The sequence below is a fragment of the Ahaetulla prasina genome, chromosome 1 (genome assembly GCF_028640845.1).
Source record: "Ahaetulla prasina isolate Xishuangbanna chromosome 1, ASM2864084v1, whole genome shotgun sequence".
NCBI lineage: Eukaryota > Metazoa > Chordata > Lepidosauria > Squamata > Colubridae > Ahaetulla > Ahaetulla prasina.
Window position 1 is genome coordinate 130,966,987 of NC_080539.1, and position 72,089 is coordinate 131,039,075.

Genomic DNA, 72,089 nt, shown 5'->3' on the forward strand with positions numbered 1-72,089 from the left:
TTGCATTCCATTATTATAAAAAGAAACAAGAAAAACTAAAACCGGAGACAAACTTAGATTATTACCCGTTTGACCACCTGCAATTTTAAAATACATTTCACAGAACTGTCTTTGAAGATTATCCTAATTTTTGGTTATCTACTGTTTTATTTTAGAAGTAGAAGAGAAAGTGTTTGTCTTTAAGTGAGCCTTAAAATGATGAAATGAAATGTGCTTAACAGTGTTTTTGAAAAATTACTTGCCAATATTCGTATCACTATTGCTCAAATCTTGTAAAATTTGCTGGATTTGATTAGAGACAGCATTCAATGACTGCTATCCAATGACTGCTATCTATGGATGCTTTTCAGAGTCTGCTGAAATGTTTAAATACATACTGTTTAAAACTGTTTAAATGCATAAAATAAAATAAATACACTTTATTATTATTTGAGCAGATATGCTCAAAAACAGTTCTCGTGACATTAAAAAAAAACAAATATAGTAATCCAAATGGATGTTTATTTATGTAGCCATTAAATCAATAATAAGACAGTAAGATTTTTAAGGGTACAGTAATTTTAGATAGATTTATTAGTTAAGCAAACATTTTTGGTCTACAGGACATAAATTATTTTGGACATTATTGACTGAAAAGCTACACTTCTGTTAGAGGTTAGTGAAAATAAAACTGTAATTTACCCCCTAGTTAAGTTCACAGACCCCATAAATCTAACTACAGAGCTCATGGGTCCATGGAACAAAGGTCAAGAACACCTAATTTAAATGCTGCTCCAAAACTTTCTTCAAAACAGAATATATGTGCACTTGAAATATGATCTGAAATCCAAAGTAGATTTGTGCTTGCTATGTGACCTGCTTCCTTAGAATTCTAAGTTGCATAATTCATTCTGAGTAAACAGGAATACCACTAAAGAGGTATTCTACCAGTAGGATCTATAAGAGCAAAATATGAACCAAAGTTCAATTCATATTTTTTTTTATGTTTTATTTATTTTATTTATATAACATTCAATTTCCATCAAATGTGTGATCTGGGTGCAGTTATTTTTAAACAGTCATAATCCATAATCCATATATTCATATGTAGTATTCATCAATAATATTGATAATATAATATAACAACAATAATACTTAATATCATCTTCTTAAACAACTCTGCACATTAACATTTCTTTTTTTTATGTCTCCTCCTTTCTGTTTCTATTGTCTAGCTATTGATAAAATACATCCCGTATTTAAAAAAAAAAATCAGTTTCTTCTTTATCCTTAATAGTGAGCATTAAACTATCTATTTCTGTGCATTCTAATATTTTCTTAATTACCTTCTCCTCTGACGGAATCTCATCTTTTTCCATTGCTGTGCAAATACATTCTAGTTGCGGTTAGTATATATAAAACCAGATACATAGTTCTTTTATCGTATTTTTCTGGTAGAATGCCCAACAAAAATATCTCTGGTTTCAAGTCTGTGTTGCTCTGTCATTTTTTTCAACCAAGTATTCTCTCTTTGTGGTATATAGATTGTATGGCTATAAATACAAAGTGGATTACACGGATCAGGTGGAGTCCTCCTGGACTCATGATTCCTGCTTGAAGAGCAGATGGCAGATGTGGCTAGGAGGGCCTTTCAGAGTTTCGTGTTGGACATACCTGTTCCTAGATCAGAAGGCACTGCTCACCCTCACTCATTTTTCGGTCACTTCCCGATTGGACTACTATAAAACACTCCATATGGGTCTACTCTTGAAGAGTATCCAGAAGCTTCAGCTGGTGGACAATGCAGCGGCACAGTTTGTGTGCCCCTAGAATGTGTGTGTGGGGGGGCATATCACACCTTTGCTTTGTAAGCTGCATTGATTACCAGATTGTTCTGGATGCAATTCAAAGATCTGATTAGGTTAGGGTTAGTCATTCATGGCCAAGTCATTCATGGCAGGAGGCCAAATTATTTGAGGGGGTTATTTCCCAATTGTATCTGCTTGTACCATCAAATCTTGTAGAAGTATGTTGTGGAAATGCTCTTCCATTTGCGAAAGAGTTACTGTACATCTGCTGTGGCATTCGTACTGAGATGAGATGGGTCCCATCTCCGCCAACCTTGTGGAAATCTCTTAAAACTTCGTTGTGTCAAGAAGCCTGGGCCTCACAAGGAAATAGTAATTTGATTAAATTTGATTATTAATTCCATAGCTGATCATCTGATGCTCTTAGTCTTTTATTGTAATCTTCACTTTTTGTAGTTTTGAATGTTTTTAAATTTTGTACAGTTGTTTGTATGCCACCCAAAGTCACATTGCAAGTTGAGTGGCTATATACATATGATAACTATTGATTTTTTAGAATTATATTCTCCCAATAAAAATCCCATAATATAAGAGGGTAAATATCTTATATGACAAAATAATCGCTTCCAAAATTCTTATTTTAGCAACTTGGCTTTCTAATGCAATTTGCAGCCTTCTAAAATTGAATTGTATTCTATCTGTTACTGCTTTTCTTCTTCTTTAATATTAAAGAAGAAAGAAGCAAAGATGTGTGACTAGAAGATACAGAATGATCATTGAATTATCTCAACATTATAGTAAGCAGACATCATGGCACTCATAATTCATAATGGCTTGCTTGTATTTTTTCCTTGCTGGCACAATTTTAAATACCGTAATTTCCACTTACCAAAAAAAGAGAAGGCAAAATAAAAGTGTAGCAAGCCAGGAGGAGGCAAAGTTTAATGCCATGTCTGGAGGTTAGTGCTGTGTCCACAGTATTCGGGCTATGCTTGGCTATTGGGATTTTAAAAATCGTCTGGCATCAAGTGGCAGCTCAGATATTATGGAACTCAGACCCACAGCTTACTGATATCAGACAACAACTGATGGGTGGCCCCAGGAGTTTCAGGTAGTTAAATAAATTGGGAGGAGGAGGAGATGACTGAACCCTAACACTTGAGGGTTTGACTTCTCCTCCTGCAGCAAAACTACAGGAAGTGATCTTCCATAAAGGACAGTGCCTCCAACTGGCAACCTTTTCAGACACTCCAAAATGATACTAAATGCCACCAAGAGATCTCATAGGATGAGAAGTGGTAGCTACCTCCCTCCAAGTCCCATCATAGGTCATCAAGAAGAGTAATCAATGTGGTCTACGCCCTGTTATGAAGTCAAGTTGCATCTGTTTTATTCATCAACCTGTTCAACTGCCTTCTCAATAATCTTTCCAAGAAATGAGGTTGGGGAGTAGACAAGGCTATGTCCAGAGATGGTTTAAGGAGGGTGTACACTGCTGAGTCCTTCAAGACAGGCTCCATTTTCAATAACCATGCCACTGTCTTTCTGGCCACCCTTATTATTCAAGAAAAGAAAAGGTCTATTTAAAATTGAGTTCATTCCGGAGAACTCTGTCAATTTCCTCAGTGTCACAGATTTGAGAGTCCCAGATGACCTTATAAGATGGTACTTTTGTCTTTTTTAATTTATTTATTTTATTTATTTATTTTATTTTATTAAATTTCTATACCGCCCTTCTCCCGAAGGACTCAGGGCGGTGTACAGCCAAAATAAAACACAGAATATGTACAATTAAAAGAATTTAAAATGAACTATTACTATGCGGCCGATAATTAAAACATTTAAAAATTTAAAACATTATTAAAACCCCCAATTTAAAAGCAACTATTTATGCCAGTCCTGCTTGGATGAATAAATATGTTTTAAGCTCATGACGAAAGGTCCGAAGATCAGGCACTTGACGTAAGCCAGGGGGGAGTTCGTTCCAGAGTGTTGGTGCTCCCACAGAGAAGGCCCTACTCCTGGGGGCCGCCAGCCAACATTGTTTGGCGGACGGCACCCTGAGAAGGCCCTCTCTGTGAGAGCGTACGGAATGAAACTATTCATCGTGTATTCAGTTCAAAAGTCTTCTAAGTATTTAGCAAACTGTTCCCCGACCCAAATACAATGTTATCAATTGCCCTGGCTGCCAGCAGGCTTCCAAAGACAACTTATTTCCGATAGAACTTTAACTAGTTTCATTTTTGAAAAATCATGCCTTCCAATTTATATTATTCTGCGATTAAAAATCTGCTTTGTAGACTCCTTGTTTAGTATTCCACTACCCATATTGCTGGACACAAAGCATAGGACATTTTTTCTGAAGCAACTCTACTATGGAAATTTCTTTCTTAAAACTTGAGGTGAATTCTTTTTGTTTAATAAAGGCTTGTTTGTGTCTGTTTGCTTGGTCTTTTACGTATCACTAATTACTGGCAGACAATTCTCAACAACAAATGATCTATTAGGCTTAAACTGAGCATGTAAAAACTACACTCAAAATTATTCTAAATATAGTACATCATAGCGAAACTCAACCTAAAGTGTTAACATTTAGACACAGAACTCCTAGCACAGATGAAAAAACAAATCTTCCTCAAATTGATTCTGTATGACTGGATACCAGTACTGGGTTATTTAATTTGAAAAACTTAGAATGGTTATATGCATGATTGAGTATCATTTTGACATTGGCTGACTAAAAATTTTCCTATTACAAGAAACTTCTCTTGCCATAAATCACAGGCATTAATCAAGAGATAAAGTATAACACAAATATACTTCATTGCCCTAATACAGCAAATAAAAACTTCAAATTAATGTTTACTAAAGCTTTCAAGTTATATAGCAAATGCTTGGAGTTGTTAGAAGCTATAACTATGCTAATAAAATCAAACAATCACAAATACATATTGGGAAATCACCAAATTTAGATATTTTTCCAGTAATAGCATAGGAAAGGGCATACTTATAAGTTGGCCATAAAACATTAAAAACAAAAAAGTATATTATTTTTCTCTTAAATCATTTGCCAACCACTTGATTCTGTATCAGGGGAAACATTTTAATAACTACTTTAGCAATTGTGATTTGTGCCTATCTAAAAATTCCACTTTGCAATCCTTCCACATTCTTGTTCATCTTCATTAGCCAAAAAACAGTATATTTTTTAAAAAAACAGATAATGTTCATTATGTTCTGTATGAGTTGTCAACACACTTTGTTGCAAATATTATTTTAAAAGTTGTATTTGAGAAATTCTTATTGGCCTCAGAGAAACATTAATGTTAAGGGGGGCCTGCACTTTCTAGATAGTACGACCAAAGTCTGTTAGAAAAATACATGTATAAGCAGAAAATGTGGCATTTCTTTAATTATAAAGGTAATGAAGGTAAACCCAATCAAAATGAATCCTTTGCTTTTTCTTCCTCTAAACTATCTCCCTAACTGTCACATATTCAAGAAGAACCAGGTTAGTCCAATCTTTTGGATTGTAGCAATACTTTCACTATTTTTAAAATTTCTTTATGTGCCCTAAGACAGAGAAAACATGTTTCTATAAACAAGAAAATAACGGAGTAGATTTTCAATTAAAAAAAACGCAATGACATAAATTTTCATTTACATCCAACTTTAAAAAGACAGATAAATAAATAGGCAGACCAGAATAAAACCATCATGTAAATATGTCAATTCTATAGCAATTAAAATAATATTGAACTGTATTTAGTCACTCAGTAACCATGAAAGGCTTTTCTTTTCTTGATTTAAAGTGAATAAATTACTGATGATTAAAGTTTGAGACTGAGTTCAAAATTCCATCCATCTAATCTATTTCTGTCCCTATTTTAAAAATGTACATGGTGATCATATTCTCTTGACTTGTGAGTTGCAGGGTGATAACGTTTAAGGTGTTGGTTGTATTCCAAACCAAAGATTTCACACGAACAAATAAAATCATGGGGAGGAATTTGGGCTTTAAAATTCAGATCTATAATAAAATAATCAATCATATTATACATAAGGCAACCTAAAGAAACAATCTATCCACAGTACCTTCAATCCATATGGAAGTTTTCATTAATACTTATACAGTATAGACACAACTAAGTGGACTTAAGCTGAATTCATATTTTCACAAATAGCTTTGCTCCTATATAGCAAATTATTAAAAAGAAAGAATATTCTTAAAAATTGAATTCTTACCTGGCTATATTAGACATAATATGGTCACTTCCAAATTTGGAGTAAAATGTATATATTTGAACATATTGTTCAATGTTGGTCCACTACCAGAATCAGTTATTTCATTGAATTGTTTTTTATACTTTCCAAGTAACAAATCTGTAACACTTTTATCAAATGAAAACACATAAACTATAATTATTGTTAGCTTTTAACACAGAATGTTAAAATTATTAGTTCTTCAGTTTAGTTATATTAAAAAGCTGGCAAGTTTTATTTTAGAGAAATGCAATATTAAACTATGTTTTGCTTGTGGTTCCATATCTCCTGGAAAGCAATGTATCATTTTTACATTCACAAATAACATTTTTTGCACAATAAACTCACAAGGCATGTATCCTGCAGAGCAAAGGCATTTATCCATAAATACAGGTCAAATAGATGTACACTGCCATCTAGACAATATTTAGAGAGCAGCAGTCCTTCTGTGAATAAGTTGTAATAATCAAACTAGTGCATCCAATTCTTGTTATTATAAATGCATTAAAACATAGTAATGTATGTTCTTTGAACAGAAAGAGTATAGTAATATTCAATATGTTGAGAGAGTACAAATAAATCTATGCAGAAAAAAATTGTATTTTTCTCTAGAGTTATTTAATGTACAAGATAATTCAAGTATTGTATGTGGTAAATAGAATCATTAATTGTCCAAGGTAACTTGTTGCATGACAAATCCTAATGAATTAACTTCAGACTTATCTGAAGATACATCTACATAATTTAAAAACAAAAATACTAAATATTAAAGATATTCAGAACTGCTCCTTAAAGAGAAATTGAATTTTTTAAAGAATACTTTTTAAATTCCCCACATTTAAAATATTTTATTAGCTGTCCAATAGTAATTTCAAGAATACAATGAAACAGTTTCATTTTTAAGGAGCAATATAGTGTTGTATGAAGATCTGATTCAGATATTTAATCTCAAGAAAATTATTGGATACTCCAAACTGTTCACTTTCCCAACACTGAACTTTTCTAAAATTTGATCCAAATTAGGGCTCAACTGCATATTTCACTGCCTACTTTTATATAGATAATGTTGCTATTAGGATAATACTCTGCTGAATATATTTCAGTTTATGTATAGGAAAACAGCTGTAGTAAGGAGGCAATATTTTTTTGTAATAGTGTTGAAACATTATGGAACAATCCTCATCTGGAGATTCGAGAAATTCTCATACTGGAATGCTTTGTCAAAAATTAAAAAGAAAATCCACCCAGCTTTCTAATTATTTTTCTAGCTACTCTATAATGATCCTTCATTTTAAATTTGCTGGCCTTATCTTTGTTACTGTTAGCATTACCCTAACATAAGCCACTTGAATATCATCAAATGAAAAACAGTTGCACATAATTTCTTTGATCTTAGGAAAAAATAGTAATAATGTAATTTTATTTCAAAACGTTCAGGAAAGGAATAAAATGTGTTATCTCAATTTTCTAGTCAAGATCTAGCCAAGAACTTTTTCACCTAGTAATAACTGGATCAAAACGGAAATTATTCTCCTAATGCCTCTGCTTTCAACCCAATGAACCCAGCTCTTTTTAATTTCATAAGGATACACTGCATACATTGCAAGTTTCAAATCTCCCAAACCAATCATAGTTCCCATTTTAAAACGTTGAAAAACCTAATTATGCTTTCACATATATTCTATTCTGTATATTCTCACAAGTACACATCAACATTGCCAGGTTAACATCTCAATTGGCTAGAATCCATTAATTTTGTATTCACATTTTTGGTATGTCAGACTGAGCTGTTCTGGATAGATTTAAAATTCTTATCTAGCAATAAAATAGTACTATGAACTGCTATAAGCACATTCAGGCCTTGTCATAATTTTCAGGCAATTTGGAAAAGTAGAGGATGATGAAACGTCTAGAAAAACACAAAAATGCCCCTCAGGTTTTCTGTATAAGAAAAGTACTGAAATAAGGAAAGATAAAAGAAATTACATATTATGCATGACAGCTCTAGTTCTAACTGCAGGGAATTATTTTATTAGAGATGTCATGATGATGCCTGCTTGTTCTTACTTCTCTCCTGCAAAGTATTTTAAAAAGGATTACAATAGCCATCAGTTTGGGAATGTGTTATCTTTCTCATGTCTTCCTAGGACAGTTTCCTTCTTTTCCATCCAACCTTTTCCTGTCAATTTTCCTAAAATCTTTTTCTCAGTTTGCCTGTTTATTTAGCTTTTGCTTCAGTCTATATTGCTTGTTAAATGTAGTTTTACCTCAGAAATGTGTGGGACAATTTTAAGACACATGGACTTCATTTCCCATAATTCTGCAGCCAGCATGTTGCTAAGGTTAAGAAACCTGCTCTAGAATGTCCCCATTGTCTATCCCACTGTACAACATTCTATGTTCTTTAAATAATATTCCTAGAACTTATTAAATAATGCAAACTTTATTTAATTTACAAAAAATATCTAACCACTATAGGCTTCTTTTTAAAATTGGGACATTACTTACATAAGGAAGCGTTTGCATTTACAGGTTTCTAGGGGCAGCATGATAATCTCTCATCATCAGGTAGTTTTTATTACAAACAATGGAAAAAAGAACCCGAAGATGGATGTGTCTCCCCTATGAGTGATCTATGTGTCTGAAATGCCAAATGCTTTCTTTGCTAACAAGGGTTATTATGCATACAGATTTCACTCCATTCTGTCAAAAAGCTTAATAATTTATCACCATTTCTTAATTCTGCAATGATAATCAACAGGGGAGGAAGTCTTAGACTGCTAGTTACAAACCAAATCAAATGAAGTAGCCTCTGAAATGGTTTTACCTGACTTCTTCCCAAATTGCTGATAAAGCCAGCCAGAATAAATCTAATCAGTTTAATTTTCAAATAGCAACAAAATATTAGAAGTTCCAACTGTCTGTCAGTGATGGAGAATTTGGGTAAATGCTTCAAATATTTCCATATATATGTATAAATTAAATTTATAATTGTAGGGTCTCCTGCTTGGGCAGGGAGTTGGACTAGATGACCTGCAAGGTCCCTTCCAACTCTGTTAATCTGTTTACTTTTCACATAGTCCTCTGATATTTAAATTTTCCATCAAAAATGTCTTGGAGAATGCCACATTTCTTATAAAAGGGATCGGTTAGCCAAAATCAAGTATGTCTGGGGTTTTTTTTATTACAAACTATTGAAATGATCACATCCAGCCTCTCAAGCAAGCCATCTGTTTACATCAGGGGTGTCAAACTCAAGGCCCGGGGGCCGGATTCGGCCAGTGATGTGGTCAGATCAGGACCGTGGGGCTGTCCTGGTCTACCCAATCCAAAGAGGAAAGATCAGGCCAGCGTGGCTTCGGCCCTGTCTACCCAGTGTGAAGAGGAAACATGCGAGCAGTTTGGGGAGTGGCATCAAGCTGTCTACGCCCACCAGGTTGGCCACACCCACCCAATCGGCCATGCCCGCCCAGTCTCCCGAGGTCAACCACAGTCCTGATGCAGCCCTCAATGAAACTGAGTTTGACACCCCAGTTTACATGAAAGAATTTCTCTTACTCTCCTTATTAATGCACCTGTAATGTACTTGTCAATCTATACTAGAGGATCCTTCAGAACTTCCAAGTGATTTTTGGAGAACGCCAGACAACCTGCATGAATACAATAACCAATGATGATATATACAATCTACTGCATTTAGGATCAATACATACATAACAAGTCTACTGTAAAAACTGTAACATACATTTGTCAATTAAGGCAAAAAAGTAGACCACAGGTCTCTTGATTACAATTTATTAAGTTCAACCTGAGCCTTGATTTGCATGATAAAACAAGTTAGCAGTCTCATGTGCAAAATTGGGAAAGAATCAAAATAAATATTTTACAACAATCACATGGCCATATTGAACTCAACACCTGACAGAATTTTGGCTTGATGACTAGTCAGGTGAGTATCCAGAAAAGAATCTTGAATGGTTATTCCTGATAAAGATAAAACAAAATAAGCCCAAGTTTAATGGCAACCATTCTGTAGATAGCAGTTGAATTTTCTTTCTTCATTCACCTTTAAAAGAACAGAAATAAAATATGTTATAGATTTTGTTTAAATATCATTTACGGTAAGTAAACACTTTGAACTACCGTATATACTCGAGTATAAGCCGACCCGAATATAAGCCGAGGTACCTAATTTTACCACAAAAAACTGGGAAAAACTATTGACTCGAGTATAAGCCTAGGGTGGGAAATGAGGCAGCTACTGGTCAATGTAAAAAATAAAGATAGAGCCAAGTAAAATAACATGAATATTTATTTGAACGAAAAACAATAAAAGTGCAAAAGGGGATCCCCAAAAAGAATATGGTATCAAAAATACAGTATCTTTAAAAGTAACAGCAACCAAGCTAACGAGAGCTAAAATCCCTCAAAACTGGAGTTCTCCTCATCATCATCTGTTTGTCCAAACAGAGCTTCAGCTACTTCAGCTTCTGTGATGTTATCCGCATATACGTTGTCGTCATCACTGAGTTCAGTCGTCATCATCACTGCTGTCACTCTCATACAATGCGCTGTCTTCACTGCCATCCATAGCATTACTAATGCCACATTTCTTGAAGGCACGTTGCACCATGTCCTCTGGAATATCTTCCCATGCATCACGAACCCACTGTGCTATTAGTTCTATGTCTGGCTTTCTCAGATTTCCAACTTTTGTCAGACGAGCTTGACCAGATGTCATCCATTCATGCCACATCCTTCGCACACGGTCCTTGAAAGGTTTATTTAAACTGACATCTAGGGACTGCAATACAGATGTAAGCCCACCTGGAATAACGGCCAAAGTGACTTGAGATGACTTTGCCAATTTTTTTATGTCATCAGATGTGTGGGCTCTGAACATATCCCAAACTAACAGTGATCTTCTAGTCCAGTCCCCACTCCTCAAGCAAGAGATCCTATACTGTTTCAGACAAAGGATTGTCCAGTCTGTTCTTTAAAAACCCTCCAGGAATGAAGTGTCCAATAAGGTTCAAATTGCAAGTAGTCCTCAATTTAAGACTGCAATTGAGCCCAAAACGTTGTTTTGTTATTTTTCCCTAACCGTGTATGTATCCCCTGCCCCCATTTCGTCAGGCTGCCATCAAAAGCGAAGCACGGCTGAATATTATTATTATTATTATTATTATTCATTATCATCATTATCATCATCATCATCATCATCACCATCATCATTATTATTATTATTATCATTATCATTATTATCATTATTATTATTATTATTATTATTATTATTATTATTATTATTATTATTATTATTATTATTATTATTATTATTATTATTATTATTCCGCCCTTCTCCCGAAGGACTCAGTGCGGTGAAGTAAGATTCAACAGCGGCAAGGAGGAGCTGGCTCTGTGTTTGTGTGTGTGTAGTATGCGCGTTGGCGCCCTGTTTCCTGGTGCTCTGCTCCTGACCCCAGTGGCAGTCCTTACTCTCTCTCTCCTCTTTCTTTCCTTCTAGTTCCCCAGTTCAGAGCTCGGACTGCTCTTATTTTCACTCCCCTTTCTTTCTTTCCTTCCTTACACCAGCCGCCCACCTATGCCAAGGTCTCCCTGGCTTTTTCGCTCTCTGTAAGCAGCGGCTTCTCGGCAGCGTCGCCCCCCGCCTCCAATTGGTTTGGAGAAGGAAAGCTAATTTGCTGATCTGCGCGAGGGTCGGTTTCTTTTGCCTCCCTTCTTCTTCCTCACTCGGGGGAATGAAACGCAAAGTATAGTTAGCCTGAAAAAAAACTGAACCGTGTGACTGGCGGGAGAGAAGGACAGCGCCGGGAGGGGCGGGGGGAGAAATCGTTTATTCTTGCCATATTTCTCCGCTTTCCAAGAGGCTTTTTCTTTTTCACCTCTTTCTCCCCACCTCCCCAATTTCCATAGGGGGAAAAAAAAAACCTGGGAAAAACTTGGCAAAAAATAAAATAAAATAAAAAGTACTGAGTGCAAATGTTTTTTTTTTATACTGTAGTTGGAGTTTTCCACGTTTCTTTCACATTCCGAGGGCGAGAGGAGGACGAGTAAGAGGAGGGCGAGGTGACAACGCCTCCGCCCCTCCGAGGGCGAGAGGAGGACGAGTGAGAGGGGGGCGAAAATGTCGAACGCCCCCTCCGCCCCCCGCCCCCTCCGCCGACCACCGCCGCCGTCGCCATCAAAAAGCGGCGGAAGAAAACGCCGGAGGCCAGCCGCCGCCCCAAAACGAGCCGGCCGAGCTGGCAAAGCATGCCGGCAGCATTTGGGCTCGTCCTGCCGGCCCAGCTGCAAGGGTAGACTCGAGTATAAGCCGAGGGGGCGCTTTTCAGCACAAAAAACGTGCTGAAAAACTCGGCTTATACTCGAGTATATACGGTATTTAGTTTGCTTTCCCAAGCATTCTTGTTTAAAAATAAGTGCTATTAAATACAATAACATGCAAAAGTTTAAACATCCCTAATCATACTGTAAATTTCAATATATCCTTCAGTGAACAGAACCTGAAACAATGTCTACGTGGTAGAAAGTTAACTTCCTGCAACTTTGAATGCCTGTGTACAAACCTGAATATCAGTGCACAACTGTTTATACATTACAAGTAGTAACAGTGAATTAGGGCAGAAGCAAAAGTTTGGACATCTTTCCAAACTTTCAGTGTTACAGGTTTTTTTATTGCAAAGTAATAATTTTGCAAAGTAATAACCAATTTTTTCTTATTTGGTTCTGAGATCCATTAACTGTAATCAATAAGTATACAAACAACTTTCCAGAAACTGTCAAATTTGTGTATATTGTACATGCAGTTTAACTTTGTATCATTCAGAGCCTGTGTTAACTTTCACTGAGTGAGGGATTTATTGAAATATATAATTTCATTGGAGATGCTTAAACTTGTACCTACCAATATACAGTACATCTATATAAACTTACAGGACTGACTTGTATACTCTACATTTCATATTTACCACTGCCAAAATCCAAAAGCATGTTTATCTATATACAATGCTTTGTAAGGGATATCTAGATGGACTTCTAGATCTGATGATGTTATCTAGCTGGGTAATGAAATGTCTGTGAGAAAATAGCCAAGCTCAAAGAGTGCCTTGGATGCCATATTTTAACTCTGAGCTATGAATATTCTCTTCTACTGGCTCTTTACTTTATAAAGATTTTTACGCTAAGGGTGGATGCATTGTTTTCTGACATATTATTAATAATATGGGCGACCAAATAAGAACATTATATTCTCAAGCTTACAGTTACAAAGGTTCTGGTTTTTATGGGTTCATCTTCCTGTAAAGTGACCAAGTAGACAACTGTAAGCTACATAACAATTTTTTTTAAAAAGCCTCCTATGATCAAAGAACTAAACTATGACATTCTGTGCCCCCACGCCTCCTCGAAATCAAGGACTTTTGAGCTCCAAAGTAAACAAAACACATAAAACAAGCTAGCAATGTTTACCTCAGGAGCAGATAAGTATTACTCATATTTTATCCTTTTTGTATAATATTAGAATTCTTAAGTTTCTACTACTGTCCCTTGGCTGGGCCTGCTAAACATTACTTTGAAATATTCCTTAAAGGTAAATTTATCGGAGGTTTTTTATTTCTTTTTGTTGAAGAAATGAAAAAAAACAATGACAAAAATTCAAAATGCAATTTTTTTTAATATCACAGATTATCTTGACGTATATCAGAAATGCCGGAATAACGTTCTAAAATATTTAATAATTTTTTTTTTAGCATGGCCCTTAATGACAATTACGCAAAGCAAGTTCAAGCACATTGAACTTTCTGGTTTTTCTTTGAAGACATTTTGCTTCTCATCCAAGAAGCTTTTTCAGTTCTAATTCGATGATGGGGAATGGAAGAATTTATACTCCTTGCAGACAGCTGGCCATTTGCATTCTTTTAGCAAGTTGTTAGGGTCACCTGGAGGTTTATCTCCCTAAAAGAATGCAAATGATCACCTGTCTGCAAGGAGTATAAATCCTTCCATTCCCCACCATCCAGTCAGAGCTGAAGAAACTTCTTGGATGAAAAGCGAAACGTATTCAAAAAAACCCCAGAAAGTTCAGTTGCTTCTTGAAAAAGCAACTTTGGGACAACCATGACCAGGATGACTGAGAATCTCCACTGACATTTACTTCAACCACTCTGCTCACAAGGCTGGGCCAAAGTGGATTCACCTTCTTCCTTACAAAATAAGCAAGCTGATGAACTTGTCAACTCCGAAATCAAGGACACCCAGGTCATGTGGAGAAATATCAGAAAAAAACAGAAGTAAGCCACACCATTCTTAATTTTAATATGAAGCATATTGCCCTGCTACAAAAGAAAGCAAAAGGGGTGGCATGAGAAAAAGCAGAAGAAAGCAAGGCTAAGGAATGGTTACTTTCAGGGAAAGGTACTTGAGAGGAACCGAAGCTTTGCTGAATCCATTAAACCTGTGCTTGAATACTTAAGACTAACTCACATGAGAGATTCTCCCCTGAAACTATTTCTATGACAACTTTATCTTGAAAATGCTGCATGAATTATTGATCCCCAGAATAAACCCAACAGTTATGACTAAGTCTACTGTGAAACGTGACTACTGTAGTCAAGACTGTTTTTTGGGAGCTTTGCCTGTGCTACAGCCTGACCTCTTTCAACCAATATGAAGAATTAGATCCTGATTTATGGTTTTATGAGCAAGAATAACTGTTGAGTGGTTTTCCTGATTTATGACTGCTGCTTCCTTTTCACTAGAATCCACTTAGGCTATGAAAGCCAGTCTAGGAATAAAGACAGTTTTTTCTTTCTAGAAAGGTTCCTATATACCAGCTTCTACACCAGTGGTGAAATCCAAATTTTTTTACTACCGGTTCTCTGGGGGTGTGGCTTGGTGGGCGTGGCAGGGGAAGGATACTGCAAAATCTGCATTCCCACCCCACTCCAGGGGAAGGATACTGCAAAAACTCCATTCCCATCCCACTCCAGGGGAAGGATACTGCAAAATCCCTATTCCCTCCCCACTCCTGAGGGAAGCATATTACAAAATTTTCATTCCCACCCCACTCTCAGGCCAGCCAGAGGTGGTATTTGCCAGTTCTCTGAACTACTCAAAATTTCTGCTACCAGTTCTCCAGAACCTGTCAGAACCTATTGGATTTCACCCCTGCTCCACACCTTATTTTCAACAAGGAGATACGTAATTATATATTTTTATTAAAGAGAGGTAGGCAACCTGTGGTAGCTCACATGTTGCTGTATTGACCAATTCCAGGATAGTCTGCCATACGTTCAATGATGAAGGATGCTATCTCTATCAGAGATATCTTTAAAGCTGAAATTCACTTACTTTTCTTATAAATAAGGCACTTCCAGCTTTATTTCTTCCTATTTTTCATGTTAAACAATATAGCATCTATTGGTAAAACTGAGTATACTGCATTTCTAATGTGAGTTTAATAGCACAAACAGCTCAAATCAAGGTTTAAGTTTGTAACCTGAGATCTTACTGCATTTTTCCCTATTGAAACTAAGGGTGAAAATGAAAAGTAAAATAATACCCCAAATCTTTCTGCATCCAAAACACCACCTGAAGTTATGCTCTGGATCTTTCAGTCCTATTTCCACTCTTAAAATTCCCCTCCACTCCTATGCCCCCCTCAATCATCATCATCTTTTTGGTAACATGGTTACAGACTTTCCAGAGCTTAGGAGGAACAAGTTGCAGCCATCAATCTCAGGGAAATTGCTCGATCTTGTCCTAAGTGTTGATTGTAAACCTATTAATTTATTCTCTAAATCAGGGGTGTCAAACTCACGTCATCACAGAGGTGTCATGTGACATATTGGGACTTTTTTCCTTTCACTAAACCGGGTGTGGGCCAGGAGTTTGACAGCCCTGCTCTAAAGTAATAATCAAAATTTTACCATTTTTCCTGTACGTAGTTCAGCCACCACATTAGTGGGACTTATTCCACACAAAGCATTGTGATATTTCTAGATTAGCATGTTATTCTAATATTTTAGACTTAAATTACTTTGGGAAGTTTTTCTCACCTGGACATCAATAATTGATCATTTTCCGAACTGCATCATAGCACTTCCATTTGTCTGGGATATAGAATGGTTCAAAGATATGAGGAAATGGAGTGTCATAACCACATACTCTTGTAATAGGAGCTTCTAGATTCAAGAAACATTCCTCCTGTTAAAATAAAACAGTAAGAAAGTGAGTGAAGTCTATAAGATCATTCTTCACATTTTAATACTTACTAAAATATACCACATTGACATTCCTGAAATTCAAGATATAACCCTAGGAGAAAATTAAATCTTCATGGAAAATCCATTGAAGTTATCTAAAAACAGAACATGCATATGCAAAGCAATATATATGGAGAGATAGGATCACCAGATATTAAAAACAAACAGAACGACAGTGGCTGATGTGTTTTCTAAGGACATATGAAAAAGGTTTTCCTAAAGACAAACTGCTCAACAGCAGCAAATAATTTTTTCCTAGAAATACAATTTCACATTCTTCATTTGATCTGTATCATATTGATCTAAATACAAATTTTATTTGGAAAATTGAAATAAATAACCTGTCATGAAACAAATTTTAGGAATAGTTTACATTGCTTCTGTAACATATATACAATAAATCAAATAATATATGAGAAGCCAATGTGAAATCTACACAGATTATAGAGAACAGAACTTCAAGTAGTGGAAGCAAGGGAGTGGAAATGCAGTTGTACAAGTAATTTTCAATTATAGGACGCTCAATTTCATCTAAATGCAAGCATTAAAAATTAAAACTGATTATTCTACTAATTTGCTAATTCAAAATGAGTTTGAACAGAAGATGTTAAATCTTGTTCTAATTATGAATATGTCTCATTTTTCTACTACCCGAGTTAAAAAATTGCCTTGATTAAAATTCAGATGTGGAATGTCTAGGATCTCATCTCAAATTGTCCTGTGCATTTCTGTTTCTGACAGCTAAACTAATCGATAGAGGTCATCATTAAGATGGGAAACTGTCTTAATGTCTCTGGATAAATGAAGAGATATAAATTAAATATGTTCTTAAAATTATTTGTTTTCTTTTGTTTTTAACTTCAATAAACAAAAACAAGTGCTTAAAACCTAACTCTTTTTTAAGCATCGTAAATGTTTATCAAATTCAACAATCCATTTTTTCCTGACTCATATAAAAATACTCAAATTTAATTTCAATACTTTCATAATGTTGGTTAGTTTAGATCAATATGAATTTCTGCAGAATCTTAACATAACTAAACTGTAGAGTTATATTCATTTTATGGTTAGGTATCTTAAAATTTATTCTAATATGCTTATTATCAAACAATTGTAAATATATAAAATAAGCGCAGAAACAGCAGGTTATTATTCCACAAAATACCAATATTTTTATTATAGTATCTATTTTCTCTCTGTAAACGTATTAGAGATGGGCAATCCGCTCCAGGGCTGAAATGTTTCAGTCCCAAACATTTGTTTTGATCTTGGACACCTGTTCTAAGGTAAAATTCCTAGAGAAGTTCTAGAAGACTACCAGAAGCTCTTTCAACTTTGCAATGAGGCATTTCTTATGAGAATTTTCAAGTCAGATTGCATTTTAAGGTCAAGTACTGTGGAACACTACCAATAAGGGCACAAGATACATTGGCAAAAGATGCTATGGCAGGGGTCTCCAACCTTGGCAACTTTAAGCCTGGTGGACTTCAACTTCCAGAATTTCCCAGCCAGCAAAGCTGAAGTCCACCAGGCTTAAAGTTGCCAAGGTTGGAGACCTCTGTGCTATGGGGTCAGGATATTTTAACTATGTGTTAGAGATGTTTAAGTGCTTTCTATGAATGCACATAAATATATCTAATGCCTACATTTTAGGAGAGCATTTCATTTCGGAGATCAGAGAAATGTAGAATAATAAAAAAACTAAGACCCACACATTTTGATTTGCTAATCATTTAAATCTCATGTCAAATCCTTATTCACATATGCTTTTGATGTGTGAACTGGTTTGTCAGATGGGTACTGTATGTTTATTTATAATCCAAGACTAATCATTAAAGTGGCATACAAAAATGTTGTGAATGAAGGAATCAAAGTTTTTTAATTATTTGTTTTTCTGTTTGGAAGGGAAATGTATTTATAACATTTATATTAATTGCTAATCTTCTAATCAATGCTGGGCAGTTCCCAATCAAGAATTAAAACAACATATAAAATCATCTTAAAATTATAAAAGTAAAAAGATTAAACATTAAAAACAACAAAAATGTAATCCTGCTTTCTTTCAGGAGCTTAATGCAACAGAGGGTTCCCGCCTCTCATTTTATCCCTCAAACGCCATCCCTGGAAAGTAGCTTGGGCTCTAAGAAAGACTCTGGGGCTAAGATACTCAGGGAACATCTTAGCTCATAGATTTGAGCTGGGTCTCTGTATATTAATTACAGTGCAATTTTTCAATTCCCTTTTTAATTTTATTTAACCTTTTGTTAATTATTTATCCACTATTCATGAGAAAATAGTGAGATATTTTTTTTAAAAAAACTATCATATTAGCAATATTACATGTAAAATGCTAAATTATATTTCAATAGTGAAGCAGAAGAGATAGTGTATACTGCCCCTCTCCTTATAGCACTGATAAAAGTTTCCTACATAAAACTACACATGTGTAGCAAATACAGAGCTGGCATAAATTCAAAGCCAATCCTACCCAATTATATATCTTTGAAATTAAAGTTTGTTTAAAAGTTATGGCAAACGTCTACAAATTATTATGTAAGTGTCCTTATGGGATTATATATCTTTGAAATTTTATGGCAAACTTCGAACTAAAAATTATGTAAGTATCTCAATGTAATCATGTTAAAACTGTGTTAAGACTCAGCTATTTACATTAATGTTTCTCAGGCTAACTGTAGATTTGTTAAATAGTCACCTCATAATTAATTCAGACTTTGTTTTCTTTGAGAAACTGCAAGGATTCAAAATAATCAGCAAGAACAGAGTTATCTGATCATATAGCCCTACAAACAGAATACTCAATCTTGGAACGATCACCTATGCAGGATCAGCAGAAATGAGTCTGCAAGTTAGTCCATTATAGGAAGATCACTTGATTCAAATAAGGCAAACCTTGTAGACTTGTTTTATACCTACTGAAAAATGAATTTCTTTAAAATCAAAACTTTTTAGACTTACCATTAATATATCTATTTCAAAAACAGATTTAAGACTTTGAGTGTTATTTTTTACCAATCAATGCAAGTATAATGTTATACACTATTTATTAGCTTCTTTTTAAATTGCTTTCTGAATACAGTCAACACATATAAAACACTACTTTTGGCTCTGGAGTTGTAATCTAAGAAAATCTGCATAAAATCACAGTCCTGCCGACAAATAGATGATTGGAAATAAAAATATTACCCAAAATTTTAAACACAGAAAAAAGTAAAAGAACTTTCAGACAGCTGTTTGCAAAACTATTTAGTATTTTGGCAGTAAATTCTCCAGCATTTGTTCTGCTAGTACCAAACATATTTGAAACCTTGAATAATACCAAAGATAGCATCTAATTTACAATGATCCAGCTAGGAGAACCACAGCAATTTTATGATTCCAATCAAGCTTCTTCAAAAATGTCAACCTTAGACATGAGACCACTTCTCAAAGTCAGACCCCCACTTAGAACACAGAAGGCTAAATGAAAGAATATTGTAAATATGCTCCCTTTGTATTGTGGGGTTCAAATAACTCTCCCTCAGCCTGATTCACAACACAGGTGCTGTGAAGAAAGCAGGAGGAATGAGTATTAGAGACATTCGCCACTTTTTGAGTTATTTATAAATTTAATAAAGTGGGGCTAAAACAAAACAAACTTAATTAAATTAAATACTCCTCCAACCATTTCAGAGCATAGGGCTGGTTCCAGAGATGCCCATTCATGAATCAAAAGATTTCCTTTGGAAGTGTTTTTCAGGAAACACAGGGGAAAGGACAGATCGGTCTAAATTGTCTCTGCAAATTTCATTGGTAGGTTTTCTTATAAATAGAAATCAATTTATATGATGCCTGTGTCCAACACTTATAAGGAGGAGTAACACTTATAAGGAAAAGCTTATAAAGCTTTTCATGCCATTGCACAATATGGGAAGAGAGTATGAAACATAAAACAATTAAGACTTAAAGGTCCAGAGTGAATTTGTATTGTATGAGGTCACAAAGAGTCTAGTATAATTCCAGCAAAATCCTATGCTAGTGGAAATGCTATTTCTGCTTATCTGCTTTTCTCATATAACATCATTCTAACCATTGCAGGACAAATTAGCCAGTTGAAAACTGGCTATATATTTTACAAACTAAACACAGACTTACAGTGAAATGTCAATAGAAGAGCAGAGTTTACAGGCACACTGCAACAGGCTTGTCAGTTTAAACTGCAGACAGTGGCATAAATATTTCACATTTTTTTCCCAAATGCATTTTAAACCTGAGTGCACTTAAAGGAAAGGTTGTTTTTTATATATATAATACGCACACCCCATTCTAATATGCACATTTTTAAAAATGAAACGTGATACTAGCCTCTTTTTAATAATACACCATTCAGTGCTAGCCACCCAAGGGGCCTTCCAGGAATGAAATGCAGAAACTTGGGCTTGTAGATAGCTCCTTTGTGTGACAATACCGAACAGGAAAAGTTTGGTTGCATGTGGATGAGCAGCCAAACTTTACATATTTAGGATTCATAAATTTTAGCTTTCCAATAAAAGCATGGAGCTTTCAAATTATTTTCTTTTTTTCAAGTTCACCATCTGAGTTGTCCTTGGACTATCATATATGCAAGCTGCTTTTTCTATTCTCTTTGGACCGCACTGACACTGTATTTTAGCTTTCCTGATATAATAAATTATAATTCTTCCCACTTGAATTAAGGTGAACAATTAAAATAAAATGAAAACTTTAAAATGGTTCACTTTTACTATTCAAGTACATTTTTATTGCTTTCAGTATATTTTTAAATTCCTCCTTGCATAATGACATGCATTCAGAGTTTTTGTTTTGCTTTATTTTTTTCTTTAGCATAACCTACATTTATTTTTCTAGAAGAGATACTTTTAAATATATGCAATTTTATATATTCGTTAATTGTCTGATGTCAGTGGTAAAACTGTCGCAATTTCTTAAGATGAGAAAAATATAGATGATATAAGATTAAATATGTATCAATAAAGGAGAATTAAATATGTATTTGTGTTTAAAGAGCCTAGGGAGACAAATCCCTAAATTTCATTCTCTCCATAAGTGAATATTCCATTTCTTGTTGATAAATACAGATACGTAATTATAGAATAGCAATTTCAACTGATAATATATATTGAATCTTTGGTAAAACGGTGAACAGTTTCCCCTCAAATGTATGAATTTCAAAATGTAGAATAACATTTTGATGTGCTGGTTTCCAGAAGCAGAAAAGAAATGCTTAAAGAAAATGTGATAATCCCTTTAGGAATTATTTATATCTATAGCGTTTCTTACAAAGCACTTGATTTAATACACTTAATTCTTAGCACATGTTATTTAAATTTGAATATGGTTTAAATTTTAAAAAATACTTGATATTGTCTTACTATTACAATTCAAAACTGTGATAATAGTTAACTGCACATGAAAAAAAAATTATCCTTCTTATATTCCAAATGTAGCGTAAATCTAGCCTTAACGGTGAGATTATTTTTAAAAGAATGCAATGGGGGAATAAGAAAGGAAAAAGAAAAACATCTGTGCTAATTCAGCTAGTACTGAATTACGAAGTACCCTTCCAGGACTAAGGATTCCCTTTTTATTAACATGAGGTAAAAAATAAAATCCTACACTAAAATGTGTTTCCTACTACAGATTCAGACAAACCAAATAGGTTTGCTGTAAATACAAAATAATTTCTGAAATCCTCTGGGCACATTGTTTCAGGTTTGATACATTTAATTCACAGTTAAATATACCGGAAGTACCCCATTAGGGCTTAAAAACATGACACCCTCAAATTGTAGCAGATAATGCAAAAATGTGTGTTCTTAATTCCTTTCATGAAGACAATATCTGATTGCTGCAGACTTTAGAAGCTAGGTTAGTGGCAATTTGTACTGAGTAAGAACAAGTACAAAAATAACACATGGTCTGTTCAGCTAGCAATGATTAATTATACCATTCTATTTGCATCTATAGAATCATCAAGCACGGTTTTAGATGGTTTGGTTTATGGTAATTAATGCAATGACCTTCAAAAGGATCTATAAATTCTAAAGCCTTACTTTATTATTAACTAAAGGCCTGGGACATTACATATACTAAAAGTATATAAAGGAGAAAAAAGACTGAAAAATCTCTTTAGAACATATTGAAGTATTAGCCTACATATGAACTTAAAACCATATTTATTTAGACTTAATTTATATTGTCATTAATTAGTTTTCTCCACTTAGCTTCTTCCCCACTTCATTTCTTTTGAACTGTACGTACCATACAGCAACCAGTAATATCAGTAAACTACATTGGCAAAAATGATCTTTAATAAGAAAACTTATCCTTTTCAAATGTGGTTTCTTAAAATGTATAGATCAATTTTAAGAACTTGATTTTTCAAACTGTTTACAAATACCAACTATGAAAAATGTTTGAAAATCATAAGTACAAATTTGAACCAATATGAAAAAAGTTTGCTATTTACCATAATGCAAGCATACAGCATAGCCAAGGGCAGCATAAGATGATTTAATATTAACTAAAAAGAAACTCATAACAAAGGAAAAGTCTAGACTGTATTTTTAAAAAATGTGTTTAAAGAATACAATGTGCTTCAGTGCAAAAGCAAATTTAATTTAATAGCTATTAATGTTTTCAAAGTCAAAATGTACACTCTCACTTGAACTAAAATGAATCTTTAAGTGTTGAATTTAAATTATCTGGCAAAGCTATTGGTTCCTGTGTGTGTGTGTGTGTGTGTGTGTGTGTGTGTGTGTGAGAGAGAGAGAGAGAGAGAGAGAGAGAGAGAGAGAGAGAGAGAGAGAGAGAGAGAGCATGGCTTCATAAAGTTGCTTTGCACATATGTCGTAATGCATCACATAAACTACTACCGTGTTTTCCTGAAAATAAGACCCTGTCTTATATTTTTGGGAACCCTGAATAAGGGCTTGGCTTTACTGCCATGCACTCAAAAGCCCGATTGGTCTTATTATCATGGGATGTCTTATTTTGGGAGAAACAGGGTATGTTGGTGGAGAAGAAAGATTTCATTTCTGTAAAGCTTCTAACAAAGGTAGAATTTGCATCTACTGTTTGTTAGGATGGGACCATTTCAATATATTTAAAATTCTTACTAAATCTGCAGTTAAGGTTAAAGTTAGAGCAATTATTAAACAAAGGTACTATTTCCATATAAATAGATATGCATATTATTACTGATTATTATCAGCATATTTGCTTTACTAAGCATTAGGGTACTGATGCAAAATTGTTATATTTCAGGCTTGCAGATTACAGGCTTATGCAGTTCAAAGATAGTTGAATTTTTGCAAGTTTTATGCAAAACCTTTCTAGCTATGAACAGTTAATGTCAGCTTGCCAGGAATCACAGGTGTATATTATCAGCTCAAAAGTGTATCACTAACAAAACAGAATAACAGAGTTTGGAAGGGTATATAAGAAATGACCAAAACACTGTTTAAATGTCTATAAAATTATTCAGAAAATCATGAAAGTTGATTAATTAAACTAATATTGGTCTGTGTTTTTATATTTTACTTTCAGGAAATGTTATGAGAAAACTTAATTCTTAATCAAATTAACATGTTCCCTAAATGACCTAAGTAAATAAGTTTTCTTCAGACAAGCACCCACCTGATGAAGTGTAGAACATGGAAAATTTGTCATTTATTCTAGACTGATATATCTCAAAACTATTTTACCTAGATATCTAAAAATAAAATGAGTGACACACTGATTTCTAATAATATAGAACCTACACAAACAGCTTCAAATTACTATTTCAGTTATTTGTAACACTGCAGAAACTTAAATATTTCAGTAAGTTGGTGAAAATAAGATATAACAATTTAAATTTATACATTTCCACAAAGTTTAGAATACTATTCTATAACAAATGAGCAACTATATAAAAACACTTTTTTAAAAAAACACTATAGACTAGCTCCTGTGAATATTTTAGAAGTTAACAAAAGCTTCGTAACAGTCCATGTTTTGGTTTTTTATACTATAAACCTACCGTATTTTTCAGAGTATAAGACACATCTTTTTCCCCCCTAAAAGAGGGTGAAAATTTGGGTGCATCTTATACACCGAATATAGCCCCGGCTACCTACTGGCCCTCACCCTTTGGCCTCTGTCTCCCAGCAATTTACCTCCTTGCAGCAAGCAGCAAGAAGGAACACCTCATTTCAGCTTCAGCACAGCCTAATTAGTACAAGTTGATTGTCGGTTGGATCAGCCTCCCAACTCTCAGCTTTTTCAGGCTGCAGGGATTGCCATTGCCTATTGCTGCGCTGGCCTCTGCTGCTTGCTGCAAGGAGGTAAATTGCTGGGAGCAGATTTTGTGTGTGGTGTATGTGCTAATCAAGCTATGCTGAAAATGAAAATGAAAGTAAAGCAGGCTGTTTGCAGTTTGCTGTAACGAGGCAAAATTGCTGGGAGGCAGAGGCAGATTTCTTTTTCTTGTTTTCCTCAACAAAAAAAGATAGATGCGTCTTATAGTCCAGAGCGTCTTATACTCCAAAAAATACGGTATATATTTCAGACCACTTGAAGATCTTAAATCTACTAGGATTACAGTTCTAAGAGATTAATTGAAGTAAAAGATCATTATTCATATTTTACTCATTTCTTTTCTTGGCCTAAAAACAATATATCTTTTCCATGAACTAAACATTACTGAACCTTTCCATACTCAGATATGCTTTTGAGTTCTTTGAAAGCTCTCTTTAAAGAAGAAAAGTAATCTTTTTTCTTTTAAAAATCAACTACTTATATAATGAATATGTACAATATTTAAATCTTTGTCATTTGGCAAATATTACCATTAATATGAATATTAACAAACATTTCCAAGCTTTTATTCTGGCTGAAATAAATTTAGTAGTTTCCTTCCTTTACTCACCTCCTCCAACTCTAACAAAATCTGTATTTTTTTGTATATATGTTTGTATATTTGTTCCCAACAGCAAACTTTTCCCAGAGATAAAGCTCTCTGAAATTCCCTACAAATAAAAGTTTTGTTACCAATCATTACAGCTAACTGTTTACATGTAATAAAATGATAGGGTTACCTTTCCAAACTGATAATGTAATAATGTTTAAATTAGAGGTAATGTGATGGTGATAAAAATAGTAAATAAAGCCATACCTACAAATAGTCTGAAATCAACAAAAATGACTTTCAATAAATTGAAATTCAAGCTGACACATCGCAGCTGAGGTCACCTTGAAGTTAAATTATCAATAGGTTCATGCATTTATTCAAAGTGTCATTATTATTATTACACTGAATTGTATCTTTCAACAATTATCTTCCATCGGAGACAGTTAAGTTCTCTCCAATTCCTTTTTAGAATTATGCTGTGAAAGGAATACTAAAAGATAATTAAAGAGATGATTGAAGATATTTGAGTGAGTGGAAATTTCTTACAAGTCTGAATGCACTCGTATGTGTCATTTTATTTAAGAGATTTGGAGATAAACACTTTATCAGAAATCAACTGGCCTGCCCCCTCTGACATACAGATACCTCTAAATGTTGAGGGGAAAAGGGCTGAAAAATTGAAAGACTATTCAGGTTTAAAAGATTGTAGACCAGTGGTCTGCATAAAATAAGGAAAATCCATAAAGAAAAAAAAAAAGTTAAAATTGTTCTCGCTGACAGCCATGTTTATTTAATTAGCTATCCCATTTCAAGACTGCTCAACTCCTTAGGTGGCTTACAAATAATGTTATTTGTAAGTATTTCTAAATACAAAGTAACTATTTAACCACATCCACTGACAGAATGAGTAGATGGCTAAGTAATCACATCAAGTATTCAGAAGATAGTCCTCAATGGAACTACATCTACATGGAGGGAAGCATGCAGTGGGGTGCCTCTAGGTTTGGTCTCTTCAACATCTTCATAAATGATCTACATGAAACAGAAGGGGAACTCATCAAATTTGCAGATAACACCAAGCTGAGGGGAATAGCCAACACTTTAGAAGACAAGCTCAAGATTCAGAAGGATCTCAATAGACTTACAAATTGGGTCCTATCCAACAAGATATATTTCAATGGTGAAAAAAGGAAGGTTCTGAACTTAGAAAAAAAAAAAGCACAAGTATAGAATAGGTGGCACCTGGCTCAACAATAGTAACCATGAAAGGGCACTAGGTGTCCTAGTGGACTACCACTTAAGTATGAGCCAGTAGTGTGCTGCAGTTGCCAATGCAGTCCTGGGCTGTATCAATAGAAGGATAGTGTCAGGACAACAAGAAGACCACACAACATACTTTTGTAAAATGATCAGAATTGCCAAGCAGTAGATCTACCAACAATTCTCTTCCCAATTAATCTATACTAATCAAGGAGAGAACCAACCTAGAACGAAGGAGAAATTTCCTGACAGTTAGACTAATTAATCAGTAGAACAACTTATCTCCAGAAGTTGTGGGTGAGCACAACTTCTTTAAGATTGTTGTCTTAAAAACACTAGAGGTGTCCACTAGGACACCTAGAGCCCTTTCTTAGTTACTACTGTTGAGCCAGGTGCCACCTATTCTATACTTGTGCTTTTTTTTTTTCTAAGTAAAGACAAGATTGGACAACCCTTTATCTGAAATGATATACAGTTTCCTGTTTGAGCATGAGGTTAGACTAGAAGACCTTCAAGGTCCCTTTCAACTCTGTTATTCTGTTCTTTTGTTAATTAGGAATTGGTTACCCAAACAAGGCAAAAAGCTAAAAATCCAACACAATAATGGAACAGAGTGCTTTTCCTACACTACCATTACAATGTAGGCTCAAAGCACCCATCCTTGATCAGATTAACTTCTAGTATTTCTCTGCTTGTCTGACTGGTTTTCCAAGAACTTAAATGATAATTTGGGAAAAGAGTCTTATTATCTACAGGTTTAGCCCACAAGCCTAGATTCTTGCATGCACATAATAAAGGTAACTTATTATTACTGAGCATCTTAATACTGGCTGCTTATTTATAATGAAACATGAAGATTTGGAAACTAGTGCATCTCAAATTTCATGCTTCAAACTCTGTGTCGTTCAGAATGTACAATTAACAAGCAATATGTCAGTCCTGTCTGCATTCAACTGTTTCAGGCTTTAATTTTCTCCACATAAAAGAGAACTCCATATAAAAGAAAATCAAGAACTGTAGCTGACATCTAGCACCTGCATATAAATGCTGTATGAACGCATGGGTATTTATTGCCTAATATTTCTTGCTCTACTGCACAAACATACAAGATGCATGCAAGCATGCATCATATCTGGACCCAAGAGTTAACTTTTTTTACAGCATGGTAATTTCAGCCTTTGTTATAGGTTGTAGAAGCATAAGTATGAACCATCTAATCAATATGGAAAGAATTGTGACAAGGCAAGAGAAAAATGTCTCAGCCAATAAGAAAATGTTAAGTCACATGCAATTTCACAAATATAATGAGATCCCACTGCTTAAATTTATGCACAGTGCACTCAAAACTAAAACATGACACCAAAGTATCAGATAAAACTGCATCTCTTTTTCATATTACTTAAGAACAAAACAATTAGAAGACAAATAAAACATAATTCTCCTCGTTTCAAACAACTACAACCTTGAACAAAATCTTCTTCCATTAATTATATTGACAGAAGAGATAAAACAGAAAAGACTATAAATTGACCTCAATGCTTATATCATTTAACCTAAGAGCAGTTAGTTATTTTGAAATAAAGATAAAATGGACAGTGTCTCTGGTCAGACAAGAATCATGCTGATTATATAGTCATATTCAACACAAAAACGTATATAAAATGCAAACAATATCCATATGGTAAACTGCAAGAATTGTAATTTAGTTTCATCCTTCAAAATAAGGATGCCTTATTTCTTCCTCACAATCTGGACAACATAATGATATGAAAATGTGTAATTTATTTTAAACTTGATATAAGTTTTATTAATTCCATGTGCAAAAGAAAAAGAAAAGAAAAAGAAAAAGAAAGAAAAAAAACCAGCTTCAATTTCAGAGACTTTCTGGCTTTCTTACTACGCATTTCATCCAGAAAAATGGTTTTTATAACTGTTTTTCTTTTATATTCATGACACAACATGTCTAACACTGAAACTTTACTTTCACAGTCAAGTAAATTATATGTTAGAAATTAATAAGATCAGTTCTTCTGCCTGCCTAAAGCAACATTCCTCTGTGAATACACTTTATAAATCGCACATCAAAAATATTTTATTTTTATCTCCTGTATGAAAAATGACAAGGAGAGATGAGAAACTATAAGATGAAACAAATAAAATTTGAAACAGGAAACACCATTTCCTAAACTCTTACGATTTAACTTTGTAAATCTTTATTTTATTTTTTTAAAAAGATGCTTCATAATATATAGGCATACATTCAAGGGACCTCTTTATCCAGGCTTCCATAGCAACTTTGGGAACTGCTCTCAGTTATCTTTAGAGATCTGAACATGAATAGCCACTCCATTTTGCATTTTCCTCAGCAAAATACTTATCTTTTAAGAATTATTATAAAAACTGTTCTGCTTTTTTTTTAATCAAAACATCTTACCTAAAGGATTTCCAAAAAAACTACTCTGAACTTGACACCAAGCAATAAACAAGACGAGTGGTTATTTTTCCTGGTTATTCTACCTCTTGACCATTTGACATAAGTGAAAAAACAACACCTGCAGAGCTGGTATTGTTCCTGGCCATTATTTGGGCCAAGGCAGGGAGTAAAGAATCATGATTCCCAAAAACTCCTCCACCACATGATTCCTAACCTCACTTTGGCCTGTGCAAGGAAATCTGCAGGACTTCTGCCACTGCATTTGGTAGAGCCCCCCCCCACTTTTCACAGAACAGCATATGTACAGTTTTCAATGGTTTTCTACCACTACCACAGAATGCTATAAAGAACAGATGTAGTAAATTTAGGATTGTAACCTAAAGCTTATAAACACTATGAAGCCAAGTGCACAGTTAAGTTCTCAAGAACTTTGTTTCATAATTATTAAAGCAGAACAGTGCTATTTTTTTTCTATAGGATGAAGTGATCTTGAAAAGCAATCATGACCGATATAATCAATCGGTTAAAAAAAAAAGTAGCAAAAATAACTGAAAGATCACAAGATTCAGATTTTAAAACTATAATGCCACAAGTAAAACGAAACACAAGATGATTTAGAGACAGTTTCAATATAGCAAGCTTTTCTCTGTCACTTTTTGAGGAAGTTCTCCAGCTTCTCTATTTGCCAACATTGTTGGATACAAAATGACACTGAAAGATTAATCCCCATCTATCAGTTTCAGTTTCCCCTTCACCTGGATGAAACTGTCTATCTAGACCCGTTCCAGTCCGGTTTCCGGCCCGGTTACAGCACTGAGACGGCTTTGGTCGCGTTGGTGGATGATCTCTGGAGGGCCAGAGATAGGGGTTGTTCCTCTGCCCTGGTCCTATTAGACCTCTCAGCGGCTTTTGATACCATAGACCATGGTATCCTGCTGCGCCGGTTGGAGGGAGTGGGAGTGGGAGGCACCGTTTATTGGTGGTTCTCCTCCTATCTCTCCGATCGGTCGCAGACGGTGTTGACAGGGGGGCAGAGGTTGGCCCCGAGGAGCCTCACTTGTGGGGTGCCTCAGGGGTCGATTCTCTTGCCCCTTCTGTTCAACATCTATATGAAGCCGTTGGGTGAGATCATCAGTGGCTTCGGTGTGAGGTACCAGCTGTACGCTGATGACACCCAGCTGTACTTTTCCACACCGGGCCACCCCATTGAAGCTATCGAAGTGCTGTCCTGGTGTTTGGAAGCCGTACGGGTCTGGATGGGGAGAAACAGGCTCAAGCTCAATCCCTCCAAGACAGAGTGGCTGTGGATGCCGGCATCCCGGTACAGTCAGCTGAGTCCACGGCTGACTGTTGGGGGCGAGTCATTGGCCCCGATGGAGAGGATGCGCAACTTGGGCGTCCTCCTGGATGAACGGCTGTCTTTTGAAGATCATTTGACGGCCGTCTCCAGGAGAGCTTTTTACCAGGTTTGCCTGGTTCACCAGTTGCGCCCCTTTCTAGACCGGGATGCCCTATGCACGGTCACTCACGCCCTCGTGACGTCTCGTCTGGATTACTGCAATGCTCTCTACATGGGGCTCCCCTTGAGGGGCATCCGGAGGCTTCAGTTAGTTCAGAATGCGGCTGCGCGGGTGATAGAGGGAGCCCCTCGTGGCTCCCATGTGACACCTCTCCTGCGCAGACTGCACTGGCTGCCTGTGGCCTTCCGGGTGCGCTTCAAGGTTCTGGTAACCACCTTTAAAGCGCTCCATGGCATAGGGCCGGGTTACTTACGGGACCACCTGCTGCGACCGAATACCTCCCACCGACCCGTGCGCTCTCACAGAGAGGGACTCCTCAGGGTGCTGTCAGCTAGGCAGTGCCGTCTGGCGACACCCAGGGGAAGGGCCTTCTCTGTGGGGGCTCCCACCCTCTGGAACGAACTCCCCCCAGGACTTCGTCAACTTCCGGACCTCCGAACCTTCCGCCGCGAGCTTAAAACACATCTATTTACTTGTGCAGGACTGGAGTAGATTTTAAATTTTATATTGGTTTATATTGGTTTTAATGGGTTTTATTATTTATATGGTTTTTTAAAATAATTGGGCTATGTAGAATAAGCTTTTTAATTGTTATTTTATTCTGTATTTATATGTATTTTATTTGCCTGTGAACCGCCCTGAGTCCCTAGGGAGATAGGGCGGTATATAAATATGATAAATAAATAAATAAATAAATAAATAAATAAATAAATAAATAAATAAATAAATAAATAAATAAATAAATAAATCTTCCAAATACAAGTTGTATAGCAACCACTTACAAATATCTATCTATTTTATTTAGTTAATTTATAAGACTACCCATCTCACAGAAATGACTGTCAGTGGTGTGCCAAAATATTAAAAACAATTAAAAACAATAGCCCATGACACCCAAGGTAAATGATATTTCCTAGTCCTAAAATCCCAGCTTAAAACAAAGCTTGCCAGGCCTTCAGAGTGTTATGAAAGGCTAATAAGAGTCAGGGCAGGATTAACCATTGGTCTTCTCTATTTTTACTATTAAGGTCTATGATGTTTGAATATTAGTTTGTACAAATAATATATAATTTATATTATGATATAAAAGTTAGTTTACAGTTAAATGATACAGACTTTCAGTCTATGCTACACTGAACAAAAGACATTGTCGGCTTTCTCAATTATTCAGTATACAGCAGCACTGTGTTACTCAGTCTCTTGTAAAACCAACTTGAGTATCTGCCATTGCTCTTTCCATGTATGATTGTAATCTGCACTCAATGATCTTAAGCATTACAAGTAGTCCTCAACTTACAACAGTTCTTTTAGTGATCATTCAAAGTTACCACAGCACTGAAAAATGTGACTTATGACCGTTTTTTCCACAGTTACGACTTTTGAAGCATTTCCATGGTCCTGTGATCAAAATTCAGATGCTTGGCAACTGGTTGATATTTATGACCGTTGCTGTGTCCCAGGGTCATGTGATCCCCTTTTGCGACCTTCTGACAATCAAAGTCAAAGGGGAAGCAAGATTCACTTAACAAGCAGGTTACTAACTTATCAACTTCCATGATTCACTTAATAACTGTCGCAAGAAAAGTTGTAAAATGGGGCAAAACTCACTTAGCAAATGTCTGAGTGAACAACAGAAATTTTGGGCTCAATTGTGATCGTAAGTCGAGGACTACCTGTATTTTGCAAGCATGTGATATCAAAATACTTGTGCAATAGTTTGCATATTCTGTTAAGCCTCCTTTCTTTGGCATTAGTAAATAAACTGATCACTTTCAAGCCACTGTTTGTCAGATTTGCTGGTTAGAACCTTGACTGATTTTTCTTCTGTTGCTTCCCTTTACTCCATAGATATTCCATCAATTCATGTAGCTTTCCAACTTGCTAATAACCATCATAGTCTACTTTTAAGTTCTAGTACTAAGAATGCTTATAAGGAAATATTTTGGACAATAAGATAGTTTGGATGTTGCCGTTTCCACCATGCAGCGTTTCACTATACTCCTTCCATCTTTTGTTTTTGAATCAGTTACAATGTGTTCAATCAATAACCATATTAAAAGAGTATCCTCAAAGTCTCATTGATAATGTTTGTTCATTGACTGCATTCAACCCAATATTACTATTTTCCTCTTGACCATGGGAGCAACACTATCTATTGTTTATCTCCTAAATAGTCAACAGTATGAATTTCTAAAAGTGTCTAATGCCAGTACAGTTCAATGTGCTGATACTGAAGATATATCAATACTGTATGTAGTTGATTTATTTCATCTTTCGCTCTTCTGAGCTTTCCCGTGCTCATGCTTCCTACACTCTATGTTCCTGCTGTGATTCTATCTTTGCAGCTTGGATTTTCATTTCCAGCATGGCAATATTAGCAGCTATATGCCAAAGATATTTAATCTAGTCATGTCGTAAATGCCACTGATACTGTGGGAAGATCCTCAACTCTTCCTCAGTAGCATATTGAATGCTATTCAACCAAAGGATCCCCTTATCGGACACTACGTCATTGATCACTTTATCTTGTCTACCCATGTGGATTTTGCTGCTTTCTCCCACACACTATAAAATGATGTCTTTAGCCTTGTCATTCAAATGTTCATCTGCTTCCAGGTTAGTTATATATCACTGCTGCCTGATACAGACACCTGCTTGCTTTAGCTGGGTAGCTGAGATTACCTCCATATCTTGGCTGAATCTTTATTTTTTTTTATTATTTTTATTTGCATTTATATCCTGCCCTTCTCCGAAGACTCAGGGCGGCTTACACTATGTCAAGCAATAGTCTTCATCCATTTGTATATTATATACAAAGTCAACTTATTGCCCCCAACAATCTGGGTCCTCATTTTACCTACCCTATAAAGGATGGAAGGCTGAGTCAACCTTGGGCCTGGTGGGGCTTGAACCTGCAGTAATTGCAGGCAGCTGCTGTTAATAACAGACTGTCTTACCAGTCTGAGCCACCAGAGGCTCAGAATCTGTGGGGAGTATTTACTCTTAATATACTGGCTTTCTTCGTTCTTTCTTCCAGGAATATCTTCATCAAAATAAAGCAACGTTGTAGGTCTTGGGAATGAAATATCATTTCCTTCCCCATATATATGTATCTTTAAACATATTCTTTTCACTTGTGAAAATCCCACTCAATAACCAAGTTGAGTTTCTTCTGAAAAGAGCTCAACAAATTTAGTACTTCTGGAATTACCTGCACCGTGGAGCTAATTTCTGATGCAAAACCTCCAGTAACAGGGGCTTCATGAGTGATGAGCAATCGTCCAGTCTTTGCCACTGACTAAAAAAAAAGAGGGGGGAAAAGGAAGACTTTTAAGATTTATTTATAAAGACACTTTTTTTAACTAAAAAGTGGCATAATACAGGTAATCCTTGAGTTATGACAGTTCACTTAACGACTGTTCAAAGTTATGACATAACACCCAAGTGCTTACAATGCAATCCTGAAGTTACAAATGCTGCAGCACCAAGGCAGTCATTCATACATGGGAACAACCGCAGAGGCATTGCAATATTTGCCCTGTTTATTCCCCGCCACCGGCTGGGCCTCCACAGGCACTGGGCCCGTGGGGACTCACTTACCTTGTAACAATCTAGCAACCTGTCTGTTCCTTTGCTACTTCGGTGCATTCACGGGGAATAGAAGCCTAAAGTAGTGTGAGATCATGCAAGATCAGTAGCACAAGACCTCACACTGCTGATCTCACACTACAGTTTTTAGACCTCTTTTCTCTACAAACCAAGGCCTGAATGAGATCCACGGCAAAAGGCTTTGCAAATGGAGAAGCCTTCCCTCGGTTTGCAAAGCCTTTTGCCATGGATTTGGTACCGTACTGTAGAAGAAGCTTCGAGTCTTGGCACAAAAAGTATTTGCAAGCCAACGGGAGGCGATTTCGCTGCCCCAAAGTCTCATCGGCTTGCAAACGCTTTTCACACTGAGACTGCAAACAGGTAAAGAAACCGCAGCAGAGGAGCTAGAGAGGAGACAGCTTGCTAAATCATCACAAGGTAAGTGACCCGATGAGGCAGGATGTGGGGGAGCAATTGTGGGGATCCCAGAGAAGGGAGCATAAAGTATCTCAGTGGGCCGGGGAGGCCTTGGGTGGTCTGAAGCAGGTGGCCTGTTCCATCGCTAGCCCCCCCCCGGCCTTCCCCTCCCCCCCGAGATACCTCATGTGCACTTAACGACCTGCGCATTTGATTAGCGAATGTATGGGCAAAAGCAAGGAATGATCACATTCGTTTCATGTGATTCACACCAATGAATCCTCAGGTTACAAAAGTAATTGGTAGGCGCCATTACATTTGTAACTCGAGGATTACCTGTATTTGCCTCTTAAAGGCACAAATAAGTTATTTTGAAATCCTGGCAATCCAAGTTGATGACGGAAACTATAGAAAGCATCTGGGTTGGGAACAAATTGTTTAACAAGCTATGAAACAAGTTATAGCCACTCTATTAATATATTGAGATAAATAACATTTAATAATTGTTCAACTTTTCAAAAGCAATGTGTGCAACATTTTGAATTCTGTTATACTGTTTATATTTTGAAAATACTAATACAAACAAGTTTCTAATGCCAAATAAAAGATAAGAAAAATTAGAATATTAATATATACCAAATACTTTTAGACTATGAAAACTCATGCTTACATTATATACTACTTATATACAGAACTTGATCAACACAATTTGCCCAATGCTAATATTTATTTTCACATCAAATATTATTTTTAAAGTGCTCTAAAGCTCTTAAAACTAAAGCCCAAAGGTTCTATATTATTTACTTTTTTAAAAAAAGCATTTTTCCATGGCATCTTACAACAAACTAAACCCACATAAAACATTGAAACAGTGCGAATATACAGTATAAGACAATAAAACAATGAAAATAACAACCAAAATGAATATTTCTAGGCAGCAGTGTGTTAAAAAACAACACGATTTAAATGCTTATGGCCTGGGGGAGGAGTTTTTGTCAGTAAAGGGCATTTCAGAGGCTGGCAAATGCTACAGGAAAAGTCCATTCTCTGATAGCTGCTTGCCTCATCTCAGCATAGGTAAATCCCCCCGAAAAGGTGAAGATTATGTTAGATTGCAGAGAAGAACACACTGTCAAATATTATAGTAGTCCTAAACAGTGAAGGGCTTTATAAATTAATACAACCACCCTAATAAAATCCACAAATGAAATGGAAGCCAATGAAGATTGTACAAGAATAGAGTAATATATTTACAATGCCCAGTTTCTAGTTAAGTAATTCATAAGAAGCAGAATCTAAAATTGGCCATGTTTGAACATAAGTCTCAATGTTTTGTTTTAACAAAAAAAGCAACAAAAACACCCAAACGAGTTTCACTGGCTTTTTATAATGGAACAGATTTCCTTATCAGATGTTCAGCAACATATAGATGATTCTACTGCTTAAGATTAAGCTAAGCAAATTAATTCTAGTTACTCATTATTGCATTAAGCAATTTTGTGTGTGCAAGAACTAAAGTGACACCTTATATCTTTCATTTTAGAAGAGTTCACATATTCTGAAATAGTTACAGTTACAACTTTTTCTTCAAATTCATTTGAACATATCAAATTCCTCCCTAACCCATACATATGGCTAGAAATGGCATATCTGGAAGACCGAGCATCTCATTTCAATTGATTACAAAATAATAAAGTGTATATTGCAAAGGTAAAGACTCCCTCAAGTCAAATTCAACTCCTGTTGAGTGCATATACAACACATTAATCTTATCCTCAAGTTGGAGCACTGACAAGTTCAAAGCTCTGACTGGCAATAAACTGGCTGGACCAGAAGATAAAAGAATTAGTCTTCTGTTTTATGTTTTGTTTGGTAACCTAGTCAGCCAAGCAACTGGTAATTTTCCTCCTGATGGAAGGAATGGATGGAAGTTAGAAGCTATATAGAGCTACCTTCTGGAAAGTTGGGAAATTTAAATGTATTGTTTCACAAAGCAAGATTCAGAATGTGCTAACTACAGATTTTGCTTTTACTAATTTTGCCTTACTCAATATGACTTAACAGATTTAAACTTATAATTGTCAGAGTGTGTAACTACCAAACTTACCGGCAGTTTATGAATGATAAAACATTTTTGTCCTCCAGTGGAAAAATACCTTTCTACGTCATTAAAAAACAGCATGGAAATTGTGTGTAAGTGGGGAGGGGAAACCTAACCTAGACTTCTTCGTAAGACTCAGTAGTTCCTCCATCATACTTTACCCTCATCACAGACTGGCATTTATACTCACACTGGTCTCTCAAATTATGTCTATTAAAAGAAACAAGTCTACATCTATAATTTGTTCAAGGGAGTGAAACAGTATAATTTATTCAATAAAAATGTAAAAATTGTCCCCAAACAAGCTATTAAAATAATTGCCTACAGCAATCTTATGCTGCAATTCTTAACACAGACACTTGAGATTAACTTCTAGTGAACTCTAGAGTTTATTTCTGAAATGCACAGATAACAGTGTTTTGTCAGACTTGAAAAGCACGCCCAAAAAAGTTAAATTTTATAGATATAGATATAGATATAGATATAGATATAGATAGATATAATTTAAATATAGCCAGGAATTAATGGGCAACCAGAACAGAGGTGCAAGTTAATTTCATTAATACTATTCCTTATTATCAAACCATCCAACAGAATAAGGAATCCCAGCACCCATACATCTGCAGTGATTACGATTCTTAGCAGTAATGTACATGGAAAGATATTATAAGGAAAAGATTTGCACTCATAACTCACGAATTGGAATGTAATCCAATTCTTCAAAGTTCTAGAAATTCTTAACCTAAAGAAATATGAAAGACAAATACAAGGTGCAGCCATTCTCTCTGCCCGCAACTTCATTTTAACACTATCTAGGATGAAGTAGAAAAAATTGTTAGCTGTCAATTCTGCAATAATATTATGGCTATTCTTTGAGTGAGGCCTCATATTCTTCAGCAATTGTTAAGGAAGGCTAATTATTAATATGGATAATCATTCCTTCTTCATATCCTTCTTACTACTGAACAGAACTAATTATTTGTATGCCATTCGGGGGGGGAAAATCCAGTGCTGTAAAAATTAACTTGGAAGCAGCAGGGTATTTGCTGTTAAAAAACATCTTTTCCTAAGGTTTAAGAATTAAGGAGTAGAGCATATTATTTCATCTTTACACAGCCTAAATTATTTCACAGTAAATAATGATTGTATATATTTATAAAATTGTTAATCTTATTTGTTATGCTTTACAACAGAATGATTTTCAGTGTTGTATTTTGATAACCTAACATTTATTATGAGCAGTTGACTAGAAAAGAGGTTTACATGAAAAATAAAACAAGGCTTACTGGTACGATTCCAATATCCAAGGCCTATTCTCTGACACACTCTTCTTAAATATTGAAACATTCCTATTCTGTTTTTGTTTTCCCTATAAAACTTTGAGGGCTTCACTTAACCCGCTTCTTTCTCCACCATGTTACCATTCCTCGTTTAAATGCTTTTGCTATAGGTCAAAAAAAGATAGGAACTACTATTCTCTTTATATTTTAGGTACAATTGTCGTCCTCACAATTTCCATTCTCTTTTACATTATTCTTAATTATAGTAATTCCTACCGCTCCCTTTTCAAATTCCTTTCTGTAAATGTAAAATTTTACTGTGGTTAAACACTCTTCTCTTTAATTGCTCCTTTCTTCTTTTTCTTTTTTTCCAGTCTTTATTGATACTGGATAGTTATTTTGTTTTTCTTCCTGCAGAGAAATTCAATTTTATTAAAAGTGTCTCTCACGTTCTAATGTCTTCCATTCACTTAATTTTCCTTTTGATTATCCAACTCAATCCTCTCCTCCCATTTTTTGTTGGCAACCTCTGTGAGAACCAAACTCTCACTTAACTTTTTTTTTAATTGTTTTATTATTTTAACCCAAGCACTGCAAATCTAACTTAAATACTACACATGCATTTTGCCTATCAACATAATGAACTATAAACCAATATAATAGTACTAGTTCATCTGATTTATGTACTTCACTTTCTTGAAGAATCAGTTCTTTCACAATGGATAATGACCCCGAGACATGTTATTCAAGTATATGCAAAACTAGAAAGATATGGGTAATAACTTAATTCCTTGTTATTACCGGTTCTGTGGGCGTGGCTTCGGGGGTAATGTGACTGGGTGGGCATGGCCAACTTTTTTTTTTTTTTACTTTTAAAAGCATTTTTTCAGCCGAAGAAGCTTTAAAAAAAAAACTTTTAAAGGGTTCTGGCAATCAGGCAACTCAGCTGGGATCGTCAGAACTCTTTTAAAGCATTTTTTTTTACAGCTTATAGAAAAAATGCTTTGAAAGGCTTCTGACAATCCCAGGTGAGCCACGTGATCATCAGAAGCTTTTTTTTTTAACTTTTAAAAGCATTTTTTCGGCCGAAGGAAAAAATGCTTTTAAAAGTAAAAAAAAGCCTCCGATGATCACGTGGCTCAGCTGGGCATGCGGGGAGAGAGGCGGGACCAGGAATTTTTGCACCAGTTCTCTGAACCACCCACCGCCATCGCTACTGGATCGGGCAATCCGGTCCAAACTGGGAGCATTTCACCCCTGAACTTATCTAAAAAAAAGAGCCGCATCATCTAGAACAGCAGCCCCCAACCTTTTGGACACCTGGGTCTGGCTCCCTGGAGAGAGGTTTTTCCGCAGACTGGAGGGGGTGTGGTTTCTCATGCAGCCTGCATGCCACTGATGGGGCTTCGTTTGTTTGCGCAACTCAGTTTCTGGCATGCCATGGACCAGTGCTGGTCCACAGACTGGGGGTTGGGGACCTCTAATCTAGGACAATGATATGTGACTGCAAATATCTGGGGAACCAATAGGAAGAAGCAAAGAAGTCCGTTTTGTGACACTTTTGCCTGGATTTTTCCAGCCCAGAAAAATGGTAGCCCCATGATGGTGGTGGTGGTGGTGGTGAAGGTAGTGATGAATTTGTGATTTGCAGTTGCAAAGCAACTATATTGGGCAAATGTAGGATGTATTTTCGGATCATAATCACAGAAACTTTGCGTCTGATCAGAACAGACTCTACTGAAGAGTGAATTTCAAAATCTCAAATGTCAACAAGATATCCAAGATTGATGTTCACCAATCCCTCAAAATGCAGGCTGATGAAAAAATGTATTTCGTGATAGAGAGCCAATTCTGCTGTGCCACTTCCTTTGTGGAACATGATTCCCTGGAGATGAGATGGACCTTGAGCTTGTTGGTTTATTGTAAGGCTCTGAAGACAAGGCATTGGGATTCAGGAGTGTAATGGAGTCGGTACAGTGGTTGTACTGATTGTTTTGAAGAATGGGCTTATCTTAGCTGTTTTATAGATTTTATTATGTTTTTAATATGCTTTTATATTTTTTCCTCATTTTTAAATTGTATTGTTCTTTTTGTTGATTTCATTTTTGTTTCAATTTTTGGTAAACTGTCCAGAAATCTATATGTGAGATGTATGGCTATATAAATTTAGGTAATATATAAACTGATGCACACCTAAACTGTTTAAGAACAGTACCTTTGCTTTGAGAATAAAAAAGGTATTGATATATGAAATTATAAATGAAAAATAATAGAAACTATAGTACATAATCCTATATTTCTCTATTAATTAATTTACATCTCATTTTTTCAGTCTGAGTACTAGAGGTTTCCAAAGGAAAGAAAAACAAAAATTTGATTTTGCATTGCTAGAAGAGAGAATTCAATTAAGCAATTAATCTTGCATTAATCTTGGGCCTCTGGTGGCTCAACAGACTAATGCAATCTGTTATTAACACAGCTGCTTGTAATTACTGCAAGTTCAAGTCTCACCAGGCCCAAGGTTGACTCAGCCTTCCATCCTTTATAAGGTAGGTAAAATGAGGATCCAGATTGCTTGGGGCAATAAAAGTTGACTTTGTATATAATATACAAATGGATGAGACTATTGCTTAACACAATGTAAGCCGCCCTGAGTCTTCGGAGAAGGGCGGGATATAAATTCAAATTTTTTAAAAAAATTACCCATTGATTTTTTGGATAATTAATCAAAAAAGTGTTAAGAGAGTTTACAACAAACACATGGAAAATTGCCGCATTACTTTTAGCTACACAGATTCTTCTCCCTTTCTATAGTTTTGTATATGTCTAGTTTTAGGGAAAGACCACAACTCTTTCCACAAAAAAACCCCAATATGAATATTGGTAGAAAAAAATGCACAATAATTATCTTACCTTCTCATATATAACTTGTTACAATACTTATCTTATTTATACTGTATGTATATTTAACAAAAGGGACGCAGTGGCTTAGTAGCTAAGATGCTGAGCTTGTAAATCGAAAGGTCCCTGGTGCCTTGTAATGGGGTGAGCTCCCATTACTTGTCCCAGCTTCTGCCAACCTAGCAGTTTGAAAGCACATAAAAAATGCAAGTAGAAAAATAAGGACCACCTTTGGTGGGAAGGTAAAGCGTTCTGTGTGCCTTTGGCGTTGAGTCATGCCGGCCACATGACCACGGAGATGTCGTCAGAGGAGCACTGACTCTTCGGCTTTGAAACAGAGATGAGCACCGCCCCCTAGAGTTGGGAACGACTAGCACATATGTGCGAGGGGAACCTTTACCTTATGTTTAGCAAATACTACACTTTAAAATCATTAATATCTCTCAAAAATTGAAATTTGCTCTGTAAAATAAAACAAGTAACAAAAACACAAATACATTTACAATTCAAAAATATTAAAGCAGAATAAATTTGCAAAAATATTACATTTGTACTGATTTGTAGAAAGTTATTCATGCCCTGAACTATAAGAGTTAAAATAATATCTCAACACTATATTCTGCAATACGTTTTCCAATTCCCACAAATCAACATAGACTCAGCAAAGCTTAAATTGTGTTTAGCTTACTTATGTCCATGAATTCTCTTATAAAAAAGAATAACTTGTGCCAATGGAATCACAAGCTGAAATGGAGAATGGGACACAAGAAAATGTTGGTTTCACTGCCATCATTTACAAGGAAAAAAAGTCTCAAATGTAAATGTCATTCCATGTCAAAAATAAAAAAAAAGCAAAGAACCTCTTCCTACCCTCAATCATACATTTTTAAAGGGTTTTAGGAAGCTTCCATCATCTAGAGTTTCTGGAATACAGCAAACTTAAGCACGTGACTAAATTGTGGCAGGCACATGCCAATTTTTGTTCACCATAATTCAACATTTGACTGACTGTTACATGTATCTCTATCAAAAAAAAACAACAAAAAAATGACTTCTATAGAAAAATCTGGAAGAAAATGACAACTTGAGATGAAGGCAGATTTGCTTTTATAGAACTAAATTATAGAATTACCCAGTGTTTTCCCTTTTCATTCTTCAGAGAAACCTAGAATTAAGAATATAATTATAACTAAAAAACGGGCTAAGAATTTCAACTAATATGCTCTGAGTAATCTTGAGCTATGAGTTAGGAAGCCTTTTGATGTCAGAGATGCTCCACCTTTTGACTCCAGACAATGTGACACTTCCCCATGCAGAAGTGGTTTATAACTTGAGGAATCCTCTGGGCTCACAGGACCAACTTGAAGAGCAGGTGGCAATTGTGACTTGGGAAAATCTTCACCTTCTGCTCCAGCTAGAGCCTTTCCTATCTGCTTATAGTCACAAACAATTTAATCAGTTCTTGCTAGGATTAGTACCACAAAGCTCTTACCTAGTCTAAAATGCAATGACTCATCAAGTGATGAAGTTCTAATAGAAGAATAGACTAGACTAGACTAGACTAGACTAGACTAGACTAGACTAGACTAGACTAGACTAGAATAGAATAGAATAGAATTCTTTATTGACCAAGTGTGATTGGACACACAAGGAACTTCTCTTGGTGCATACACTCTTGGTGTACATAAAAGAAAAGATACATTCGTCAAGAATCAAAAGGTACAACACTTAATGATAGTCACTGGGAGCAAATAAGCAATCAAATCATATTAGGAAACAGTCAATATAAATTGTAAGGATACCAGAACATAGGGACAAGCCCTCTCAACCACTTTCTTCCTTTTGGAAAGTTCTCGCTAATATCATGTTTGATCCCATTCTAAGCCAAAATATGAAATCCGGACTTTTCATTAGTGCATTCTGTGAGCTCATCCAGTCTTGTTTATGAGCCATGGATGTAGATTAGCATTATATACAGGTAGTCCTCAGGTACAAGGGCAGCCTGGATCCAGATTGTTGTCACTAAACATTGTAGTTGTAAAGCAAGGTATTGCATGGCTTAGCAAAGGGAATCCAGGCACTCCCAGTTGTCATTCTAACTCCAGGACACATGGGTCATTAAGTGGGAAGGAAAGGGAATCCCAGGTAAGGCACCCCCCTCTCCCCTGTTGCAACAGGAAGGTGGGGGAGGCCCCGCACAGGCTATGTGCAAATTAGGGGTGGGGGTGATGCAGTTTTAGCACAAGTTCAGGAAGACTGGGGAAAAGAGAGTGTGGCCTGCATGTGTTCATGTGTGGAAATGCAGGGGAGCCTGGAAAAGAGGGGATGGTATGCGTGTGTGTGAGTGCAGGGAGGTCAAGCATGAAGGTGCTGGTGGGTCCATATATTTGTGCAAGTGGAGGAAGGCCCAAGGAAGAAGGATGCTGGTGGGTGGGTGTGCGTGAAAGACAGCAGAGAAGGTCGGCAACAGCAATCATGTGACTGCAGATGCTTGCTATGGGTCATAAGTGTGGGCTGGTTGCCAAGTATACGAATTTTGGTCATGTCGCTGCGGGGGTACTGCAATGGCTAGAACTTTGAGAACCAGTTGTCCATCCCTTTGTTCCATGCCATCATAACTTCAAACAGTTGCTGAACAAATTCAAGGATTTGCCTCTTGAGTTTGGAATTGGATTCCACATTTACTTAAACATAGTTAAGGAAATCATGGTTAGCATTTCAACTGGATCCAGCTCCTGATTTATCTCTATTGAAAAAGAAAGCACATTTCTAAATCAACAGTACTGAGTTATTTCATCTGACAAGGACATGTCTGTTGTAAGTGCTGTTATGGTACAGAATACAAGAACAAAAAAAGCTTAAATTCACTGAAATAAAACGCAATAGATGGTAAAATGCATTCTGGTTGTTTTTTTTAATATAACTGTTCAAATTAATACTCAGTACACACAGATAGCTTATCTGTTTGAGAAGTATACTCATGATCTACAAGTAGCCTATTCATCATTATCTTGAGATTTGATAATATATTACTAACATCAAATTACTGCAAAAACAGTTCAAATTATGAAACAGATTAAATACTCAAATTATTTTGGGGGGGAAAATAGAATCAGCTTTTAGAAAATAATAGTCAGTAAAACATTTAAAACTCAGATTTAATTGATCTAACAGAGACCTCTAGTGGTAGGAACATGAATATACTATTTGTAATTTTAGAAAAAAACAACACTGTAACGAATGTCTATGGAGATTCTCAGTCATCCAGGTCATGGTTCTCCTAAAGATGTTTTTTTCAAGAGGCAACTGGACTTTCTGGTTTTTCTTTGAAGATGTTTCGCTTCTCACCCAAGAAGCTTCCCCCCATTCCCAAAGGCACAGTGTACATTCTTTCATATTTGGGACTGAAAGAAATCCAACATCTCTATAGATAACTGTTCACAGGCCAGAAATAGCATTAGCAACTCTTGGGGTGGGGGTGGGTGGGGGGTAATTAGAGGCTCAAAATCCCTCTTCAAAATCCACATTCAATATTTTTCCTAAGCATTTGGTTTCCTTAGACCATAGATTTCCATATACAAATGTTTGTTCAACATATTTTGTTATCAATCTTATATATTACTATAATCAGATCATTATAAAGAAGTTTGATTAAATGGATATGTGGACATGATATGTACACTTACCTTGCACACAGTCTCTGCATCCCAAGGCAAAATCGTCTTCAAATCAATTATTTCACAGGAGACTCCTAATTTTTCTTGTGCCATAACTGCTACCTCTTTTATAACATGAACCTAAACATTAGGAGAAAGCATGCAATAAACTTTAAATCTCATAAACAAGATTTTGAATCTCAACAAGATTTAAGTCTCACTAACATTCTAGTTCTAATCCTATCTATCTGGGTCTTATTTAATTTCCATCACTTTGGTTAGAAGAATATTCTAGAATATTTACATACATGCATAATGGAGGACCGAACAAAACATAAATATCTGATGAAGTGATCGCTTCAGATAGCAACTATCCAGATGAACATGGCAATAAAGTGATAATGGTAAAATAAGTATTAGAAAGTAATAGCAGGAACTAGTAAAAAGTATTTGGGGGATTTATTTTCCTCAAATCCTAACAAATCTTACTCACCTGAGTACCCCAAGCCACTAAAGTTACATCACTTCCATCTTGAAGCACTTCTGCTTGAGACAAAGGGATGGAGTAAGGCTCCACAGGGACTTGTTCCACTGAATAGAAAGAAAGCAGTGAAGTTTATAATTTGAGTATCTAGAACAGAAATACGGAACTACAACTTCTGGCAGCCCCAATCAGCATGTATGTAGTTGAAGGATGCTGGCAAAACCTGAAGGGACAGCATGTTCTCCATCTCTGCTGCAAGGTATCTAAATTTAGAGCCTTAGGTGTAATAGAACTCACAAGGAAAGTTCCATTCTGAAGAATCAGAAATCCAGTGGCAATGTATGAAGAGAAAAATGAATTCAGTTGTGTCAATGTGCAATTTATTATCAGTTGAAGCTATGAGTGCAGAAAATAAAAAATAAATCCCAGAGATATAATTTAGGAATTTCCCTTGAATCAGAAAACTTCTTCTAGCCGAACAGCATATGATTTACTGAAAAATTTAAACCGCAATTAAAAGTTGGATGAAATCCAAGTTTTGGGGGGAAAGGAAGCAATAACTAAAACTCGCTACAAATTTAGCTGGCTGACAAGTGCCCTTATAAACCAAAAAAATATGTTTGTATTCACAATTATTCGGATCTATTGCAGTAAAAAACAAACAAAATTAAATATACAGATAATCCAACAAGATCCCATTTTCACAAGCATAATTGGCCATCTCTATGACTGTATTATAGTTCAGCCTGAATAAGGGTGTCACAATAACAACAAATTAAGCATATGCATGATATGTGATGTCCCGGTGCCTTGAAGCCGTTCGGGTCTGGATGGGGACAAACAGACTTCGATTCAACCCATCCAAGACGGAGTGACTGTGGATGCCGGCATCCCGGTACAGTCAGCTAGTTCCGTCGCTGACTGTGGGGGGCGAGTCACTGGCCCCCAGGGAGTTGGTTCGCAGCTTAGGCGTTCTCCTGGATGTACGGCTGTCGTTGGAAGAACACTTGACAGCCGTTGCCAGGGGAGCTTTTTATCAGGTTCGCCTGATCCGCCAACTGCGTCCCTTCCTGGACCGGGATTCGTTATGCACGGTCACTCATGCCCTCGTTACCTGGATTACTGCAATGCTCTCTACATGGGGCTCCCCTTGAAGAGCACCGGGAGACTTCAACTGGTACAGAATGCGGCTGCGCGGGGGATAGAGGGAGCGTCTCGGAGCTTCCATATAACACCTCTCCTACGCAAGCTGCACTGATTGCCGGTGGTCTTCCGCGTGCAATTCAAGGTGTTGGTGATCACCTTTAAAGCGCTCCATGGCATGGGACCAGGTTACTTACGGGACCGCCTACTGCCGCCAATAGCCTCCCATCGACCTGTGCGCTCCCACAGGGAGGGTCTCCTCGGGGTGCCGTCAGCTAAACAATGTCGGCTGGCGGCCCCCAGGGGAAGAGTGTTCTCTGTTGGGGCACCTACCCTATGGAACGAACTGCCTCTGGGGCTATGCCTTCTTCCCGACCTCCGGGCCTTTAAGCGCGAGCTCAAGACTTTTTTGTTTCAACGAGCAGGGTTGGCCTAAGAGTAATTTTTAATTGAGTGGTTTTATTTCTTGTTATTTTAATATTCGGCCTTTATGGCGTCAGATTTTTAAATTTCAAATATTGTGTTTTAATTTTTGTATATGTCTTTTTAACTTGGCTGTAAACCGCCCTGAGTCTTCGGAGAAGAGCGGTATAGAAATGTAAATAATAAATAAATAAATAAATAAATAAATAAATAAATAAATAAATATATACTAATATGACAATTTATGAATGGGGGTACAGATCTTACAGCAATGGCAGAAAGCTAGCAGTGATAGAGAAACTGTCTAACACAGTGCCCTATTTCTGATTATTTATCTGCTGAACATTTATGTACATGCAAGAGATGGACACAAAAATGTATCCACAAAAATGTATCCATAGAAACAATTGAGTGTTTTTAAAAGCCAGTACCGTCAACTGAATTATTTGCTTTCCCTCCGCTCAACCTCATTCTACTATAGAAGAACAACCAGTTGTTTCTTGGGGCTCACCTACTAAACTTTCTCAGTCAAAACATTTTACGGCAATCTCCTAATCTTTGGAGGTGTCTTTCAGGGATACAATGTTTGGATCAAATTTTCACTGAACCGCCATATTCTATTTACTATTCAGAAACCAAAACTAGTTTAGCTTAGGTTGAGAGTACAAAATTACTTGAGCTTCCACTCTTCAGAAATCGAGGAAATGGGAAATGAGATCAAGATCTTATATTTTATCTAGTACAATCTACAAAGATTGTGCTTATTCTTTGTATGTCGTAAGTTTACAAATTGAAGTCCCTGTACTCACAATCTACATCCTTCTTTCAAGTCAATCTTTGGCTTGGAGGGACATATCCAGTCAGACTTCAAGAAGTGAATTTCCCAAATCCCTTGATAGAATTCCCTGATGAGATTATGTCTTATTGCATAATTGCATTTTATGAAAGTGCACAAGAGTTGGCACTTAAAATTCTACTCCCTATACTTGTACAATTCATCCACAATTCATCCCTACTCATACTGAGTTCATGTAGTATAAGGTCACTATGAAGCATACGGATGTATATCCCAATATTCTAACAGTTCTGCTATCATGGTAAATCCGTAGCCAACCTATTTCTTCATTGTAAGCATTAAGAATGTAAATTGTAATTTACTCTTGACATAGTAAAGCTATAGGAGACAATCTAATAATCTTTGGGAAAGAGCCTATTCATATATTGAAGAAAATGTCCTTTTTAAAAAATATTATATTGGCAATATATTATAAAAAGCAACCATTGCAAGACCCTAGTTCTTACTATGAAAAGATGTTAGTAAATGCACTAGCTTGTTTGCTGGTTTTAGAATGTTTAGAAAAAGTCAAATTTTTCTAACCTTCATATAAATTACCTTAAGTGTTTTCAATTGTTTTATGCTTACTATTTTTCTTAAACTTGCTTTGCATATTTTGTGTATCTTCTATTTTGACTAACATTCTCACCATTTGGAAACATTATAAAGGCTTGCATTTATAATTGTCATTTATACGAATTTTAATTCTATTAAACCTTAATTGTAGTAGGAAAACATGTGTAGATCTTGTGACAGGATATTTTGAACACTGATTGAAAAACTGGTTGTTTTTAATCTTACTTGCCATGTCACTATAACAACCACTGATGCAAATCATTTATTTCTATACTATTTATGTCATAAAAGGTGGAATTAAATGAAGCTGAAAAGGTCATAAGAACAAATTCGCTGCAAGAAATTTAAACCTGATAATGTCAAGATGACTCATTTTTTCCTCTAAGTACCACTATTTGCTTTTGAATCACTGAACAATTCATTTGAAAACCCTCTATTATTTAAAGTTTAATTTCTGAAAAACAACTGTCATGTTTGAGTAGAACAGTTTCTCAATACCCCAAATTTGTGCTAAAATCATAAGAATGTCCTTATAATGTAAGTTACCTGTCTTACATAAATCAGTACTGTTCAACAATAAAATCCCACAGCTATTTAAGGAGGTCAGAAATATATGCACCTTGCCATAATTTCTATATCTCACAAGCTAGGGAAAGAATTTTGGTTGAATGCAGATTCAGCTTAACTCAATGAAACCGACTATAAATTATCAGTTATGACTACATGATCTCTTATAACTTTGGGGGGATTCAGTTTTATTTTTTTCTTTCCTTTGACAGAAGTTAGGGATATGTAGAATATTCAAAAAATGAATCTTTCCATGCACAGAATAGCTAGTTTTCGGTAGCCAATAATCAAACCAAAATTGGAGTAGAATGGTTTGTTCATGCATTGAACAAAACTATTTTCATTTTGGTAGGAATGGTATGGGGAAAAAGAAGACAAGGAAAAAACAACAAAATAATCAGAAGTTGAGGGATACACAGGAGAAAGGGATGTTGCTTAGAAGGCTGGGGATTTGGTTGGCTATGTTGCATTGGACACTGAAGGAAGGCAGGGGACAGTTCATATCTGAATTGAGATTCCATGCTTGTTTGTAGCCCATAGTACAACGATGACTTTATAATACTAGAAAATGCACTGCAATGTTTGACCAATACTAAATATAGTGAGAAGAACTCTTCAATCAACAGTATGGTCGATTATTAGATATGGTTAGTAATTCTGCCCTGAGCAATTTATGATTGAACTAGATGATATACTGTCTGTTCAACTCATACATCCTATGTTTCTACCATCATGTGAATAAATAAGATGTAGGTTATTTTTTTTTTACCTTTAATACAATAAGAAAAATTTACCTGCTGCTCTGTACATTATTTTAGGTTCAAAGAATATGCAAGGGTTTTTATCTTCTATACATGACAATAATAGTCCCTTTGCTTCAATAGGTCCTCTTGGAACCACAATCTTCAAGAAAATGAATACATAAACAAATTAGAGAGTATCTTGATTAGGAAAAATATCAAAAGTAAAAAATAAACGTTGTTCCAAGGGATAATTTCCTATTTCAAATTATCCCATTAAGACAGTAAGAAGATGCTAAATGAATGGCAAGGACAAATAATTTTATCTGGTTAAATAAATGACCAAGCATTAAAGAGTTTTTAAACTGAATAAGAAAAAGGGAGATTGGTGGCACCAAATTATATTATCAGGGTAGTTGTTCAACCTGGATCACAGACTCAGTTAGCACTATACACATGGATTATATCTATGGAAGGTATGTGCATATCTATCTATCTATCTATCTATCTATCTATCTATCTATCTATCTATCTATCATATCAATCAGCTCCCATTAAAATATGATTCAGAGACCAAACATGTCAATTTCTGTATGATTAAATAGATGCAGAATTTATGCAGGGTAACTGACATGCAAAAATGGGAATATCAATGAAAATGAGTGAATAATATACTTAGAGAAAATGGGTACAAAATGTTCTATTGTTCCAATGATGATTACTAAAATAGATAACAAATATTGAAATAAAATATCAAAATGTAAAAATCAAGATGGAATCATCGTATCTAGTGGCAAAGTCAAAAAACTCAGTTGCACTGGAAAATAAACTACTATCAGATGCAACAAGTTTTAAATGTTGGTTTTCCTTTTCCATCGGTCATTTTTTCATTATTAGCAAACATTATATATTTACAAAATACACTCTGATTTTATATATGAAAAGTGGTATCAGAATACTTTATACCTTACAGGAAATCACTACTCTTTCATTAGAGGAATGGCAGCTGAAACTATGGGAACACTAATCAATATGAAAAATAACTTCATATAGGGAAAAAAAACCAAGTCTGATGGTAATTTCAATTTAACCCGGAAATCATTTATGAATAATTCTGTACATAGCTTGCTACCACATGCAAAATTTGAATTTTCTTAAAATAAGATGTTTAATCTCTTTAACCAGGGTCATTCACTACTTAGCTATTCTTTAACATGATTTTAAAAAGAGCTTTGAAGGTATTAAACTGACACAAAATTATATTTGTTGTAATCCAAGTTGATAAGTAAGCATAAAACCGAGATTGTTTTCCTTCCAAGGGGATTATTTTATAAATACATGTGTTTAATTTTACCTTGTGGTGTATTATTCTGCAAATTTTCATGTGTGATATTTGTATTCCATAATTTTCTTGTATCTTTTTTAATATAAAAAACTTTTTATATGTAACCTTTTATATTTAAAAAGAATTATTAGAATGCTTTAAAAGACTATCTAATAAATGATCATACCTTCAATCCTGGACAGTGAGCAAAAAAGGATTCTGGGGACTGAGAGTGGTACAATGCACCATGGCCCACACATCCCCAAGGCGCTCTTATTGTAAGGCTTCCACAGTTAAAGAGATCTCCAGAACGGTATCGATATTTTGCTGCCTCATTAACAATCTGAAAAAATATAGAGATATATTTAACATTACATATGGTTATCAAGACATATTTATGCAGTTAAAGCACATTCATGTTCTACTAGAACTGTAGTGGTGCTGCCAGGGTTCCAAGTAACATTCTCAACGAAAGAAGACTCCGAGGCTTGAAGTTCCTCAAAGTTCCATTTTATTAGAGATGTCATATTGGCACATCTGGGAAAACACAAATCTGAAAGCCTCCAGGTTTTCCCCACCCAAAAGAAAGTCCAAGTCCCTACCCAGCACCCACATGTCCATCACATGGTCCAATCAAGACACCATCCCAACTGGAGATGCCTCCCAGTTCCAGCCCTCCAGGTGCAGGGCAAGATGTCCTTGGCTCTGAGAAAGGAATGTTATTATGACTATGTATCACCCATGCTCCATACAATCACCCCTCCCAGTTTCCCACAGTAGTAAATGTGGCAGGCCTGAAGGCCCAATGCAAAAGATTGCTTCCAGGCCTGACAGGCGCATTGGTTATAATGCAGTACTTCAGGCTACTTCTGCTGACTTCGGCTGTTCGAGTCTCACCGGCTCCAAGTTGACTCAGCCTTCCATCCTTCCGAGATCGGTAAAATGAGGACCCGGATTGTTGAGGGCAATAGGCTGATACTGTAAACTGCTTAGAGAAGGCTGTAAAGCACTGTGAAGCAGTATATAAGTCTAAGTGCTATTGCTATTATAGATTATGCAAAAACAAGAGGCAAATTTTAAAATTATGGATATTATCAACAGAAGCGTAAAGAAACTAATATGAGGCAAGAGCAGTATGTGCACAGCTTGGAGTTATACAAAATAAAAGGAAATCAAAATAATAATACGCAAATTAGAACCTTACGTGGAAAAAAGATGCCAGATGTACAAACTAGCTGTAAAAAAGGAACACAAGCCATGATTTCTGGTGCAATCTGGATAATTGAGAAAGCCAAAGAATACCAAAAATGATGTCATTGCTTCACTGATTACAGAAAGTCCTTTAATTGTGTGAATAACATCAAGCTGTGGAATGTAGTTAGAAAAATGGAAATCCCAGAACATCTCATTATCCACTATTCTGATATCCAAAAATGCAAAAGGATTTGCAAGAAACATGATAGTGAAAAAAACAATACTAAAATTAAGACCAAACTAACAACAACTGGTAGAGCAACCAGGATTGATAACGAACATACTGAAGTGGAAGATAGCTTTTGTCTTTTAGGACAAAAATTTAGGACCATCCCAGAAAAGGAACAAGCAGTCAAGAAAAACACTGCTGACAGTTATTCCATACCGCAGCCATGAAGGCCTTGGAAAAGAGATTCAGATACCATTATGTGTTTATATCTACAAAAACGAGAATTGTGCAAGCTTTATGACACTCTATGGAATCAAAAGTTGGACTTTGAAAAAAGCAGGATAGGAAGAATATTGAAGTATTTTTAACTTTAATGCTGAAGGAGACTCTTGAGAATAACATATTTATAGTAAGTCATCGAGACTCACTTGGTTGAACTGGACGACTATAGAAACTGAATAAATAAATAAACAAACAAACAAACATAAGAACAATATACCATGAATTAGCATGGAACATGTTATCATGATTATGATTAAGTTGAAAACAAATAAGATGAAAATAAATAAATCCTGGACCAAATCAAAACACTCAAAGCACAAATAACTAAGCTCACATACAGGTAGTCCTCGAATTACAACAGTTCATTTAGCGACCACTGGAAGTTACAGCACTGAAAAAAAGTGACTTATGACCATTTTTAACTCTTCTGACCATGGTCACGCGATTTACATTCAGATGCTTGACAACTGACTCACATTTATGACAGTTGCAGGGTCCCAGAGTCATGTGGTCCCCTTTTGCAACCTTCTGACAAGCAAAGTCAATGGGGAAACTAGATTCACTTAACAACCGTGTTACTAATTTAAGAAATGCAGTGATTCACTTAAAAAAGGTGGTGAGAAAAGTCATAAAATGGGTCAAAACTCACTTAACAAATTTCTCATTTAACAACATAAATTTTGGGGTCAATTGTGGTTGTAAGTTGAGGACTACCTGTATTTTGGACACATTACACAAAGACCTAATTCTCTGTAAGGCTGGGAAATGTAGAAGGAAAGAAGAGGATGGCTAGCAGCCAGATAGATTTACTCAGTTATAGTGGCAATGCATGCATTGTTGGAAGATAATGAAAGATCACTATGAAGAATATCTACAGATAGTCCTCGACTTTTGACCAGTTGCTTAATGTCGATTCAAACTTACAACAGCCTTTCAGAAAGGGTGCTTTACAGCTTTTAAAGCAATTCCAGCTATCACAAAATATTACACCACCACCATCCCTGAAGATTGTAACCTGGCAACTTGTTAGCACTGCCAACCAGTTGCCAAATGCTCAGTGATCAGGTGATTGCTATTTGCAATCTTCCGTGCTGGCTTCTCCAGAAAGTTTTCAATTTTGATAAACCCTTCTTCTATTTGCAGGCACTTCATACAGTCCACATTTTCAATGAATCAGCCTAAACATTTGGGGGCATAAAGGAATGTACATGTTTTTCAGTGAGTTCAGGAATTCAGTTCATTTATACCAGTAGAAGGTATAACGGTATGTATTGCTTCCCACATCAAGCTATTGTTCCAGTTACTGAAGAATTTAGAGACAGCTTTCTCTTTAGAAAGTAGAGGGAACTACTAATATAAAATTGAATTTTAAGACTTTTTTTACAAACAAAAATTAGAAGTTACCTCGGGTTCTCAAAAGTGATAATGCAGCTCATTTTATCAAGCATCAGAGACGTACCAATGCCCAGCTGTGAGCCTACCATCATTCTTACTTACTATGGATTCCTTCCCTTTACAGGAAGGAAAATATAGCACTGGGATGCTCACGCTTCTGACATTACTTCTTCTAAAATAATTACTTCCATACAGGATGGTTAAAAATAAATGTTTTTAAAAAATAAAAATTAAAAAAATGGATTTTTTTTTATTTAAATCAATTTTTTAAAATTTAAATCTGATTTTTTTTAATTTTTATCAAGTTTATTTTAATAAAATGCTTGCGGAATAAAAATCTATCTAAAGATAGTATTCTATTTAAGATACACTAATAATTTAGTTTATTCAGCATGAAATGGACCTTAGTTATGTAGCATGAGGCTGTATATTCTACAATATTTACATTTTTGATAAACTCATTCAATGAATCCAAGCTCTGCAAGCCAAATAGGAAACCTTCATTTTGTTGGCAAATAATAATATTAAAGATTCTAACTACCAGCACGAATGAATCCTCACATTTAAAGAGCACCTGTCATTTCAGATCCATCATGGCAGGGTTAGGGTTAGGGTCCAATCACCTGCTGCCTGTCACATCCCTCACCTTGTTGTGTCACTGCCACATCACTGGCCATCCCATTAAAGTGAATGGGACTGTCACTGGGTCAACAACAGATTAGAGGAGGAGCCACTGCAGGAAAGAGATGACAGTTGCTCTTTAAAAATTATGATTTAAATCAAGTTGATTTAAATCAAGCCTTTTTACTACAGATTTAAATCACGGTTTAAATCGTGATTTAAATTGACTTGATTTAACTCAAATCCACCCTGCTTCCATAAAAGAATACATACATTTTCCTCAAGAGGAACACATGTAGAACTTTCAACGGTCCATAGCAGAAGTGGCAATTCTCTTTTTGTGCATTAATTGAAACAGCAAGCTCTTATCAACATATTCTCACAACAATTTTTGTTCCTTTGGTAACGTACAAAATGGCAAAGATTCTTCAACAATTCTAAATCATATTCATGAAGCTCCTTTCAACTGTCACACCTAATCTCTCTCCAGTCCACATTTTCATTGTTTTAAAAAAGTTAATTAATATCTCTAAATTTCCTTCTAATTTTCGACATCTTAAAATATGCTCTAACCTGATCAAAGGCGGGGTAAATATAGTCAGCAAACTGGATTTCGGCGATAGCTGTAGCACCAGTCACTGCAACTCCAATGCCAAATCCCACAATTCCTTGTTCACATAAAGGAGTATTGAACACTCTGTCTTTACCTGTAAGAGATTTTTTTTAATAACTTTTAAATGAATGTATATAAACCAGGAAAAATATTTTAATACATTTATCTGATGGAATGAGAAGGGCTTGCACTATTTGTGGGTTTTTTTAATTAGTCTTTAACTGAAAGTAGAACTAAAAAATAGTGTTGAAAGGAGCCATTTTGGCCAGTATCTTCAATGCTCTTCTCTATAAAGGAATCAGAATTAAAACACTGGAGACAGATTGGAAGTCCATTACTTCTCTGGGTAATTGACATCACCCCTAAACTGCTTTTGTAGTCTAAAAGTTTTTTCTAGCATTCTGCTGAAATGTGTTCTCCTGTTACTCAAAATCTTTAGTCCATGTTATACACTGGGTTCCATGTACTTCAGGCATTTTAAGAGTGTGGTCAGGTTTCCCTTCAGTGTTCTCCCATGGCTAACTATTCCCAGTTTGTAACTATTCTTCTAACTTTCTAAATGTTCCTCAATAATCTATGTAATAATAATATCAAGACTAGACCGCCCTAATTTATTTTATGTAAAACTATGCCTATGCAGCTAGATTCCTCAATAGAACTCCATACTACACATGTATGAGCAATGTATCATTTTCAAGATCTTAAATTTGACACCATACTATTTTCCATATAAGTTGTTATATTGTTCTGAGAATACCACACATATTTCAATGTCAACACACATTATATATAATGATCTCCCCACCTAGATCAGGTGAACTCCCAATCTAGGTTTGTAACTGTTTTCATCAATAATTAGAACATTTATCAATTATTTATTTAATCAGATTTAGATACTATTCAAAGTGTCTCTGGATGGAAAAGTAGTATCCATTTGCAAGGACATTTTCCCTAATTCGTGTCAGCCATTCCAGTAACTGCTCTAAAGTTATATAAAATTATGGTTTCAACCAATGATCTCAATTTTTAATTATTGCTAATGATGTTTATTTATTGCACAATAGTGAGACCTTTACCAAAATGAAAAACAGTTTTATGAAAATAATAATGTAACAAGAGCTATGATGAACTTTTAAATTGTGAACTTACCAAATTTATCTCTCAAGCCAACGGTACATCTGAAAACTCCACCAAAGGATACATCTTCACCAAATATTACTGTGTATATTAGAAATCAAGGAAATAGTTGTTCAGAAAGGAAACTGAATTGTTAAAATTGAAAGTCACCTTCATCTAATTTTTTTTCTATCTACTGTACGTGCTTTTCTTTTTGTAACATTACTTTGATGAGTGATAAGAACCAAGACCTTTCAGAAACAATCCTGGAAATGATAAGGATTAGCCAATTTACACAAACCATGAAAGAAATGTCTTTCCATTAAAACTGTACTTTTTCAACTTACTTCACTTCCTAATTTTTAGGAACAAAGGCTATCTTAAAATTTTTCCCCCGCAAATAAAATTGTATTAATTTAGAAGCATACAACACTGACGTAAGCTTCAAGTTTCAAACAGAAATTTTACTTAGGAGCAAATTCAAAGCCTAAATAAAACTGTTTTACCATCCAAAAATGATATGAGGGAAAAAATTACTTAGAGCCTCTCCAATTGAGGATACTAATTACTACACAATTCACTCACCACTATATAAGGCACACACCATTATATTACTCGGAAGATGCTTAATCAGCATAGTTTCTCTTAAATAGCAAAGCATAAAAATTTACCTGCAGTTGGATCTCTAGATAAGGCATTATCCAAGGCACTTGTTATAGACTGGAAAAGGTTCATTTTTTGTGTCTGGCCTGTGAAAAGATTATTTGGTTAAACAAGGCCAACTATTACATTGCTAAATAGCACCATACAAATTGCTAAATAGGGTCATATAAAACACCAATATCCATTTGGAAAGCTTTAAGACTTGTCATAATCCAATATTTCCATCTGTTTTCCAATGTAGGTATCACTAATGTATGGACTCAGTGATTGTTTGTTCAACAATGAGTAACAATTTGAGCGAATAGGAGGGGAAATCCACAAGTATCATCCTCTTGGTTAGCCAGTAAATAGAAGTTCTCCCAAATTAATTTTTTTAAAAGATCCTTTCCATTTGTTAAAAGATATTGCTGGTTCACCTGCTGCCTACGTTTACTTATAATTTATCAATTATATTTATAATATATTATAATTAATTATTTATTATAATTATGATTTAATCTTTTAATAGCTATCTCAAGTTCCATCAATCACAGAATTCTCATCTCCATGGCTTGGTTAGCACAAGAAGACTGGTTAAAGTTGTGATTTATACTTTAGTTAGGAGATGAAGGGGAATTTCCTCAGAACTAGGACACCCTCTGCAACACACAATCTTCGCATGCAAGGACCAGTAATAAATTCCCAGAACAGGAATTATGACATTTTAAAGGTGACCTCAATTAGCACGTATCATATATAGGCCTGGCACCTAAAATGGACTGTTCGATATCACTCTTGCTCTTTCCGTATTCAAAGGGACAATGAAGGGCAGATCTTTTGTCAAAATGAAACATCAACATGCCATGATAATGACAGAAAATGAAGATAGAAGGGCACAAGAGTATAGCTTTCTGTATTTACAAAGGCAAACACTGCAACAGTTTGCAGAAGTTTAGTTTAGTTTAGTTTAGTTTAGTTTAGTTTAGTTTAGTTTAGTTTAGTTTAGTTTAGTTTAGTTTAGTTTAGTTTAGTTTAGTTTAGTTTAGTTTAGTATATTTAGATTTTTATACCGCCCTTCTCCCGAAGGACTCAGGGCGGTTCACAGCCAAAATAAAACAGTACAAATATACATAATAAAAACAATTATAAAAATCTTATTAAATATCAGGCCAGATTAAAACTATTAAAAACATAAAACCCCAAATAATTAAATCAGAATATTAAAAACTGCTAAAAATTTCTATGCCAGTCCTGCGCGAATAAATAGGTAGGTCTTCAACTCGCGGCAAAAGGTCCGAAGGTCAAGTAGTTGACGTAGTCCTGGGGGAAGTTCATTCCAGAGGGTGGGAGCCCCCACAGAGAAGGACCTTCCCCTGGGGGCCACCAGCCGACATTGTTTGGCGGACAGCACCCTGAGAAGTCCCTCTCTGTGAGAGCGCACAGGTCGGTGGGAGGCAATCAGTAGCAGTAGGCGGTCCCGTAAGTAACCCGGTCCTAAGCCATGGAGCGCTTTGAAGGTAGTAACCAAAACCTTGAAGTGCACCCGAAAGACCACAGGCAGCCAGTGCAGCCTGCGCAGGAGTGGTGTTACATGGGAGCCACAGACGGCTCCCTTTATCACCCGCGCAGCTGCATTCTGAATTAACTGGAGCCTCCAGGTGCTCTTCAACGGGAGCCCCATGTAGAGAGCATTGCAGTAATTCAAGCGAGAGGTAACCAGAGCATGAATGACCGTGCATAGGGCATCCCGGTCCAGGAAGGGGCGCAACTGGCGAATCAGGCGGACCTGATAAAAAGCTCTCCTGAAGACGGTCAAGCGGTCTTCAAAAGACAACCGCCCATCCAGGAGAACGCCCAAGTTGCGCACCCTTTCCATCGGGGCCAATGACTCGCTCCCAACAGCCAGCCGTGGTTGCAGCTGACTGTACCGGGGTGCCGGCATCCACAGCCACTCCGTCTTGGAGGGATTGAGCTTGAGCCTGTTTCTCCCCATCCAGTCCCGTACGGCTTCCAGACACCAGGACAGTACTTTGACCGCTTCGTTTGGGTGGCCTGGGGTGGAAAAGTACAGCTGCGTATCATCAGCGTACAGTTGGTACCTCACCCCAAAACCACTGATGATCTCACCCAGCGGCTTCATATAGATTTTGAACAGGAGAGGCGAGAGAATCGACCCCTGGGGCACCCCACACATGAGGCGCCTCGCGGTCGATCTCTGCTCCCCTGCCAACACCGTCTGCAACCGGTCAGAGAGATAGGAGGAGAACCACCGATAAACGGTGCCCCCCATTCCCAAACTCCCCAGCCGGTGCAGCAGGATACCATGGTCGATGGTATCAAAAGCCGCTGAGAGGTCTAACAGGACCGGGGCAGAGGAATAACCCCTGTCCCTGGCCCTCCAGAGATCATCAGAAGATGCTAGGCCTCAGCTAGGAATGAGAAAATGCATCTAGAGGTAGTCCTCAATTTACAACAGTTCATTTAGTGACCGTTTGAAGCTACATCATCACTAAAAAAAGTGACTTATGACCATTCTTCACACTTAACGACCATTGCAACATCCCCATGGTCACCCGATTTACATTCGGATGCTTGACAACTGAGTCACATTTATGACTGTTGCAATGCCCCGGAGACACGTGATCCCCTTTTGTGGCCTTCTGACAAGCAAAAGTCAATAGGGAAACCAGATTCACTTAACAACTGTGTTACTAATTTAACAGCTGCAGTGATTCACTTAACAACTGTGGCAAGAAAAGTCATCAAATGGGGCAAAACTCACTTAAGAAATTTCTCACTTAACGGGGTCGTTGAGGACTGCTACCTGCACTCTATAGAGTTTCATCTTCTATAAAATTCTTCACGGAAGTCCTTTATATCTCTCCCTTTACTTTTAAAAAAAGGGTAAGGGACAACCTGCATCTTATCCTGTAAATTGCCACCGGCTTTGGTGTATTGTCATCCCACACGATTTCCTAAACAATCACAGCTCGTTTGTGCTACATCCAATCAGTGGCTGCATCTACACAGGCGGTGGAAACTTCGTTTTCGGCTGCAAGGGAGGAGGAAGCGCTTTCTGACTCGCCTGCAGGGCTTTTTTTACAGGCACCAACCAACACAGCGGGGTCGCCGTTTTCATAAGACCCTGACTTAGCCTATTGCGCCCCAAAGGCCAATCTCCCGTTTGCAGAAATGCCACTTTCCCCATCCCACCATCTCAGCCAGCTGGACTGTTTGGGGGGGTGGGGTGAAGCCGCAGCAAAGTGGTTGGGGGGGGGGACCGGCCTCCCTCCGACTGACTCGCTTCCCCTCCACTCGGCAAGGGACCGCAAAGAGGGAAGCAAGGGAGCTGCGGCGTCCGATCCCTGCGACGGTAGCGCGGACCCGGGGCCGATTAAAGCGCTCACCATATTGGGTGGGCTCCGGGTCCGGCTGAAAAGCGAAATGGGCCGCGCGCCTGCGGGGTGGAGACCCCGTAGCGAGACGGAGCCGAAGAGTGGAGACAGCCGCTCTCCGGAATCCGAGACCGGCGACCGCCATCTCGACCACCGCGCGGGGGTCTTGTCCCTGGGACGAGCTCGAGCACGTTGCGGGGGAGGCGGGCACCCGCGCCTGCTCCTCTCATTGGTAGCGGCGCCGATGGTAAACAAACCAATCGGAGCCCTGCCAGCTGGTGCGCGATTTTTCTTTTTTTTTTAGGAGCGGAGCTTGCCTTTAAGAAAAGAGCGAGGGTTGGCTCGCTTTACGCGTGCGCAGAGGGCGAGCGTTGCTACGTCGATGGGGTAAAGCCCAGATGGTGAGAGAGGAGAGTGTTTGGGCGGGGCGTCTTGCTAGGGTCAAGAGAATCTGTTGTAGATTTACACTTCGGGTTCTAGTTTGATTGGTAGTGGCTGCGCTAGTATAAGATCGTATAGGCGGCCGTGCTTTCCTTTGCCGGGAGACTATGGAAAAAGCAAGCGTCATACTCCGGTGTTGTGGGGTTCGTACCTTGGTAGCAACGATTGTGAGCCTGTCAATCACCCTATTCGAAAGGGAAGGCAAAATTGACCTTCACAAATTGTCTTGGTCTTAAAAGCACAAAAAAAGGAGGGTTGATTTAATTGTACCGTGCATGGAAAATATTATTTCGAATACAAAGAAAAGAGTGAATCTTCCATAGCGGCGCATGTGTTTTTCCTGCAAAAGATGTCGAACTCTCGAGAAAACAGGTTTCATCCTGCTGAAAATGCTGGATGGCCAAATCGTGGCTCGGTCAATTCGGTGAGCTGCGTTTGGGTTACTGCAATGTGTAGATTCACATTGCCACGATGTGTGTTTGTTGTGCAATATAATCCAGGCAATATGGCCCCATTTGCTTTGCTAAATATACTTTAATTGGAAAGTATATGGTGTACTTTCAAAAAACATATTTCCATGATTAAGTGACCCATGGTTTACAACTGGGTTCACACTGCATATCAAGCCATAAACTAGTTACACATAGCAACATCTACGACAAACTGCAATGATGCCAGAAATATATGTAGAATGTTGTCATCGAGCAAATGCCATCTTTACATATGGTAATTGTGATCTGACATCTTACATAAATCACGGCATTTATATGAAAATGTCTTTTCTTATCCCCCCCCCCCTTATCCATGGGTTTGAACAATGCTCTAAATTAAAGCAGGGCATGGTTAATCTGCAAAGCATGTAATTGTTGGAGAAGTAAATAGAGTAATTATTAATTGCTACAGAGGCTGATAAGAGATGCATAACACCTAGCCCAAAGTAACGTAGTAATTTTGGAAGATGGGATCAGGATTGCATTATTGGTTTATTTAAATAATCTAGATTAATTATCAAATTTCTACACTGCCCATCTCACCTGAGTGACTGGTTTATAAATAAAAACAGAATTAAAAACAAAGTTAAAAAATGAAGAGGGTAAAAGTGTTAGAGTGAGAGGGAATGCACTCCAGTGACCAATCACCTCCTCCAGGGTTGCATATCATTCCTGGACTTCCCATGCCAATTGGCAGAGCCAGATCTTGACCCTCTTCTGGAAGTCCACTCTTGTCCCAATCACAATGGGAAATATCTTGTCCCAATTACATTGATTCATCCCACCTAGGGGCGGGCCAATGTAATTGACTAGATGGGATAGGTCAATGTAATTGGGACAAGATGGTTCCTCAGATAACCTAGACCCATGCCATAAAGGTAATAATCAACATTGTGCCCGGCACTTAATGCAGTTCATACAGCAAAGATGTTATATGCACAACCCCAGGTGCACTCAAAAGTGCTTATGCCACCACATTCTATACCATTTGCAGTTCCCAGATACTCTTCAAGGATTGTCCCATGTAGAGTGTATTCCAATTATCCATATAGAAGATGGTGAGGGCATGAGTGAGTGAAAGAAGGGCTTCTTCTGAGAAGGGTATAACTGGCACACAACATGAAATTGAATAACGATACTCTTAGACATGATTGCCACCTTCTCCAGCAGAAGTTGTGAGTCCATGAGGACTTCAGATTACACATCAGGTTCATCTGGACAGTACAACTCCATCAAGAACAAAGATGGTAAGCCCCCAGATACAGGAGAGCCATTGTTCTTCCATTGCAGGGATTATTTCTTGTGGTAAGATCACAGTCCAGACCACTTTCGTTATCCAGTGTTATTCCATAGTAAAGATCTCAACCACTCTCTTCTCCATCCTATTCAGAGGTGGGTTTCAGCAGGTTCTGACCAGTTCTGGAGAACCGGTAGCGGAAATTTTGAATAGTTCGGAGAATCGGTAGTAAAATTCTGACTGGCCCTGCCCCCATCTGCCTCTCAATTTCCAGCTGATCGGGACGAAATGGGGATTTTTGCAGTAACCTTCCTCTGGAGTGGGGTGAGAATGGAGATTTTACAGTATCTTTCCCCTGCCACACCCACTAAGCCATGGCCACCAAGCAATGCCACACCCACAGAACCGGTAGTAAAAAAATTTGAAACCCACGGCTGATGCTATTTACCTCTATATGAAACCTCCAGAAGAGATCGTACATCAGCTTGCAGTGAGATGTCAGTACACACAGAAATGAAAGTAAAAGTTTACTTCAAGTCAAACAAAATGTTGAATAAGAAAAGTGTGTATTGGATGATTATGTAAAAGACAGCTGAAAAACCATTTGCAAGTTAAACATTGGAACTGATTCATCTTTTATTTCCTATACATTTAATACCAAAATAATATAATAAAAATACAAACAGAATACTGGCAAGGAAAAGCCAGTGTTTGGTCAATTTCTACAAAAGATTGAGGGGAAAGTTGATAAAGATAAAACTTGGCAACAGCTTACAACTAGAGCATTAAAAAGGAAAAAAAAACCCGAAGGCTTGATTTTGGCTACCCAAGAGCAAGCTATTCAAACTTAGGCAATCAAGGCAGAATTTAAAAAACAACCAAATGATTCAAAATGCAGATTGTGAAAAGAAGTAGAAGAAACAGTAAATCATATACTGAGCTCATGCAAGAAGCAAGTAAAAATATTGTTGGATTTCTGAAAATAAACTAATAACGTCTTGACTCATAACGCCAGATATAACTCAGATTTGAAAAGAAGAAAGTATGGATAACTGATGTGGCAATACCAGGGGATAGATGAATAAAAGACAAAGAATTGGGGAAGATCACAAACTATCAAAATCTAAAATTCAAAACTGAAAGACAATATAAAAACCAGCTATTGTTTCTTGGACAGCACTTAGAAAATCTGCGCATTGACAAAATTTCCATCTGAATTACAAAAGGCTAAACTGGTTGGATTTGCACATATAGTGCACCGATATGTTACAATATTGTAGGTTCTTGGGAAGAACTCGTTATGTAGGAAGGCTAACACCAGCTAAAGGACTGGAATCTCTGACTTCACATTTTTGTGAACAAATAGTGACAAGACTTCCCACTCAGTCGGTGCATCAGGGCACCAAGTACCGTATTTCTCAGAGTATAAGACGCACCTTAGTTTTTTGGGAGGAAAATAAGAAAAAAGCTCATTGGCAGGTGGATTGGCCTCTCAGAATACCCCCAATCAGCTGTTCCCAGAGGTGAATTTTAGCAAAAGGTTCCTTGGTTGTGAACTCTGTGCCTTGCTTTTTATTGCTTTTTACTTTTTCCTGCCTCTGAAAGCCTCCAAAACAAAACTTCAGAAAAAAAAGCCTCTGAAGCTCTGTTTGGGAGCTTCTTTTCTGAAGCTCTATTTGGGGGCTTTTTTTCTGAAGCTTTTTTCAGTCTCTGAAATCTCCGTTTGAGAAAGTGCATCTTATACTCTTTGTTGCTGCAGCCTTGCATGGTAGCCAAACTGCCCCAGATTTTAGACCCTCCAGAGGACACAAAAAAGCACCTTCCTCTAAAAAGGATTTAATTCATTTCCCTCTACCCTCCAAAACAGATTAATTTCCCTCCTCTTTCAAAAAAAAAAAGGCTTAACTAATATCTGTTAAACTGGATCACAGGTGGTCGTTAACTTCATTTTAAAAAATCAGTTTTTAAATTAATAATTACGGTTAAGTTCAAAATACATGCTGAGAAGAATGAGGAAGAAATGAAAGAGAGGGGGGGCTATCTAAATGCATGTTGTATACTGCTTTTCTGCTTAATGTTTTTATTTCATTACAGTATCACATGCTAGAAAAAAAATAATGCTTACAAAATATTGATTGCAATTATCAGTTATCCGTGATTAAGGAACTTATTTATTTTATTTATTTTATTTTGTCACAACAATATATGTAGGCATCAAACAAAAAGATTATATAGTATATAAACACATATATGAGTAAATATTAGGAGGTATAAGCATATATATATTTAGGAAGAAGAAAAGAAAAACAATAGGACAGGAACGGTAGGCACGTTTGTGCGCTTATGCACGCCCCTTATAGTCCTCTTAGGAATGGGGTGAGGTCAATAGTAGAAAGTTTTTGGTTAAAGCTTTTAGGATTATGAGAAGAGACAACAGAGTCAGGTAAAGTATTCCAAGCACTGATGATTCTGTTACAGAAGTCATATTTTCTGCAATCTAGATTAAAGCGGTTGACATTAAGTTTAAATCTATTAGTTGCTCTAGTATTATTGCAATTAAAGTTCAAGTAGTCTTTAACAGGAAGGACATTACAATAGATGATTCTGTGAGTTAAACTTATGTCTTGTCGAAGGCGACGGAGTTCCAAGCTTTCTAAGCCTAGGATTTCAAGTCTGGTGGGATAGGATTTCAAGTCTGGTGGCTTCCTACTGCGCATGTCTAGGATGGACGCTTGACGATATCTCGGAGCGGGCCTTGGCGGAGATGTCCCGATCGCTGCGGCGGTTACAGACGACCTAGCCGTCCTGGTTTGCCTGGCCGGATGGGTGAACTGCTCAGCAACCGCGTGAGAGGCTTTTTGCCCTCTTGGAGTCCACGGTTATTGAGTGCCGGGCCAGGAACCAAGTCGGTGGAACGGGCGGTGAAATGGCGGCGGCTGGATGGGGCGGGGCAATTGAAGTTGGATCCGGCCTACTTTCCGGCCCTCTCCTGGCCCTCTCCTGGCTTCTTTCGGCAATCTTCCGGCCTCCTTTTCGATCTCTGATGGCGACGGTATGGATGAGGGTCGTTCTGATCCTCGACCCCAACAACGGACATAGGACACAGGAGTTCCGGCTTAGCCAGGAGTCCCGGCTTAGCCCTGATTACAGCTATGGTAGCCCCGGCTTAGCTTTTGATCTAAGGAAGGGCCCTAGCTAAGCAACGGATGTTTGAATGTAAGACTCACGGGTCCCTGCAAAGTGGGGGGGCGGCCTGCGGCCGTTGCCACGAGGGCGAAGACGTCTTGTTGGGGTGGTGGATGATGCCTGAGCTACTCGTGGCAGTGATCGTAATAGGCTTTTTCCATCTTTCCCCCCTCCCCTTGGAATTCCATCTGGACCTGTTAGGGCTGTTTTGGGCCGACTATTTCTGCCTCGTGGTCTATGTGTGCGATGGTGTTCCATGATGGTGCACATTACATGGTAATCCTCCCCCCCCCCCAGATTCTGGAGCTTGGATGGGGGTTTGGACTTTGGACTTTGGAGTTTAGACTCCCTCCTAGACTTTGGAGCTTGGAAGGGGGTTTTAGATGGTCACGACTGCTTTGCCAGGCTTGCCTTAAGATCTGGCAAGGGCCCTGGGACAGCGTTTGTTTGCTGTTCGGGACTGGCCTCATTTGGGCCAATCTATGGTAAGATCTGCCGTATCCTGGTTCTTCCCCCCTTCCCGCACTCCCTGTTGGTGGGGAGTGGGGTGTCTTGGAGGGGAATAGACTGGCAGCTGCGTCACCTTAAACATCTGCTACTTTAACATCGTCTTGAGGATTTCATGAGAGAGCATCCATCTTGTCTTCATCATCTTGCCTTATCATCTTTATCATCTTTACCATCTGTGGGTTTTTTGTTATCGGCCCCTAAAATTATGACTGCCATACCATCACCAGCGGTCTGGGATGAACTCTTTTTATGCCAGTTTGGCCCAATATGAGATATGAGATACTCTTCGTTGGAACTCCATCATCTGCGAGATTCCCCCGCCTCGCAGGAATGGCCCTCTACATTATCGGGGGCCTATCTCAATGATGGGTTTTGGGACCCAGAGAGATGGCATGTGGCAAGAAGGAATCTTTGGGGTTTTTTAGATAGATTTTTAAGGGGAGGGAGGGTGAAGTCGGGTAATGGGGAATACTCGTCGGGGAGAGAACCAGTCTTCGCAAATGCTCGCGGCAAGACTTTATTAGGTTCGGAGGTGAAGGGGGAGGTTCATTGTTCTACTCCAGAGGGATGTTCCATCTGCACAGTAAGTGGGAGGGGCAGATATGGCGGAAGTGAGGGGCCGTATCATGTTCAGGGGGCGCGTTCTCGCTGTTTAAAAGCGATCGTGCGCTCCGGCCTCTCAGACTTTTCCTGTTCCCCGAGCGGTCAGCATCACCAGGGCTTGGACCTCCGGCTGATGTTGTGCAATGCGTGGTCCATGGTTAATAAAGCCCCCCTGATTCAGGATCTTATACAGGGGGAGTCCGTGGACCTTATGGGCATTACGGAGACCTGGCTGGGTACGGAGGGGGAGTGCCCCTTGTTGAAATGTGCCCACCGGGTTTCTGAGCATTCCATCAGCCGAGGGCCCAAGGTAGGGGTGGGCGGGTGGCGGTTGTTATTAAGTAGAGTCTAGAACCGAGGGAGACCACTGTTCCTCAGATTGCCAGTTGTGAATCCTTCTTTGTAAAGTGGGGCCATAGGGGTCAGATGGGCTTGTTGGTCATGTACCTGGCTCCTTGCTGCGTGACAGCAGCCCTGCCCAAGCTGTTGGAGGTGCTTGCCGGGGTGGCGATTGAGACCCCCAGACTTATGGTCATGGGGGACTTTAACTTGCCATTGACCGGTGTGTCATTGACAGCAGCTCAGGAGTTCATGGCCTCCATGACGGTCTTGGAGCTGACACAAGTAGTTGATGGCCCTACTCACATTGGGGGAGGCACACTGGATTTGATTTTCATCTCTGGTCAGTGGTTACATGATCTGGACTTAGGAGATTTAGTCACCGAGCCTTTGTCATGGTCAGATCATTCTCTCCTCTGTCTGGACTTTCGAACCGCCACTCAACACCGCAGGGAGACGGGGCCAATACATTGATTCCATCCCAGGCGCCTGATGGACCCGGAGAGGTTCCTGACGGAGCTTGGGCCGTTACCTGAGGGTCTGGCTCACGGCACGGCTGAAGAACTAGTTGCGGCCTGGGATACAGTACAGAGACGGCTTTGGTCGCGTTGGTTGATGATCTCTGGAGGGCCAGGGATAGGGGTTATTCCTCTGCCCTGGTCCTATTAGACCTCTCAGCGGCTTTTGATACCATCGACCATGGTATCCTGCTGCACCGGTTGGAGGGGTTGGGAGTGGGAGGCACCGTTTATCGGTGGTTCTTCTGCTATCTCTCCGACCGGTCGCAGACGGTGTTGGCAGGGGGGCAGAGATCGACCCCGAGGCGCCTCACTTGTGGGGTGCCGCAGGGATCGATTCTCTCGCCTCTCCTATTCAACATCTATATGAAGCCGCTGGGTGAGATCATCAGTGGTTTTGGGGTGAGGTACCAACTGTACGCTGATGACACGCAGCTGTACTTTTCCACCCTAGGCCACCCCAACGAAGCTGTCGAAGTGCTGTCCCGGTATCTGGAAGCCGTACAGGTCTGGATGGGGAGAAACAGGCTCAAGCTCAATCCCTCCAAGACGGAGTGGCTGTGGATGCCGGCACCCCGGTACAGTCAGTTGCAGCTGCGGCTGACTGTTGGGGGCGAGTCATTGGCCCCAGTGGAAAGGGTGCGCAACTTGGGCGTTCTCCTGGATGGACGGCTGTCTTTTGAAGACCATTTGACGGCTGTCTCCAGGAGAGCTTTTTACCAGGTTCGCCTGGTTCGCCAGTTGCGCCCCTTCCTAGACCGGGATGCCCTATGCACGGTCACTAATGCGCTCGTGACATCTCGCTTGGATTACTGCAATGCTCTCTACATGGGGCTCCCCTTGAAGAGCATCCGGAGGTTCCAGTTAGTTCAGAATGCAGCTGCGCGGGTGATAGAGGGAGCCGTCCGTGGCTCCCATGTAACACCACTACTGCGCAGGCTGCACTGGCTACCTGTGGCCTTTCGGGTGTGCTTCAAGGTTTTGGTTATTGTCTTTAAATCGCTCCATGGCTTAGGACCGGGTTATCTACGGGACTGCCTACTGCTACCAAATGCCTCCCACCGACCCGTGAGCTCTCACAGAGAGGGACTCCTCAGGGTGCCGTCGGCCAGGCAATGTCAGCTGGCGACCCCAGGACGGCTGTCTCCAGGAGAGCTTTTTACCAGGTTCGCCTGGTTCGCCAGTTGCGCTCCTTCCTAGACCGGGATGCCCTATGCACGGTCACTAATGCGCTCGTGACATCTCGCTTGGATTACTGCAATGCTCTCTACATGGGGCTCCCCTTGAAGAGCATCCGGAGGTTCCAGTTAGTTCAGAATGCAGCTGCGCGGGTGATAGAGGGAGCCGTCCGTGGCTCCCATGTAACACCACTACTGCGCAGGCTACACTAGCTACCTGTGGCCTTTCGGGTGTGCTTCAAGGTTTTGGTTATTGTCTTTAAATCGCTCCATGGCTTAGGGCCGGGTTATCTACGGGACCGCGTACTGCTACCAAATGCCTCCCACCGACCCGTGAGCTCTCACAGAGAGGGACTCCTCAGGGTGCCGTCGGCCAGGCAATGTCAGCTGGTGACCCCCAGGGGACGGGCCTTCTCTGTGGGGGCCCCTACCCTCTGGAATGACCTCCCCACAGGACTCTGCCAACTTCCTGACCTTCGGACCTTTCACCGCGAGCTGAAGACCTATTTGTTCACTTGCGCAGGACTGGCATAGGATTTTAGATTTATATGGTTTTTAATTTTATATGGTTTTTATTATTCTAAATTTTTAATCTTGGCCAATTGAATAAGTTTTTTAATTGTATTTTAATAGTATTTATATTGTAATATTATTGTTTATTTTATCTGGCTGTGAACCGCCCTGAGTGCTTCGGGAGAAGGGCGGTATAAAAATCTAAATAATAAATAAAATAAATAAATAAAATAAAATAAGGTATTTTATTGTTTTCAGAGGAATGGAGAACTCTTCTTGTAAAATATTTCTGGACACGTTCGATTGTATTGATGTCAGAGATGTGGTGAGGGTTCCAAACAGGCGAGCTGTATTCTAGAATTGGTCTAATAAATGTTTTATATGCTCTGGTTAGTAGTGTGGTGTTTTTGGAAAAGAAGCTACGCAAGATTAGGTTTACAACTCTTAGAGCTTTTTTTGCTGTTAGTTGCAGTGGGCTTTGGCACTTAGATCATTTGACATGAAAACTCCAAGATCTTTAACAGGATGGGGGTCGTCAGTAAGGTAATGTCCATCTAGTATGTACTTAGTGTTTGGGTTCTTTTTTCCTATATGTAAGACTGAGCATTTGCTGGATGAAATTTGGAGCTGCCAATTTTTAGACCAAGCTGTTAGATGATCAAGGTCGTTTTGAATGATAGAAGTATTGTCTGTGGTATTAAATAGTTTGACATTGTCAGCAAAGAGAACACAATTACTTGAGATATGGTCACAAAGATCATTAATGTATAGTATAAAGAGTGTTGGTCCAAGAACGCTGCCTTGAGGAACGCCACTCTTGACAAGAACAGGATTTGATAAAGCATTGCCAATTTTGACTTATATTATCATCTGGGAGCACATATGTGTAGAGTCAATATGGGGTAGCGGCTAAGGCACCTGGCTAGAAACCAGGAGACCGCCAGTGCCAGTCCCATCTGAGGCACAAAGCCAGCTGGATGACCTTGGACCAGTCAGTCTCTTTCAACCTTAGAATGGAGAAAAGGCAAGCCGCTCTTCTGAAAAATGCTGCCAACTTTTAAGCAAGCATGTTGAATACTGAATTATACTTTCTGGTTTCTCTACATTAAGTAAGAAATAATGTGAACATGTAATATATTGCTCTTTGCATTGAATTTGCAATGTACTTGTATAGTCATATTGTGGTACATCTTTCAGAAAAGATGCACAAAATATGTTTTTTTTTCCCCTGTATACAGCATGTCAGAAAATACACAGAGCATTGCTCCCTCCCTGTTTTCACAACAATGCTTCTTGGCTCTCAAGATCTGTGTGTTTGGTATCTCTGCTCCTCAGACTTACGATGGGCTTTTGCTATGGGTGTTATAGCTATTGAGCAGATACATCCTTAGATTAATTGATTAGGATTGCCTCCCTCAGTTTCTGAATGTTGAAAATGTTATTCTTTCTTTCTTCATTATGGGACCCATTGATCACGGACTCAGTTTCTGTGAAGTTTAGATTCTTCCAGGTTTGAAGCTGGAAGCAGGCCAGCGCCACTGGGGTGACACCAAAGAGATTACCCCTATAAGAATGCACTGCACAAATCACTGTAATATTGCATCATATAACATCATATTTCTGCTGTGTGCACAAAATAATGCTGATGGTAACCTGGGATGGAACAAACGGGTCTAACAATTTAAGTACAGGAAAAAAAGTATTGGCTTCAGGGAATCATTGCCTATGAAATAGATATTTTGTGCTTTCCCCCTCTTCTGAAGAATAAATTGTGGAGGATCTAAAAATGTATCCCACATCCTCTTGGTATCATTAAATGTCAAGCTGATAAACAAAAATAAAGCTGTGTGTCATTTTTCCATAATAATTCTATAATGATTCTTTACAAATGTTGTTTTACAAAAAATGATCTTTTACAATGATTCTTTACAAAGTTATCTAGTACAGGGGTCTCCAACCTTGGTCCCTTTAAGACTTGTGGACTTCAACTCTGAGAGTTCCTCAGCCAGCAAAGCTCCAAGGTTGGAGACCCCTGATCTAGTATACAACTTTGAAATATCCTGATGTTCTTCCATCCAAATACTAAATGTAAATTACCTTAGTATCAAATAGTGAACAAAAATCTATCCATGACTCATGAACATACCTTTTCTTTTACCCACCCAGGTACAAATGACTCAAATTATCACATTTTGGATATGAGAAGTTCAAATTCCATTGAGAAATCCATAATATTGAGAAAAGTGAAAGAAAGGAGAGTATGATGACAACCATCAGCATGGTGGATGAATTTAGTGCACTGTTTGGAAAATTTGAAGGGCTTAAGAGAAATTATCCTGCACTGTACTATGTGGTCCCTAAACTTCAACACTGACCTGATAGCAAATAATATTTTAACTAATAAAGCTCAAACAATGCAGGTCTCCCTTTAACACTTCACTTATTTCTTCCTCATTTCTTTATACACAGTACCTGAGAGCTTAAAAGGATCACTATTCTCAGGCTTAGTTGATTGCCAAAGGATCTAAGATGCAACCAGCAATTAGGTGGACTAGTAATTGACAGTTGTATAAATGGGGCAATGCTGTGCTAAGGTAGATTAGAGGGTTTGAAGTAATATCCAGAGTAAAAGATGCTTGGGAACAGAATGCCATGTAGATCATGTTTAAGGGTTCTTGAAATTTCTTCATAATGCCAGTTATAACCTTTGATCTCCAGTGACTTTCAGTGGCCTTTAATCCTGCCTCTGTCAAAAGGCTATCATTTGTCAGTGCCTTGCTAAGTCCTAGGTGAAGCAAGTCAAATGTAGGCTGTGTTATGAAAACACAGATTCTCAATGAAGACATTATTTAACTGATCGGTTGAAATACTGCATCTGATGAAGGAAGCTGCAGCTCATGAAAAAGTATGCTGTTTGTTAGTCAGAAAAGTCACTAGGCAGGAGAGGAAAAGCTCAGACAATTTTGAGTTGTTAGGATTCAGAATGAAAATTTGTCCTAAGGAGGAAAGGTGGCAAAAGCCTCTCAGAACATATCCTCCCTAGATTTTGGGAGAGTAAAAGTGAACAAAGGAATT

General features: G+C 37.6%; 1 protein-coding gene across 1 annotated transcript; it reads right to left on the bottom strand.

The window, feature by feature from the left end:
• Nucleotides 1–3,878: 3,878 nt before the first annotated feature.
• On the bottom strand, nucleotides 3,879–60,259 carry BCKDHB (branched chain keto acid dehydrogenase E1 subunit beta). Its single transcript, XM_058175961.1, has 11 exons — nucleotides 60,011–60,259; nucleotides 56,633–56,710; nucleotides 55,995–56,063; nucleotides 54,806–54,939; nucleotides 50,699–50,854; nucleotides 49,242–49,350; nucleotides 44,913–45,010; nucleotides 44,450–44,560; nucleotides 33,688–33,774; nucleotides 16,127–16,274; nucleotides 3,879–10,116 (listed from the first exon to the last, which is right to left on the bottom strand). The coding sequence occupies exons 1-10, from the start codon at nucleotides 60,141–60,143 to the stop codon at nucleotides 16,134–16,136; spliced, it is 1,116 nt and encodes a 371-aa protein (XP_058031944.1). The 5' UTR covers nucleotides 60,144–60,259; the 3' UTR covers nucleotides 3,879–10,116; nucleotides 16,127–16,133.
• Nucleotides 60,260–72,089: the final 11,830 nt, after the last annotated feature.

Excerpts from the sequence above, each read along its gene's own strand:
- BCKDHB (XM_058175961.1), bottom strand. The coding sequence starts at position 60,143 with ATGGCGGTCGCCGGTCTCGGATTCCGGAGAGCGGCTGTCTCCACTCTT. Across the intron at positions 49,351-50,698 it reads CTCACTGTCCAGGATTGAAG|ATTGTGGTTCCAAGAGGACC; the intron begins GTATGATCATTT and ends ATTTTCTTGAAG. Across the intron at positions 45,011-49,241 it reads AATAATGTACAGAGCAGCAG|TGGAACAAGTCCCTGTGGAG; the intron begins GTAAATTTTTCT and ends CTTTCTATTCAG.